The 58,260-nt window shown below is 34.9% G+C and overlaps 2 protein-coding genes across 9 annotated transcripts; one reads left to right on the forward strand and one right to left on the reverse strand.

Annotated features, from left to right (window-relative positions):
* Positions 1-546: 546 nt before the first annotated feature.
* On the reverse strand, positions 547-5,465 carry LOC114412613 (transcription factor bHLH49-like). 4 transcript variants are annotated; one of them, XM_028376572.1, is made up of 11 exons: positions 5,237-5,465; positions 4,917-5,045; positions 4,794-4,832; positions 3,026-3,992; positions 2,702-2,929; positions 2,558-2,623; positions 2,384-2,452; positions 1,964-2,035; positions 1,668-1,868; positions 1,246-1,333; positions 547-1,164 (listed from the first exon to the last, which is right to left on the reverse strand). In XM_028376572.1, exons 4-11 carry the CDS (start codon positions 3,914-3,916, stop codon positions 1,127-1,129), a joined length of 1,653 nt encoding a protein of 550 aa, XP_028232373.1. In that variant the 5' UTR covers positions 3,917-3,992; positions 4,794-4,832; positions 4,917-5,045; positions 5,237-5,465; the 3' UTR covers positions 547-1,126. The 4 variants fall into 4 exon arrangements, with proteins under 4 accessions (XP_028232373.1, XP_028232390.1, XP_028232398.1 ...); XM_028376589.1 differs by having other exon boundaries at positions 5,168-5,465; XM_028376597.1 differs by lacking the exon at positions 5,237-5,465 and adding an exon at positions 5,157-5,233.
* Positions 5,466-32,842: 27,377 nt separating this feature from the next.
* Positions 32,843-39,134, forward strand: LOC114412638 (WPP domain-interacting tail-anchored protein 2-like). Of its 5 annotated transcripts, none has more exons than XR_003666805.1 (5): positions 32,843-33,396; positions 34,283-34,861; positions 34,976-36,108; positions 36,893-36,993; positions 38,426-39,134. XR_003666805.1 is itself a non-coding variant. In XM_028376613.1 (5 exons), the coding sequence occupies exons 2-5, from the start codon at positions 34,324-34,326 to the stop codon at positions 38,764-38,766; spliced, it is 1,896 nt and encodes a 631-aa protein (XP_028232414.1). In that variant the 5' UTR covers positions 32,843-33,396; positions 34,283-34,323; the 3' UTR covers positions 38,767-39,134. The 5 variants fall into 5 exon arrangements, 3 of the variants coding, with proteins under 3 accessions (XP_028232414.1, XP_028232408.1, XP_028232421.1); XR_003666806.1 differs by having other exon boundaries at positions 36,893-36,989; positions 38,426-38,446; XM_028376613.1 differs by having other exon boundaries at positions 36,792-36,993; positions 38,744-39,134.
* The last annotated feature ends 19,126 nt before the right edge of the window (positions 39,135-58,260 follow it).

Raw genomic sequence — 58,260 nt, forward strand, 5'->3', positions numbered from 1 at the left:
TTGTCAGAAAGAGACTAAGGCACAATTATGTTAAACTTGTATAAGAAGCAAAGATTTAATGTATGAGTACACTTAAAATAGTTATGAATCCGTACAAATCCTAAAACAATAGTTATTAGATAGGCATGACATTTAGCTGCATGCTTATTCATTATTCAAGTACGTGTTAATTTATGTAAAACACCAAGCTTTATTATTAGGTAATTTGATTTACTAATACCCGAAACAAACCATTACTTTAGTCCTTTCAAAAGTAGTTTTCTCTTCAAACAATTCTGCATGAGCTAAAATACAAACATTATAATATCTTATTGCATCCTTAATAGTATCATAACTTAATAAAAAAAAACTATATCCCTTTAAGTTACTCAAAGGCTGCCCCTCTAATTCTTAATTCCCTCCTCTTTTTCCACATGCAGAATATTGACCAATGTCACGGATTTAAGCTCCAATAGGCCATGACAATAATTTCGATTGTGGCACTCAGTATCTAACTCAATAACAGCTACAATGCAATGAAAGGCTTTGAACAAAAAGCTCCCTTGGTATCATCTAAAATCCCAACTTGTTCCATGAAAGAATGCAACATAGCTAATTGTTGGGCAGAAAAACATTACAATATGTGCAAGCAAGCACCTAGCAAGCATCAAATCAAAACCATGAACAGGTTCTCATAGCACTTTGTAATTGTAAACTATACTAAGTCCAACTAAAAAATTTGCTTTAGCATTTCTCCTGGTTGATCAGACTCAGTGAGATCCTTGTCTTTACATTCTTTAATAATATATTTAGTGAATAAACCTATTTTGATAAAATAGACTTCCACTTCTAAACATATGATACATATATTCACGCTTGAAAAGGAAGGAAACATCCATGAATACTGCTCTACATCCTCTAACCTAGAGTTAGTCTTCTGCAAGGATATGTGACTGCCCTCCAAGGCCTAAACACCAAAACCTTACTCGGTAGTACATCATCTAAAACATATTTCGCAGGGAATTGAGACCATGGCCTTCAAGTTTGGCAACTCATGTGTAAAACTCTAAGCTTGGTTATTTCCATCTGACGAGAATGAAAGCCAAAATACTCGATGTGGCAAAGATTAATGTATGAAGACTAAAGATCAAAGTTCAACTTTCATCTGACTTGCTGGCCCAGTACCTACAGGAGCATATAGCAAAGGTTATTTGATTGAGAAATCGTAACTTTACCAAAAGGGGTTATTTGTTGGGGAATGCATACCATCAAAATCTTGGCTAGTAAGGGGAGCAGTTGTTGCAAAGCTCATCTGTACAACATTGTGAAGTTCATCCTCCCATACATCAGGCAGCTATTGCAAATTGCATCACAGTAAGAAAATAAAAGAATGTAAAATATAGTCAGGCAAAGACATTGGAGAAAGTTAATTTCATTAAGCATAGGTAATTTGTTATATAAAAGCAAGGGAAGACCACAGAAACTCAAATGTAAATTTGGAGGATGGAAGATTTTCAACATTCCTCACGTGCAGCAATCTACAGCAAAAATTATTCATTCACATACTGTCATTTATAATAACTATTACTATATGCCTTAGCAGCCAAACTTGAAGTGTTTACTCATGAACAAAAAAATGATGTGCATAGTAAATTAAAATGCTTGCAATTGTTGCAATGGATCAATACCTGATTTGGTTCCTTTAATCCACCATTCAAGGGAGCTAACTGTGGATGGATGGTTCTTTGAAGGATATCAGATGAGTTTGCCATGTTGGGAATTACTGGATGAATCAGCCCAGGTTGAGGTGGATGTAATGGAGGAAAAGCCATGGACATATCTAGAGGAAACCCTAGTGCGGATGAAGGACCAGGCCGTTGTTGAAGAATCTGACATAATGTTCAGAATGTACAAAAGCAACATCAGGCATCTATACTGAGTATAAGTCTTTTCTCACTGGTATATAAATAGATTAACAACTTACATCTTTAGCAAGAAGTCCTTCAATATTAAAATCCAGCCGTGGATTTACTGTTGCAAGTTTCATAGACAAAAACTAACAAATGAAAAAGGCAGTGTGTCAATTTAACTAGGAAAAATGCAAAGATTTTTAAAAATATGTCAAGCATCAATTGGATTTAAACAATAATTGGTAAAACAATTTAGCTTGCATCTTTAATCAAAATGCAACAAAGATAACAGCAATCATACCAGATATCAGGAGTAATGATTCAAAATGAGGTCATTTCAAAAGCAGAAAAGAATGTTACAGTAGTATAATGAGAAGTTGTATGGAAATAAATATTTTGCACTGAGCTTGCAGAACCAGAACATACAGGGCAAATCAGTTACATGACTTAAGAATCACATGTGGGCAATAGGGAGATAAGCTTTTCATCCATACCTCAACCTGTCGTTGAAGTGACTGTACATAGTTGATGATTTCATCTAGCATTACTGCCTTGCCAGTGACCTAAAAGCATAGAAAGTAAAAATAACAATGTTAAAAGGATGTGATACATAAACACAAATAACAATATGACATAGTGAATTTTCTGGGTTCAAACTTAGAAGCCACCTTGCTGCATCCAGGTACAAGATCTTGAAGAAACTTCATTCTCTCACTTATCTTTTCCCTCCTCACCTGCAGTGAAAATCTAATTTAAAATTCTTCATACAAAAACTTCATTTTCATTACAGATAAGTTCTCACAAAATCTTACTCTCTCTGCAAGGCTATGGCTGTTTGTTGCTTGACCCCGGCGAGCTCTAACATGTATGTATTCCTCCTTGGGTGGATCAGAAGCTTGAGACCCCAGTTTGGCATTCTTCCCAGAAGCCTTGGCTGTTGAAGTTGGTTGGTGGTCTCCCTTCTGTTGATTCTCATAGTTGTCCTCTGCACCTTCACTAGGTAGTTCTTGAGCTCCATTGGCTTTATCATTATCACCATCCTACCACAAGGAAAACAATGAAATGGATAAGAAGAAAGTAGCATCACAGTGTAACACATAAAGTAGAAACAGCTGAAACACAAGTTACAATAATACCTGTCCACTTCTTTTCCTTTTCTTTGTGTTTAGTCCTTTGCTAGAAGGTTCCCCACTAGTACCTTCCAACATTGGGGAGTCATCCTGACCACCACCATCATCACTAGATTCAGCTCTATCAGACTCATTAGCGGGCCTAACAAGAGATTGCTTCCCTTCATCTTGGGATATAACATGGCCTTCACTTCTTCTATCACTCTTGAGAGGGCTTCCTTTAGCAGCAACAAGATGTTCAACAGATGGAGACACATCCTTTGTAGCTTCAACTACATTCATATCACCTCCCTGAGATTGCCCTCCAGTTACTGATTTCATCCCATGGCCTGCAATAGCATCTCTTGCTCCATACAGCCCCATGGATTGAGCAATCCCATATGAGTTTACCATATCACTAAAATTCCCTCCACTGAAGCATGAGAATCTTGCAGCTCTCTCAATGAATCCAGAATCAGTTGGAAACTGAGACAAAGTGTGGGGAAACATCCCTGGTCCATTTGATAATATAGAATTAGCAGGGTTCCAACCCATTTCAAGTGTTTCATGATGATCCTGACCAGCTCTTCCAAATCCAAAACCATCTTTTCTGATTGCAACTGTGCTTGAAGAACCCCCATTGTTGTGGACATTAATGTCACAAAATCCCAAGTTTTGGGAACAGGTGGGGTTTTCCCAGTAGTTTGGACCAAATGAGTCCACCATTGAAGCAGAGGAACATGAAGAAGAACCAATCAAATCCCCTCTGCTGACATTCATAGAATTCCCCAGGCCAACCATAGCTACAGAAGAACTTGCAATATTTGCACCCCCAAATCTCCAATCCGAGTGCATTCCACTAGAATAACTCATAGGATCCTCGTTTCTATCCAACTCAAACTTTTCTTTGTCACCCATATCCACCCCTCCTTAACAAGTGATATATCAAACCACCCCACAAGCAGATTCTTTTCTATGGTCTCTTCCAAACTAACTGATAACAAAATCAGACAAAGTTTAACAAAAAGTACCTCTAAGAGTGGCCAAATGGTAACCACTAACTAGTACAGCATGAAACAACGATCCAAAGGGGGGAGGGGGGGGTCAAATTTCAAAAGAAACCGACTAACAGATGAGGCCTCACAACCCCCAACATGAATTTATGACAACCATCAACTATAATCCAGGAACACCCTTGAGAAACTGAAGGAACTAGAAAACTAGTCCAAGTAGTGTGAGGCAAAAGAAAAGAAAACAAAGAGAAGGCTAGAAGAAGCAGAAAGAGATAGATAGAGAGCACTTCAGTTAATGATGATGTTGATAAATTGCTTAAGGCTAAAACAAAATCAAGTACCAAAAGATTAAAAACATGAATTATGAAAATCAACTATAATCCAGGAACACCCTTGAGAAACTGAAGGAACTAGAAAACTAGTCCAAGTAGTGTGAGGCAAAAGAAAAAATAAACAAAGAGAAGGCTAGAAGAAGCAGAAAGAGATAGATAGAGAGCACTTCAGTTAATGATGATGTTGATAAATTGCTTAAGGCTAAAACAAAATCCAAGTACCCAAAAGATGGTACCAAAGCTCTCTCACACGAGTTTGGCAGCTACCATTTCCAAAGCCAACACTGAACTTGAAGTACATAAATTCATAAACAAGGCCCCCCCAAGAGAGAGAGAGAGAGAAAGAGAGGCTAAAAAAGACTGTTCAAACTTCAAAGAAAGAGCTGAAAAGAAGTCCATGGAAGCAGTCAATTATGCAAACAACATTGATTTCAGCATAATAAATAATACCCATTCAAGCCCTAGTCAGAGTTACAGAACCCCCCAACCCTGCAAGACACAAAGAGAGAGAAAAAAATATAAATAAAATAAATAAAAAAGGACCAAACTTTAAAAGTGGGAAGAGAAAGATACCCATTTCTGATCCTCCTACTTTTGGAACCCCTTCCTTCCATTCAAGCTTTTCCCTCAAATCAAAACCACTTTATTCAATTTGGGGTTTCTTCAAACCCCCTCCTCGTTCCATAACAAACCTGCCTTTCACTGTGCCACATAGAGAGAGTAAAACAAAACAACTCAAAATTTCAAAGCTTGAATTTTTAGAGAGAGAAAAGAGAAAAAAACATAAAGGATGGTAGAAATTGGGGAAAATACAGCTAACAAACCAATGTGTATATGAAGAAGAGAGTGCAAAGCAAAAGGGTAATGGCAAAAAAGAGCCTCCATTTATATACCTCACGCTCGCATCAAAAAGAGAGCTTTTGATGATTAACCACCGCCACAGCTACTGTAAATTAATACTAATATAATTAAAGTCCTGCCCCTTAAGCTCCTCTTCCTCAACTTTGAGAAATTAATAATCATTGTTTTTTATCCAACTATTTTTCCCTTTTTTTGCAGTACTTTTTTTTTTTGGCAAGTTCTATGTGATAATCATATCAGCTTTAGCTAGCAACTGACATTGCCAACTCTTACCTGGGGTGTTTTTCTCTTATCTTATTGCGTTGTCCTTTATTACACCTTGAAAGAAGTGCATGGAGAGGATCTTTAATAAGGGTTTTTTTTATTTCTTTTCTTTTCTTCTTTGTTGTCTGGTCAAGGCCCCCAAATCTAGCTGGGGTCTTCTCCACATTTCTTTTTTCCCTCAACAATGTTATTATAAACTTTTTTTTAAGAAAATTATATTAATACAAAGTAATTCATCAGAAATAATAATTAATTTTCATCAAAAATTATTAATACATAAAATGAATATTCTCTTTTTAATATAATTATTTTATATTTATTGAACAATTTAATTAAAATATACATATCATTACCAATGTATAAACCAAAAACAAACCATATGGGTCTTGCACTAAGGATTATTATTATTGTTAGATGCATTGTCTAGGTTCTTAGGAAGAGAGAGAAGGGAACATCAAAAGAAGATACATTGTCTATGGCAATGCCACCCCCTTTGCTTAAATAACCTCAACGTCTTATGCATCATACTCTATTGTTTGTTTGTAGTGCCTATGAAATGAAAACAAAGGAGAAAAAAGCATCGGTTTCGAGAGTTAATGTCCAACATAAATTATTGCAAATATATATATATATATATATATATATATATATATATATATATATATATATATATATATATATATATATAATATTTAAATTTGTTTATGTCTTCTATTGTCAATGAGAAAATTATGAAAAGATTATTCATCCCGAAAATTTCAAAGAATTTTTTTTAAATAGCCCGAAATTTGAAAGGAATAAACTTTAACTAGTTTTAAGGTCAAAATATATAAGATTAGGATTTAATAAGGGTTTATTTCAACAACAACAAAAAAGATTTAATAAGAGTTTGTAATTGTATTAATACCTATTTTTCTTTTGAGGCAATTAATACCTATATATTATTCATATAAAAAATAAGAATTTAATTAGAATGCATTGATTTTCAAAAACATGGTTGATTTTTATAGAAATTATTGTAAAAGTTATATTTAAAGTGGTTTTTAGAGGTGTGTTATTTGTCAAATTTAAAGCAGATCATTGTAGCTCAAATGGAAAGCTTATAGTTGAGAGATTACCGTTATTTATAATTTAATTTAAGAGTTTATAATTTCATCTAAGTGTTAACGTTAGATGTAATTTCACCTCTATCAATGAACACATGGACGGATCAGTACTAAATTATTTCGATTCAAGTAATTAATCTCAATTCCAAGTCATAAATTTACAGTTGTATAAAATATTTTTAAAAAAATATCTCATAATTATTTTATCGAACTCAAACAAAATCATCTTATCGAAGATACATTTGTTTTGTTAAAAAAAAATCCCAACCCTTTAATTACGTTAGCTTAAACTTGCTTCGTGTTGTGACCCAGCAGTACGTAGTGTCATGAGTCTTTACCAGATCCATTAACTAGGAGAAACTTTTTAAGGACTAGGAGCTCACACATAGATCTTCATGGACAGAAGAAAGTAAGAAAAGTCTGGTATAAGAATAACAGCACTTATAAATGAGCATGTCTCCATTTTTAACAAACAAGGACTGACCCTATTTATTTTTATTTACTCTGCATGTCATTATTAGTTCACATTGGAAACTGTAATAACTATAGACCTAAGGTTTGGAGTGGTGGTGGAATCTCTCATTTTATATGTAAGTAACTAACACGGAGTACTGAGGTACTAACCCTTTAGATTTGAACGGGATGTTACTTGTCCACAAAATGCAACTCAAGATATTGAAAACATAAAATATTAGGGACTAGGGAGTGAGGTACTAACCCTTAGATTTTGAGTAAGTTAGGCCATTTAAAGAGTAATATTATATTATTTCTATTGTAAATTGGTTTGATAATTGGAAGAAGAAAAATCTCATCTTACAAAAGACAATGGGAAGTCGATTTTTGCTTTAGAAACTGTGTAGGTTCTGAACATCGATCCCATTAGAGGTTGTTAAGTTAAAATAAATATACTAGACTTTAAAGCTCTTTTAATGTTATTTTTATTTATTTAAGTAATTTCTTAAATTTCTTACTATGTACTTACCTCTATTTCATATATATGATATCAATTATATCTAACTCGATTAAATAATATGTATAAATTATTATAAACACTCTAATCTAATGTTAATGTCAAACTCTTTCCTTTGAATAAAAAATCACACACACAAGGTTAAGTAATATTTAATGGATATAAATTATTATTGTATTTAGATTAAAATATTTATTAATATTGCATTGTTTGTGATAAATTACTAGTATAGTAATTATTAAATATGGAATAGGTAGAAAATATAATCAATAATATGTCAGAATTAATGTTTAATGTAAAAAGCATATGAAGTAGGTAGGAATTAATAAATAAATAAATAATAATTAATGGTTAAATTGTAATTGGATTAAATAAGAGAAATTTCTGAATACTAAAGTAGTAGTGGTTATAAAAGAGGTTAATACCCACTAAATTTCCTTCAATATTTTATTTCTCCCATAGTCATCACCAACTTGAATAGACAAAAAAAAATAGTCTAAGAAAATGAAATCATATTTCTTTCATCTTTTAAGGAAATTAAAGAAGAAATTTTTTATGGAAAAAAATACGCATTATTTATTTATTATTGGTGAGAATCATAGATTTCAATATTCCCTTAGTTTTCTATAATTAATAATCTAAAAAATCTTTAATTGTTTTACATAATATACTTTAAATCTGCAAAATACTATTAATAATTTTGGGGGTAAAAAAGCTAAAACATTAAAAAAAAATGTGGAAGACGGTAATATAACTTAAACCCGTAGGCATTCGAATTAGTTGTATAAGAAAATTTTTATATGTACGTTTTTTTTAATCAACAAATTCTATTTGAATAATAGAAATTTCTCAAAAGGGGTAATATTTTTTGTAATTTGCCAAATGGAGCAAATTTTAAATAAATACCCAAAGAGGGATACGTCCTAGGGTGTGTCATGATATCTATGATGATCAAGTCGTAAAAAATTGCTCGACTTTGAATTTTTTTTTATTGAATTCATAAAAAAGTAAAAAAGATTGTTTTTTGTTTTTTTAAAAGAAAATTAATGTGGTTTATGACTTCAAAATCTTTTAATTTTTTTAAATATTTATTTGAAGTCGTAAACTAATTTAGACTTCACACATGTCTTAATTTTTTAAAAATTAATTATTAACGACTTTAAATTAGTTTTAATTTTTTATTTCTAGCTTTTTTGAATGTTTTTAATATTTTTTTATTAATATTAACAAATAATGTTAACTTAAAATTTATCAAATAATATTAAATTCTTGTTAAATATTTTTTAATTAATTTTTATAGTTATCACTAATTAAATTAACAATTTTGTATGATATTATTAATTAATTAATTTTATTTGATAAAATAATTTTAATATTGACGATAAAAAATAATTTAATAATAAAAGTAGTTGTTAAAATAAAAATAACATAATACATCAATATAAAATGAACAATACAAATCAAACACAAATATAAAATTGAAAAATAAAAATAATATTAGACATCAACTTACTACTTACTTGTATGAAGACAGTTATTACGATTATGTCATTTGATTTGTCCATCTCATCATGCATGACGGACATTCCTAGTGTGTCTAGTTACTTTTGAAGAATTAAACATAAAATATGAACTCAAATATTGAGATCATTTATCTTCACTGATGTTACTATTAATATTTTTTTTAACAAACATGTATAACATATTTTATTTTTTAAAAATTTAAGTCTTTTATTTATATTATTTTTCTAATTTACAAAACAAATAATAACATTTAACATTAGTAACAAAAATATAGAAAATATTAAATAAAATAAAATAAAAAATATAGAAAATTAATTTAAATTTATTAAAAGTTAATTTTGAAAAAAATTACGGCCACTCTGAAGTGTAAATTGGTTTATGACTTCAAATAAATATATTTTTTTTAAAAAAAACGACTTTGAATTACAGTCAATTTACGACTTCACATTAAAATTAAAAAAAAAATCAGAGATCGTTTACTTTTTTACGAGTAAAAGGGAAAAACTAAACTCATACAATTTTTTATGACTTCTCATCAGAAATCTTGACACATCCTATCAGTTATCCCTATTTAAGTATTAATTTGAAATTTACACCCATTTGATAAATTAAAAAAAAAATACCCCTTTTGTTAAGTTTCCCTTGAATAATATAAGAAGGCACGAGTAGTGCCAGAGTACATATACAAGCCTGTTATAGACACACGGTTGCTAAATATTAACCCCGGTAAGGTGTACTTTTTTTTTTATGTGTACGTAAATCATGTTATTAGATAAAATATTGAAAGTGATGAGTGTACGGTTGGTGTTTTATGTTTGAGAGGTAAAAAAGAGTGAATCTCACAGGAACCTAACATGGGAAATTGTTAATTCTACAAATTAGAGAAAAGACTCTCTTTTTTTCGTTAAATATATTAAAAATCTCGTATGAATCATACAAATGAGTACATGTTATGAGAAACTATGGACAGACATGGAGAGGAATATAGTCCAAGGAAGAAAAGATTATAAAAACCAACAGCCTTATAGAAAAGGGATTTGATTCCTTAGTACCATTTCTCCTATTTTATGTATTTTTGGAAAGGCAAGAACTGAACAAATTGAGTGTTGCCACCTGTACATGATTCTGTACCCTTTTATGCGGAGGTCCTATTGATTGGTGCCATGTTATTAAAAAATAAAATTAAGTTCTGAACTTTATAAATATGATGTGAATTTAATAAATATTGTTATTTGTGGCTAGTTAGAGTTGGTTCATGGTTGGCATGGCTCTCCTTTTGGAAAAGTTAAATAGCAAGCAACCAAATCTCATCCAAATCAACGTGGGATAGGAGTTGGGGATTCGAGATCTCATAAGCTGAGCCTTGCAATTTTTAAACCTGAATCAAAGACTGTTAATTAATAATTACATATCTTTCTTTCTTTCTTTCTTAGCTTTTTTTCTAGCCTCGTATAGTATATGTTATAATAACAAATAACACGGTTCAAGGCATGATGGGAGATTATGTCCTAAAAATATCAAGCACTCTTGTGCTATAATCATTTGAAAAACCTACGCATGTTTGGAACTTTTAATTACGTGCATTTTTTTTATATACGTGTACGTCTTACCCAGCTTCAATTATATAAACATGCTTCTGCAGTGATTTTATCTTCAACACTTCTTTCAAAACCAAATTATTGGTGTGATTGTAACAGACAGTATTTGGTCATTCTTTAAAATGCATTTAGAAGGTGACTTTTGCCTTTTTAATTTCTTGCAGGTATTACTTCCTTTTATTTTTCACAGGTGTTTTACTTCCTTTTACAACATGAATATCTATTTAAGAGAATAAATTCTAAAATATGTTTTATCATATACATAATTTAAAGAGTTTAATAATTACACATTAATATTATAAATAATTTTATATTATTATTTAATTACAATTTATCGTTAATATATTTTATGGTAATTATTGTATATATAAATCAATAAATTTATCATATATAATAATTTATAATTAAATAACAGTGTAAAATAATTTTATAATATTAGTGTTTTTTCTAATTTAAAAATCAAACTTTTAACCACTTTTAAAAAGTATAATTTATATTGCTCCTAATAAAGATATAACTTATCATATAAATGTTGGATACTTATAGTTTAAATAAAGAAAGAAAAGAAAGATATAGCACATTTTTTTTTTGGATTGAGGTAGCCTCATGCCTACCTAATTTTCCATCTATTTTTGGGTACTTATAATTACACAACCGGAACATAATGATATTAAGTTTGATCGAAATGTATACTTGATTAGTAGGTGTCTTATTTTGTTGTTTTTTTTCGGCTTGTGGATGTGGCCACATAGTTAACAGTTTATTCTACTATATCATTTTCTTTCTTTGTGATCAAACCCTGAGCTTTCATTAGTAGATGTGACCCTTGTTATTCCCTTTTGGCCTTGTCGATGTGACCACAGTTAATGCCATATTGTATCATCATTTTTTTGCTTAGTGAACAAACCTGACACTCAGGAGGACCCTTGATTTTTGAATGAATGAATGGTAGCAAACAAAAACGCCTATTGGTTTCACCTTGCTGCAAAATGGCATGATACATAATCCTTAAAAAGTTTGATGAATTTCATGCAGAATGCATGATTGCACTGCTTGATGAGACTTGAATTATTATCACTTTCAAACTTTTTTAACAACCCTTTTCTGGCCTCATTTCTGCCTAAATGTAAATTCATTCTACTGGAAAATCAACTTTTCAAATTTGCAGAATGCACTATAGAAAATGTGTAAGGCTCTTTATTCTTGTACTTTTTTCTTCATTTTCACCTCTCTCTCTCGCTCTAACTTGTGAAAGTAATGTAAGATATGGGGACCCCTTTCCCTGCTTCTCTTAGCTTGAACAACTTTTGTGGTAAAAGAGTACTGCAATTCTAAACTCTTTGTCCCTAGCAAGGAAATGAAAGTCTCAAAAGTTATTAAAGGGCAGACAATAAGGCATAGGTAAGAGTACCCTTTGCACAAAACAGGCAAATATAGTTCCTTTAAATGTGACATTTTGTTTGGTAAATGTCAATTCTCTCTTACATAAGCCTTTAGCTTAATTGTACACTGGTGATTAATTGATTACTGAAATAACATATGTATGTTGGGTGGATAAAAGGACTAGCAAATGTAGCCCTTCTCTTTCTCCCAAATTGTGCTGCCTACCATGACAAATCCACCTGCATAGAAGAGCTCAACTAGTGAAAGTTAGGTGGGATATTAGACACAAATTACTGTTGTTTTCCTCACTATTGTTCAAACTTGGAAGCCTAAACTTGTCGGTGTGTGGAAAATAGATAGAGATAGCAAGTGAGAGCAGAACCTTAGTGTCAATGTCATTAATGCTTAATTGGTAACAATGGACCATTTATATGACCAATGACATCAATGTTATGACATATTAGTTTTAGTCACAAGGATTTATCTATGGTACTGTATTTTGGCCAGAGAATTTGCCTAGTATCTGCAGCTTTTTATTTTTTCTTTATTAATGAGAAAACACTTTGTTCACCATGTTTAGACTACATGACAATCCTAATCATAAATTGCCTTTTAATGCTTATTACATATCTATTATGACAAACCAAATGAATTATGCTTGGAGCATAAACCTCTGAGTTAAGTTTTCTGCACATCGATGATTTTGCAAGCTAATTAGTGCATTTATACTGTACAATTAGTCCAAAGGCTTGCCCAATATTTACTTAATCTTGCAATGTATGGATTGCACTTGGAACCTGGAAGGAACGTTATGTTCATGTGATTCTTCGTTTGATATGGTACAATAAGACTAGTCCAAATTTAAGATCTGCTTCATAATTAAGGATCACTGTCAAAATCTCACCCATCATTAGCTCTTAGATTATGAAACCACGTAATGATTTTGACCATATGCAACACAAATAGACCTTTTTTTTAATCCTTTTAAAAATGTTTACCGAGTTACACAATAAGAGTAATTCACTTCAGCTCAAACTTAAAAGACTTCAAGAGAATTCGATTAACTGGTGTTGTAAATCCTTTTATGTGCATAATTCATTAATTAACTAAAACTAATGTTCTTAGAATTGTTGGTTCAATTAATAATCAAACTCATTGTCTAAGGTGAGCTCCAAATTCAAGTATCATTGTCGAATAAAGAATCCTTCAAAGAATAAAAGCTCGGATCTATGTCCATCTTGGGCACAGGATTATTCTAGCTTACCCTTAGCTAATGATATCAAATTCGGATTTTAGTATGCAACTATGTTGAATATTCAGATAAAGAGTTTATTATTTATAATAACTTACACTATTTGAGTAAAATTGTTTTTCGTAAAGAATATTTGTGACATGTTGGCCATTATCTCAGTAGTCCATCTAATGAAAAGTCACCCACATCTTTTTTTTTTCTTTTGGTTTTGGTGTATTCAAACGAATCTTTCTCAACAAGGTGAACCAGTGTCATTTTGACAGCAGGTTTTGTCACTTTTAATCCACCTTGGACTTAAGCCAAGAAAATGAGTCTGACTATATATATATATATATTGGCAGCAACTAAATTCCAAAGGGACTTCTAGAATAGGATTGTTGAGTGCTAGGGGTAGACTTTTCAATGTCATGGACTTTCCTTAAATGGTCTAGGATAGTTACATTCTGTGCTAGCTTTAGAATCACTTCTTCAGAGGAATTGGGGGGCTATCTTTCTCTAAAAGATCCTCCCATTGTTTCAACTTTCACTTTAGTTCATCCATGATTTCTCTGGACTCATTTCCGTGTGCCTACACAAAGCCTTCAATCAGCTACGTGTCCGCGACACCCTTATTTGAAGAGGGGGCTCACATGGCCACACCTCACTTTTATGAGCATATATGAATGTGACATGAGGCACATATTAGTTAAGAAATGACTAGTTTGGCATAATCTGTTCCCCTTAGTTCCATGGTTTTTATACATAAAGTTAATACACATTTGAATGAGAACTTTTTATTCTCTCTATATAAAAAAAGTATACATTAAAATTTATTACAGACGATTGTTTCTTTCGTCAGCTTCTTTCAATTAAACCAGGAATTTTAAATTTGATTTTTTTTAAATATGTAATTATGTTAAATTCGGATAAAAAATTTGTTATTCAAAGACAATCTTAGAAGATTTAAACAAGATTATCTCTTATAGAAAATAGATGTAGTTAGAAAAAAAAATACACTCATTCTTTCTTTCTTTTTATTTCTTTTTTCATCCCTTTATAAATTCTACGTGAGCCGGTGCTCTTTTGGCCTTTTTCCGTTGAGAGGGTGGGGCAACATCAATAGAAGGTAAAAGAATAACAAAATCCTCAGTGTAATTATCGGAGATATTTGAGATCCAATACCCAGTTACTTCCTTTAACTTATAATGACTGACAAGGTGGGAAAAAAAATTGATGCTGAACTGAACTGGTAAAAAATAATTGAACTTTTTTTTAAAAAAAAAATTGATCTAAATTGTTGTATAATTCAATTTCAAAAACCTGAATTGCTTCTAAATTAATAGTTAACTAAACTGCGAACCAAAATGAGAATTGTTTCTGAATTAATAGTTAATTAAATTGTAAATCAAAATGAGAACTGTTTCTTAAAAAGACCCAAATCACATGACAACGTCTTGTCTCGAATTATGTGTGTCATAACTTAGTTCATTCTCCTTTCTTATTCCTTTTATGTATTTGTTTTGTCAATTAGTAGAGTAGCATAGTCATTAATAATTGAATTCGTCCCCTTTTCTATCCATTTATTTTATTGCTTAACTTTGCACCAAAACTTGTATTTTTGCATTCACCAAACTATTCAATAATTTCGATCAACTAAATGTTAATATCTGATTAAAAAAAACTAAATCTTAATATTATTTGTTTAGGAGAGGAAAATGTTATTTGACAAACATTATTTCTTTCTCTACAAATATTATTTCACAAATTCCAATAGTGAGAATGTGCGAAAATGAGTTTTGAAGGTGGTGTCCAAATTTTAGGATGATCCAACAATTAACGAGTTTGAAATCGTAATTTTACTAGATTTAAATGTATGCGGGAAAAAAAGATGATTTTGGGAGAGAAAGAATGAAGAACAAATTTGGGAGGAAGAGAGAGTGTAAGAACACATCATAAATGTAAAACCTAACCTAACATGTCTCTATTTATAACTAGGGTAATCTGAGCTTATTATTTACTTTATTTTTTTATTTTATAAAAATAAACTCTATTTTATTCCCTATTAAATGAATAAATAAAACATCCTTTTTATTTTCTAACACCACATATTTATTTTGTTTACCTTAAAACCATTATTTTAATTAATAAAATTATTTCTCCTTATTTATTTAATTAAAAAAATCTCATTATTTTTCTAAAACTATATTTATTTTTAAATAAAACCCTTTTTGAATTTATTTTATAAAAAATGGGGTGTTACAAATTGACTTTCGAGATGAAAATAGAAATTGTAGAGAATTGTCTTAGTTTTAAAACAAGATAAAATGAAAGTTTATAGGATTAGTGTAACTATAGATATAGTGATTAAACCTCAGAAAGGTCATGGATAGGCAATAGAAAATGATAGGAGTAATACTAAAAACTTAAAGGATGTTATATCAATCATAATACAAAGTAGGTAGGTGTTATAATTTATGTGTGGCATAGAGTTAAGATGTACATGAATTTATTGAATGATGATATTGAATACATGCGTTGATGCTATAACTTGAATGGTTATTTATGATAGTTGTGGAATCATTGAATGTTTTGTTTTATCTTTAAAGTGTGAATTGTAATGTATGATATATGTGTGTACATGGTGAATCAAGGGATGTCATGATAATGTCTTGAAAAGATTTATATGCGACTTGAGTTCATATGGAGCAAGGACCACCATGTTATGATGAGTTGTGGTTAGATGCCATCGAGATGGGTGACCTAGCCTATGTGGGGTCAAAATGGGCCTAATGGTATTTTGACTGTGAGTTACGTAGCCTATGTGGGGCGAAAATGGACTCACTGTGTTTGATGTGACAATTCCAGTAAGCAAGTTCATGCATTGTTTGAATATACTTAACATAGATTGTTGAAAATGAACTGAATTACTTGTAATTCACAAAAGTTATTTAACCAAGGTGGAGATTGTTGATTGTTGGATGATGGACGATAGAGATAGGTGGATAACAGTGTTGGTTGTCTAGTCTAATACTCTTGTCTTTTGTTTTGGTCATCTAATCTCCTGTAATCTGGTAGAGCATCTAGTCATATAAAGGGGAGCATCCAGTCTGGTGGTTCATTAACATAGGTTGTATTGTAACTATAATTGTTTTTTGTTTTAAGTTGTAACTATTTTTGGTTAGACAGATAATAGTTGTCTCCTTTATAAGGAGCTCTATATTCTAGGTTTAGAGAGCTTGAGATTGTTTTGAACCCCTTCATTGTAAATTCTGTTATTTACAACAATTTTTGTGCAATATCTCTCTTCCCTTTCTATCATCTGAGTTTCCCTATCTAAATAGAATTTATCGAATCTTCCTAACATTTAGGTTAGAACCAACAATGGCTTGGTAGGACAGAATGTTGGTTGTAACAAGCTTAGTGTAGAACTTGAGTTAAGGAGCCAGAAGTGACAGTGATAAATACTTGTAATTTGTTGAAGTTAGTGAAACTTGGTGATTTATCGATAACTAGACGTAGTCTCGGTGGTTGAGATAAACTAGTATAAATTTCTTGTGTCTTATTTTCTCTTCTATTATTTGAACTGGCCTAGGGTTTGAATGTGATCTTCGCTTTTGAAAAACTCTATTTGTTTTACAAAGATATGAAACTATTGTCTGATCTGTCTTGCAAAAATTTGATATCTATTTTCTTAAGTTTTACTTCATCAAACACTATCTTTGATGTATTCAAAAAAGGTTTTGAGTTTAGTAAAATTTGTAAATGTATACATACATGATTTTGATGATGTCAAAGAAGAATCAAACAAGGCCGCTTCAAAAGGATAAGCATTTGCTTCAAGATTAATACAATATTACTTCAACAAACAAAGCCTTGATTTAAGATTTCTTCAAGACCAAGCCTTGCCTCAAAATAAAGGGTTTCAAAGTCATGCAAGGCTCTAGTAATCGATTACCAGGAAGTGTAATCGATTACTAGAAGGAAAGTTTGAGAAATTGTTGTTGAAAAGGGTTTTGAATTTGAATTTTGAACATATAATCGATTATCATATGTTTGTAGTCGATACGGAACTCTGGAAATTCAAATTCAAAAGTCATAACCCTTCAAAATATAACTGTGTAATCAATTACCAGAAATCTGTAATCGATTGCCAGTGAGAAAACTTTAGAAAAGCTTTTTAAAAAAACACATCTCTTCAAACCATTTTGAAAAGGCACGAAGGGCCTTATATATGTGTGTGTCTGACTTCAAAAAGCAATGAGAGAGATATTCCTAGAGAACTTCATTGTCAAATACTCTCTCAAAAGAAACTCTTGGGCAAACACTTGCAAATCCATTAAGAGTTCATTCATGGACTTCAATTGTAATATCATTTTCTTCAAAAGAGAATTCCTCTTCTTTCTTCTTATAAAAAGAGATTGATTAAGGGACCGAGAGTCTTTTAAGTTGTAAGAATTCCTGAATACAAGAGATGGGTTGTCCCTGTGTGGTTCAGAAGTTGTAAAGGAATTTACAAAGAGAAAGGAAAATCTCAAGTGGGTTGCTTGAGTACTGGATGTAGGCACGGACTTTGTCGAACCAGTATAAAACTGTGTTTGCATTCTCTCTTCCCTTATCTCATTTATTTTGTTGCAATCAATTTTGTTTTGCATATTTAAAGAACATTATTAAATTGATTGCTGCTTCTTCTCCATTCTAAGTCTATCCCTCTTAGGTTATTGAGGTCGTTAGTCCAACAAAATTCACAATTTAACCACTGATATTTGCCTTTATTGACACATCAATTAATGAACTCTTAAATGTCATCATTTTAATGTTGTATCATATCATGACATGTATCTTCTATCATCTGATAATACACAATAGATGTATGAGACATTATCTGATCTCGCATAAAACAAAACTTTTAACCTTTGTATTTATTTGCATCTAATCTAAATAATTAAGGGTCTTGATTCGTCTTAAGACACAAATATCTTTTGACTTAACAAAACTTTATTTTTATTTATTTTGGTACCTGACAAATTTTTATTTTTGAAATACCTACTTACTGCTAGGGAATCTTTGTTAACCAATGATGTGGCCAATGTAGCACGATGTCCTCAAGTCCAGTTCATTTAAAAATTGTTGACTCAGTAGCCAAATAATTTCCACGATAGGTACCTTTTTCAAAAAATTAAAATTTGTATGGTACCAAAATAACAATAAAAAGGTTAGCTACCAAAAGCAAAGCACCCTTATTTATAGGTACCAAAAGTTATTTAAGCCTCAAGTAATAAAAAAAATAATTATCATTGTCATTGTATCACACGAATTTTTTGCTCTGTGCTTCTTCCTCTTTCATAATATGATACTCCTAAAACGTCTTGGGTCTTGGTGAAGTCGGAAAGCAACAATTCTCTCGTCGCTTTATTATAAAGCTTCACTTGAGGTAAGGGGTATTGGAATTTAATCTATTTACTATTACTTGATCAATTTAGTTCTTTTTATTTTTAAAGTGATTAAAATGGTCTTTCCGAAACAATAATTATTTTCAAAACACGATTTTGAATCTTTTTTTACTAATCCAAGATATGAAACTTGTCTCATTAGATTCAGTTACATAAAAACTATGAAATTCAAATGATGTTCAAACCAAAAAGGGTGATAACTATAGTCCATAGAAAAAATCATTATGAATAACCAATTTTATTCGGAAGAATATTTTAATATTTTTAAAATATTAAATAAATATAAAAATAAGAGGTGGTTACGAGAGAAGATCAAGTCATTGAAAAATATCTTCAGTTACACATTGAAGATTTTTAGAAGATAATGGTCAGTTAACTAAGCGAAGACTGAGTCAAAAGAGATAAGTTGATTTGGTAACTAACAGGTAGTGGATAGTAGAGAGAAATAGGTGGATGAGTGGGATTAAATGGTTACAACAAAAACCTACAAGAGATTTATAAAAACCACACTTACATAACAAAAAAAACACTTTGACTAGCAGAACAAAAATTTCTTTTTTGCGCAAACTTGCTAGACATTGGCAAAATTTCATACGCTCTAGACAAGTGAAAAGAGTCATCTTGAGAGGTTTTGCATCATTTTATTTATTTTATCCTTTTTCTTTTGTAATACATAGAAAGAGACATGTGTATGGCATTTGCTGATGAATGTAAGAAATGTATATGACATTTGCTAATGAAATGTACAAGACCTCAATGTTTAGGATTTCTGCTTTGGTTTCTAGCTTGTTTATTTATTAATTAATAAAGAAAATATCAAAATTGTACATTTTTTTATTTGGATTTTTGTGTGTGTAGTACTATGCATAAGGTTAGGATCTAAGATGTAGCCATTATGTTTTGTTAGTTCATTGCAAAATAAAAAAGAGATTCTGATTTTCTTCCTTTTGATTAATTCATATTGTTTATAATATTTGCAATATCAAATAAAAAATAATCACTTTTTACTTTATGCAATGGTTTGATAATGTTAATCGATAGCAAGTCTACCTTTAATGTTTTTAAATCATAAGAGTTTATAGTATAGTTATTTGCTATCATAAACTCTTTGGTTAGAGTAAATTTTAAAAATTTTAAAAAACAATATTTTATTAAAATAGACAACAATTTTTTACGTTAATTGAATAGCGATTCTATCTATAACATTGTGAATTGTGAGGATTTGATGACTAATAATTTGCTAGCTTAAATCCTTGTGCTGAGTTTTAATAGAGTATACAAAAAGGGGCCTTTTATAATAAGATTCAAGAACATGTTTTTTGGGCTAAAGTAAATATTTATAAAATTAATGATGTTACACAATTAATTAGAGGTATCATTTTCTATGCACATTGTAGAGTGCTAATACCTTCTTTGTCTAATAGACTTCCAAACTCATTTTTGGTTTCAAAGATTTTTTTAAGGGTTTTCTAATGTTTTCCCTTAATTTAAATTGTTAGTGGTGACTCCATTTTAAATAAAAACTTTACGTCGTCCTGCCTTGATCCTCATTGCGACAGATGATAACTCCACTAGGGAATTTTTTTTAGGGTCAGGCCTAAAATAATTAATTGCGCAAAAGTATAATTTTATAAATATTTATGCCACCCCCTTTTTTTTACTTTTTTTCTTGTATGTTTTGTGTCTTGGTTGTATGAGTTCTTTTATTTATATATCTTGGTTATATTTTTATTTTATAAACATTATATGTCACTCTAGGATAAAAGGCATTTTGTATATTTTGTTTTGTTTTTTCCTTTTACAAATTCGGGTAGTTTTAGGATTATGAGGTTTGTATGTTCCCCACACACACTCCATTGTCACTTTTACCTCGCACACTTTTGGGCTCTATACCCGAGCCTATGCAAGCCTAGGGCTAAAAGGCATCTTGATGACTATTATTGAGGGGCTCCATGCTCACTTGACTGTTGTTGAGTTACCGTTCAGATTGTTACTTGTACTATGGGTTAGTTATGTTGAGAGGGCATTTCCCTACTTGTGGCTAATTCATAGGTTGGATCTTAGTCTAAAGATAAAGGCAATTTGGAGACCAACAAATCCTTAGGACTCTAGATCCACCTATGGAAGCTTGCACTTCTAGATGAGATTAATGACCTACCAAGTTAGGGTTATGGCCATAGAAATTCCTTACCTTAGATTTCTACCTTGATAGGACACATGGGGAACATACCTTTCTTCTTCTTTTTCTCATTTTTCATCCTAACATTTAGTCTAGAAACATAGTAATATGTTCATGCATCACATGCATTTTTTTATTTTGCACAAATATCATTTAGCATAAAACAAAATGTCATGAATTCATAAAAAAAAGAATAGAAAAAAGGATTCATGTATACATGCATCACTCCCAAAATAAAAGATACAAGTATACATGCATACATTTAGAATCTTATCTTATAGCTATGTTGGTAGGAGAAAAAGATTTGAGCAATGTTCAATATGGAGGAGAATCATACTAGGAGTGCGTCAATGTTCACCAAAAACATCAGGATCACAATGTTGCTTAATAATCTACAAGAGGTGAATGAGACTTGTCAAAAATAGATGACCAAGGAAACCCGCTTAGATTTCGAAGAGAAATATAGCTGAATTATGGATTTGCTTTACTCAACTTTTCAGCTTATGTTTCAGACATTATCTATTGAGGAAATATCCCTCATTGGATAAATGTCAACCATATTTTAATCTTGAGATGTTTTGATCCTTGTGCAAAATGTAGGGGACGCATCGCATTGCTAGTACATAAGACCTCCCCTATATAGAAGTAAATGCTTCCTTAGGATGAGAGTCAACCACTTTGTCGTCTAAGAGGGATTATACCTTTAGTCCCAAAATATGGGGAATCTTCTTCCATATTGAACGCTCTGATCAAATCTTTCTAACTAGTGACTTGTCTCTTTTGCCTTTTTCTTTTATGCTCACCATTTTTTCTCTTGACGAAAGGTAAAACACCAAAATGGAAAACTGTTTCCCCAACATCCTTATAGAACGTGCTCCCAAGTCAAGATCATGAATGAGTTTGAAGAGTGTAATGAAGAGTTGGGGAGTGACATTGATCAATTGAAGCAGCAAATGGAGCAGATTCTAAAGATATTACAAGCTCTCCAGATGAAGGCTTCAGAGAGGACTCAAGCACAACCTATCACTTTGCACCTTAATAGGCCTGGACAATATGTTGACCCTGCTCAAGCTCACTTGTATGGTCTTTCGCCTAATTATATTCCCCTTATTGCACACAATAAAACCCACTCAGCCAATGGTTGAGGTTCCGATCCCGACTAACCAACCAATTCATTTCATGCCTCCAATCAACCACAACATGACATAGGTCATAGAAGGAGTCCAAGTGGCTTGTTGAAATGAGCAACTACAGATGTTGGAGGAGAGGTTGAAAGTTGTTAAGGGTAGTAATTATGGCATGGTAGAAGCTACAAATCTTTTTTTGATTCCTGATGTAATCATTCCACTAAAGTTTAAGGAACTAGCGGCCCAAAAAGTCACCTAACTATGTATTGTAGGAAGATGGTAGCACATGCTAGAGATGATAAGCTACTTATCCATTGTTTTCAGGGCAGTCTAACTAGGGCAACCCTAAAATGGTATATGCAGCTTGAGCAAGCCCATATTCGCTCATGGAAAGATTTAGGTGAAGCTTTCATTGGACAGTACAAGTATAACATCGACTTGACTCCTGATAGATTTGAGCTGCAGAGCATGCCAAAGGAGGAATGAAAGGAACACCAATGCAATGATGTTTCATTATCCTAGGGCACTGAATTACAAAACTCCTCAAATTACCACCATCTCACAAATCCCTTACCCAAGACCAAGCACTAGTTCAATTTGAACCTATCCCAATGTCTTACACTGAGTTAATGCCCCTTTTACTTCAAAACTTATTGGTGGTTCCAATCCCGATGCAACCTCAAGAATTGCCATATCCCATGGGTTAGGATGCTAAGGCCAAATGTGACTATCATGTAGGTAAATTGTAGAGCTTTGAAGTTCAAAGTCCATAGTTTAATTAAAGCAGGATCATTGAACTTCAAGGAGTATAACCATAACATAGGGAATAATCTTTGCCAGGACATAGAGAGCCATCGGTTAGTGTTATTGAACAAGGTGGAGAGCAACTCAAAAGAATGAGGGTAGAAGATGTGAAAACTCCAATAGATGACATTTTTGAGGAAATGTGAAATTTTGGAATGATTAATGACACCTTGAACAAAGATTAAGGGTATAACTTACACCCTAAAGCAAACCAAGACTTCAAGCAGATCCTACAGGACTTGATGGATAGGCAATTGGTGAAAATTGGTTATTTCGAAAGTGCTGCATCGGTAATTGACTCCAGTTCGAACTTTCCAAAAACCTTAGTGGTACATAGGAACAAAGGGTAAAGAAGTTGTCAGGAGTCCAGAGGAACAAAGGAAAGAGATTTTCAATAAAGAGGCTTGCAAATTCCTAAAACTTATAAAATAAAGTGAATACATAGTGATGGACCAACTCAATCGCACCCCTGCCAAAATATCACTTTTGTCACTGATGTTGAACTCTGAACCCCATAGGAAGGTATTGTTGAAGATGTTGAAAGAGGCTCATGTCGTGTATGGCATCTCTAAGGAGAAATTTGAAGGTATTGTTGGTAATGTCACCGCAAGCAATTACCTTACATTCACTAATGAGGAGATGCCAGCGGAAGAAGCAGGGCATAATAAAGCCCTACATATATAAATGAAATACATGAACCATGTCTTGGCAAGAGTTCTAGTTGATAACAACTCCTCGTTGATTGTCATACCAAAGACAACATTGGCAAAACTACCATCTGATGAGTCATACATGAAGCCAAACACTATGGTAGTACACACTTTCAATGGGTCTCGTAGAGAAGTGATTGGGGAAATAAGTTTGCCTATCCAGATTGATCCAATTACCTTTGAGGTAGTATTTCATGTGATGGACATTGTGCCAACATATAGTTGTCTTCTAGGAAGGCCTTGGATTCATGGTGCAAGAATGGTGCCCTTTACTTTGCACCAGAAACTAAAATTCATTGTTGATGACAAACTGATCATTATTTTTGCTGAGGAGGTGATAACTGCAAATTTTGAGTTAATTTGACAGTCAAATTTGGCTAAGAATGATTGCAATTTCTTTACATTACTGTTGTTTTTAATGAAATAATAAAGAAATTAATATCTTTGTAGTTTTTGATTAGTAGAAGTTAAAAGAAGAAGATTTCAAGTGCTTTGGAAGAAAATTGATGCAAAAATTGGAAGAAAAAGCCTTGAAGAAAAATTGGAAAACTCGCTTAACGTGTAATCCGGGCTTAGCACACACCCTCGCTAAGCGGGAAAGCTCAGGCTTAACGTGAAGAATGCCCACGAGGAAGCCCAAAAACGCGCTTAGCGTGAAAGCCCGCGCTCAGTGCAAGGTTGCGTGAAAATTAAGCTACCTTTGGCCTATAAAAGGAGTAGGAAGCAGAAGGAAAAGACAACCTACACAACGGGATACCAATCCCTAAACCACCTTAGAGACTCAGAGCTCTCTAATGAATACATCCTAAGCCTTAGTATCTCTAATAGGGAAACCTAAGCCTGAGTATCTCTAATAGGGAAACCCTCTCTCTGTGTTCATTATTCCTTTTCCCTTTATCCATCCCTCTTCTTTTATCCATATCAGCCCCTAAAGTATAAAATCTCTCATCACAATGAGGTCAAACCCTCTTAGTTAGGGCTTGGCAAGCCTAAAAAGCCAAAAGATGTATTATATGCTTCATATATATCAATGCAAACAAGTGTTTTCTTTCATATTATCCTTTCTTATTTTAATCTCATGTATCATTCATCCTTGCATCATCTTTAGGGGTTAGGCGCTCGAAAGAGGGTAATCCTTGGTAGAAATATAAGGAAGGTCTTACATGCATCAGTTTTAGGGATTAGTCGCTCGAAAAAGGTAATATAACTCAAAGGAAGGGGTATCTTGATAAAATCATTGCTAGACATTGAGTGATTGCATTATGCCCATGCATCAAAACAAACATCTAGAATAAGAACTTCATGCATTTTATCTATTGAGTCGTTGCAAAGAAATTTGGGAGATAGATAGGTAAGATAGGCTTGTCATCATGGGACATCAAGGGCAAGTATTCTAATAGATGTGGGTAGGAAAAATTCACCTAATTGGTAGAGAAAAATATAAAATAATACATATTAGGAAAATAAGGCATGTTAGGTCCCAACATTATCACATTTTAAATTCATCTTTTTATCATTATCTTTATCTTTTACTTTTCTTATCTTATCTATTTTATCTTCTACATTTCTTATCTTTTACTTTAATCTCTTATCTCTTTAATTTTTATCTTATCTCCTAATCTTTTATTTTAAATTTCTTATCATTTCTCTCTCTTACTTTCTTTAAATTTTATATTTAAATTTCTTATATCTTGCTTGTAAATTGGGTTTGCATAAATCTAAGTACAAATAAAGTCCCTATGGATTCGACACTCCGACTTTGGAGTACTTTACTACTTATGACAAATTGGTGCACTTGCCAACGAGTTAACAGGAGGATCTACTAGTCAATAAGCCATCATCCACTCCTTATATTGAAGTTGTTGAGGAAGTCTTGGAGACCTCATTTTGAGGGTTTGAAATTGCGAATGCTATTTATGCGAAGGAAGAGAATGAAATTACCAAACCGTTAGGTGCTTCCATGATGGTAGCAAAAGTTATGCTAGAGAATGGGTATCAATATGGCCATGTACTAGGAAGATATGGATAGGGTCCTACACAATCGCTTGATTTGGTGGAAAACAAAGACCGATTCAGTCTGGGCTACAAACTATCAAAAGCTGGTAAAAGGCGGGTTATGCTTGAAAAAAAGAGAAGTCTTTTAGAGTGTTGGGTTTGAGTTTCCTAACTTAATAACTGTTGTAGAGGAAGACATTTCTGAGGACATGTCTTTCAACTTAGTCCGCGCTTGTCCACCAAACCTCAAGCTCAATAATAGGAAGATTATCGAGCTCCCTGTAGTTGTGAGTTAGAACTTAAAGTAATTTGGTAATGCTAATCTTATTGCTCTGCCCAAAGCCTTAAGATATTTTCTTTATTGAATAAGGGCTAATGTGTTTCCTTTCAGTATATTAATAAAAGAACATTTCTTTTCTTTTCTCTTCTGTTTCTCTTCTCTCATCTCTAAACCTCATTGAATGTCTTTGTCATTCTTGTTTAAACTTTAATGATGCAGATTTAAAAATGACACGCTTGAAGTTGACAATGCTAGTATCATATCCAGCTGTTTTGATTGTCCCGATAATCAGTCAGATGAAGAAAGCGAAGATGAATAGGGTATTTCTTCAAAGTTATTCAGGTTGGTAGAGAAAGAAACTAAAAAGATTTGCCCCCATGAGGAACTAGTTGATATAAATAATTTGGGGATTGAAGATGAGAAAAAGGAGGCTAAACTTGGCACATTAATAAGTGAAAACGAGCGCAACAAGTTGATAAATCTCTTACATGAATATATTGATGCCTTTGCCTGGTCATACCTAGATATGCCAGGACTTGATGTGAAAATAGTGGAGAACAAGTTGCCACTGAAGCCAAAATGTCCTCCAGTCAAACAGAAGTTAAGGTGAGTGAAACTAGAGTTATCCCTAAAGATTAAGGAGGAAGTCAAGAAGCAACTCAACATAAGATTTATAGTTGTTTCCAAATACCCACAATGGGTTGCCAACATAGTTCCAGTCCCTAAGAAAGATGGAAAAGTTTGAATGTGTGTCAACTATCGAGATCTAAATAGAGCCAGTCCAAAAAGATGATTTCCCATTACCTCATATTGACATGCTAGTAGATAATACAACACATCATTCTTTCTTTTCCTTCATGGATGGATACTTGGGTTTCAACCAGATTAAAATGGCTAAAGAGGATAGGGAGAAAACCACATTCATCACGCCTTAGGGCATATTTTGTTCTGAGGTCATGTCGTTTGGGTTGAAGAACCCTAAGACAACATATCAGAGGGTGATGGTGACTTTATTCCATGACATGATGCATAATGAGGTTGAAGTTTAGGTGGATGACATGATTGCTAAGTCAAAAAAGGCAGAAGATCATGTAGTCCATATGCATAAATTGTTTGAGAGGCTAAGGAAGTTCAAACTGAGGCTAAATCCAACCAAATGCACTTTTGGCGTCACATCTAGCAAATTGTTAGGTTTCATCGTCAGACAAAGAGGAACTGAAGTGGATCCAGGCAAAGTTCGTGAAATCTTGGAAATGTTGCCCCCTTGCACAAAAAAGAAGATTCAAGGTTTCCTGGAAAGGTTGAATTATATTGTCCGATTTATATCCCAACTAACGGCGACATGCGAACCTATCTTCAAATTGCTGCACAAAAATCATCATTTGGAATGAATAATGATTGTCAGGAAGAATTTGAGAAAATAAAGCAATACTTGTGAAATCCCCCAATCTTAGTCCCCCTAGTTGCTGAAAGACCCCTCGTAATGTATCTGGCAGTGCTTGATGGATCTATGGGTTGCGTATTAGAGAAACATGATGATTCTGGAAGAAAAGAGCATGCTATATACTATTTGAGCAAGAAGCTCACTGGTTGTGATACCATATATTCTTTTTTAGAACGAACTTGTTGTGCTTTAGCATGGGCAAGTCATCGTTTAAGGAAGTATATGCTGAGTCACACAACTTTGTTGGTGTCTAAAATGGATCCAATCAAGTATATTTTTGAGAAGCCTGCTCTTATAGGAAGGATCGCTCGTTGGCAAGTTCTTTTTATCAAAATATGACATTGTATATGTGTCACAAAAAGCAGTTAAAGGTAGTGTTGTGGCAGATTATCTAGCACACCAACCTATTGAAGATTATTAGTAAATGCAATGTGACTTCCCCGATGAAGGCATGTTAATGGATTGGCAAGTGCACCAATTCCTCCCAAGTAGTAAAGTTAAAACTGAAGTCCGGGTATCGTATCCACAAGGACTTCGTTTGTACTTAGGTAGATGAATATTTAATTAAGGAAAAGATTTGGAAAATGTTGTAGAAAAATAGTAAATTAAATTGACAAAGAATTAATTAAACATGAATTAATTAAGGACAAAAAAGATGAGAAAATCCAATATTATTGTAGAAGAAAATTTAGAAGATGAAAATGTTGGGAACTTAGCCTACCAGAGTTACTCCTTGATGTAATATTAATGATTTTTCTCTATGTATAATTATTCTAATTTATATCTGCATTTACTAATATACTCTAACTTTGGTCCCCCGCATGAAAGAACCTAATTTATCTATTTTCTTTCCCAAATCCCTTTGCAGAGCTAAAATAGTAAATTGCATTAAGAATAGAGATGTATAACAGGCTAAACAAATATCAACTTATCTCTAGTGATGACTTTATTTAGATACCCTTTCCCAATTATATTAGAAAATAATGTTTCCCAATGCTACCCCTAAAACTTATGATGCAAATGGATGATTAAGCCACAAACAATAATATTAAGTCCAGGAAAAGATAATGCAAATGTAATATTCATGAATAGATAAAAAGAGAAATTATATCAAGAGTAGTTGGCTACCAAATTTTCAACAAAAGGGGTTTAGCCTCTCATTGTCATGGAGGCTTTACAATTGCAAGGGGGAATATTTAGTAAAGGGGGAAAAGATAAGAAAGGGAATGGAGGGAAGGAATGGCTCCCAATGCTTGCTTCTCCTTCTTCTAGCCTTTGCCTTCTATAAAGAATTGTATTCTCTTGGAGCTTCTATGTATTTTCCTTCTTCTTTTATAGGTGTAGATTAACAGACTTCTTGCACTAACCCCACCTTTACTTTCCTAAATTAGTCGTGCTTTCCTTAATTATTCTACTTCCCTTAATTAGCAATGTTTTCCTTAATTAATCTTTTTTTCTTAATTAGCCTTACTTTCCTCAAAAGTAAGGCTAATTAAGAAAAAGTATATCAAGAGTCAAAAGTATCGTCCAAATGCCTCAGAAAATGACAAAAGAACATTGAGAAGACTAGCAATGAGCTTTTTCCTAAACGAGGATGTGTTGTATAAGAAAAATTATGATATGGTGTGGTCAGATGCGTAGATGTCATTGAAGCGTAAAAGATCATCAGAGAAGTTCATGAAGGGTCCTTTGGCACTCATACCAATGGGCACACCATGGCAAGAAAGATCTTGAGGGCTGAATATTATTGATTAACCATGGAGACAAACTGTTATAATTATGTGAGGAAATATCACAAGTGCCAGACATATGTTGATAACATCAATGCTCCACCAATGTCGTTGAATGTACTATAATTTCCTTGGCCTTTTTCTATGTAGGGAATGGATGTCATTAGGCCCATCAAACCCAAAGCATCAAATGGACATCGCTTCATTCTAGTAACAATGGATTATTTCACTAAATGGGTCGAAGTCGCTTCATATGCCAGTGTAACTCAAAATGTGATAGTGAAATTCATCAAGAGAGAATTTATTTGTCACTATGGCATACCAAGAAAACTCATCACCGACAATGCAACTAATTTGAACAATAAGATGATGACAAAGTTGTGTGTTGACTTTAAGATTCAACATCATAATTCTACCCTATATCATCCAAAGATGAATGAGGCAGTTGAAGCGGCCAATAAGAACATCAAAAAGATCATTTAGAAGATGATGGTTACATACAAAGATTGGCATGACATGCTTCCATTCGCCTTACATGGATATCATACATCTGTCCGTACCTCAATTGGTGCAACCCTATTTTCCTTGGTGTATGGGATGGAGTTAGTCCTTCCAATTGAGGTTGAAACCCCTTCCTTAAGAGTATTAATGAAGGTCGAGTTACAAGAAGCAGAATGGGCCCAAATGCAATTTGATCCGTTGAATCTCCTGTGAATGTATGAATACATGATTTTGATGATGCCAAAGAAGAATCAAACAAGGTTGCTTCAAAGGATAAACATTGCTTCAAGATTAATACAAGGTTGCTTCAACAAACAAAGCATTGCTTCAAGATTAACTCAAGATCAAGCCTTGCCTCATAACAAAGTGTTTCCAAGACATTCAAGGTTCTGGTAATCGATTACTAGGCAGTGTAATCGATTACTAGAAGACAATTTTGAAAAATAGTTGTTAAAAAGGGTTTTGAATTTCAATTTTGAACCTGTAATCGGTTACCAGATGTTTGTAATTTATTACCAGCAACGGAACTCTTGAAATTCAAATTCAAAAGTCATGACCCTTCAAAATATAACTGTGAAGAATTTCAGAAAAAACTTTTTGAAAAGACGCAACTCTTTAAACCATTTTGAAAAGGCACGAAGGGCCTATATACATGTGTGTCTAACTTTGAAAAGCAAGAGAGAGATATTCCAAGAGAACTTCATTGTTAAATGCTCTCTCAACAACTCTTGGGCAAACACTTGAAAATTTATTGAGAGTTCATCCAGAAACTTCGAATTGTATTATCCACTCTAAATGAGAGAAATTTTTCTGTTCTTCTCAGAAAGTCAATTGTAATTAAGAGACTGATTGTCTCTTGAATTGTGAGTTTCCTGAACACAAGGGAAAAGGATTCCTTGGGTATTCAGAAGTTGTAAAAAGGATTTTTATAAAAATAGTGGAAAATCTCAAGTGGGTTGCATGAGGATTGGACGTAGGCACAGTGCGTGGTCGAACCAGTATAAATCGAATTTGCATTTCTCTCTTCCCTTATCTCATTTATTTTATTGCAATCAATTTTATCTTACGCATTTAAAAGAACATTGTTAAATTGATTGCTTCTTCTTCTTCTTCTTCTTCTGCATTCTAAGCCTATCATTTAAAAGGGGGGGTTAAAACTTGTTAGTGGGAAAATTGTGAAACTTAATTCACCCTTCTCTTAAGTTATTGAGGCCACTTGTCCAACATCTCCTTGAGGAGAAAAGGTTGAATGAGATATGCCATGGTCAATTATATCAGAGGAGACTAAAGAAATCATTTGAATAGAAAGTACGCCTCAGAGAATTTCAAGAAGGAGAATTGGTACTAAAAGAGATCTTGCCAGCTCAAAAAGATTGTCTGGGAAAGTGGACCCCAAATTATGAAGAACCTTATTTGGTTAAAAAAAAGCATTCTTTGGAAGAGCTTTGATCCTCAAAAACATGGATGGCAAGGACTTACCATACCTTGTGAAGTTTGTCGCGGTGAAGAAATACTATGCTTAAAAAAGAAAGAAAGAAAGAAAGCTCGCTAGGTTGAAAACCCAAAAGGGAAATCTAGGAAAAAATTAGAGCGACTCGTTGAGTTGAAAACTCGAAAGAATGGCTCAAGAAAAAATTAGGATCAAAATGGGGGTAAATGATGTCTTAAGGTTATCAACTAGGGCAGCAGGTGCATTGAGTCTAAAGTGGGGCAAAAGGCATGATGATTTATATGGAGCATGCCTCTTCAAAGGGCAATCAAGATCACTGATATGTGATATTGTTTATCTGATAAGCGTCGTTTATGCTATCATTTGGTTTCAAGTTCATTGTATATACCTTTCTCTTTGTTATGCAATGAAAATCTCTATAAATACGTTCTCTCTTTCTAGAATAAAATGGCCATTTTTTCTTTCTATGTTGTTCATCGTGCTTTTAATAATGATATACTGAAAGGAAATGGTATTTTAAATTTCAAAGCATTGCATTTACTTTAATAAGTTTTTGAAAGTTACAGTGGGTTTGATGAATCCTGACAATGCAACTAGCGAAATAACCTCACTATCGACTCACAAACTTTAGTAGTGGATTGAGAATAGCCTAAGGAAGTACTCGAATGTTATTTGACCAAAGGCAAGATGAATCATAATTCCTCCATCATCCATGAATCTTAGGGCGCGTGACATTATAATGATTAAGGATCCCTTACTTTCTAGAGAAAATAAAGCAAAAAGGAAAGTGCAGTCCAATAGTTGGTGTCTCACGATATCTTTGCATCATATCATTGCATCATATCTCATTTGCATTGCATTACATTTCATCTACTTCATTCCCATTTGAACTTCTTAGTCTGTGAAACCTCTAATTTTTTCTTAGACCTTCAAAGGTGTAGCATAGGTTCCTTTAGTTACAAAGTTACCTAGCCCCTTGCCCTTTCTCTTCAAGCTAGTACTTACCTGGCACCTTTTATGCCTAGTACTTAGTTGGCACAAGTTACATTGTTTTTCTTGAAGCCCAATACCACCTGGCACAACTTACGATCATTTTAGTTTCAATGACCAAGCGGTCTAACATCAACATTCCATCTTCAAAGCCCGAAGCTGACCCGGCACCAGCAGCCAAAGCCTGAAATCGACCCAACACCAACAATCAAGCTTGGAACTAACCTGGCACCAACAGTCAAGTTCGACCCCAGCTGGCAAGGTCGGAGTCGACTCGACACCATCATTCAATTCCGAAAACAGCCCAGGACCAACATTCAAGCCCATAATCGACTTGGCACTTGCTACAAACCCAAAATCTACCTGACAAATGTATTCAACACCTAGACTCAAGCCTGACATCTGCTCGACAACTCCGAAGTGCCTCTACTTGCTCATCATCACATATTGGGTTCCCAGATAAAATTTATTCACTTCTTTACTTGTCTCTTACTATAATAATCTAAAAAAACATCATTATTTAAATTATTTGATAATTATAATAATTTGTCCATTACAATTCAATAAATAGACAAAGAACATAACTGGAAAGAATATTCTGCGAATAGAAAGGTCCAAGAAGTTGTTAAACAGGTTACAAAAATTACGTTAAGTTACTAGCGAGAAATGGAACTCAATATTAATGAATGAGAATCAAATAATTCAAAAAAGAGATGGAGCGCTTAATAGATAACAAGACTATACTATTTTTGTCGTCAAGCTTTTATTAACCAAATCATCACACATTATATTTTAACAACAATTACGAAAAGTCTTTCCATTCTATAAACACACACAAAAAAAAAAAAAAAATACAACATGAAATTGAAACATCATTTTAGCATTAACAACAATGATAATGATTCTCTCTCACAATACCAAGTTGTCTGAATCGATTGTTATGGACCCACATAGACACTTGAGCTTTACAGTGTCCTAAGCCATTGATCTGTGTCTTATCTATCTAGTTTTGTGTACAGTGTTGTTTTCTTTTGTGTTGTCTCAAACTCAATTATTCAAAGTCAATACAACGGTTCAGGATCAAGTAAACGTGCACCCCAATTTAAGTCTCTGATTTGTCTCTCCACAGATCACAACAACGCTCTCACGCACTAGTTTGACCACTTCGCTGTTTGCACTTTTGGTTCCTCACCGATCCACACAGGTTGGAGACACGGAGTGGCAGCAGAAAAAAAATAAAAATAAAAAAGCTACCTTTTTTATTTATTTTGTGTTGGGGGATGGGAAAAAGTGACCCTTATATTTATATAACGGTAATTTGGAAATGAGTGGTAGTTAGGAGGCTCAGAAAGACTATCCAGCAGAATTTTTCATGTGGGGTTTTGGTTAAGTCAAGTTTCTTCAAGATCATAGTCAGAGTGAGGGGATAGGAAGACCCAGAAGCGTTTTGAGAAAGGTATGACTTAATTTCTGAGTTCTCATTTGAGATTTTAATGTGAGTTGAGGAATTTTCTTTGTGTGTGTGGTTCCTTGGTGAAAATGGGGGAGGTCGTGTTTGTTCTTTATTGTAGCGTTTCATGTTTTGGAACGGTAAAGTTAGGAGCTTTGTTGAGGATGTTCACTGGGGTGGGGGTTGGTATTGGAAATTTTATATTCTGATTGATGTAAGCTGAATGTGCAGTAAAATTGTGGTAATGTCTGTGTTGCTGTTATTGATAGTTTTGTGGGGGTTATCTGTCAAGGATTTCCACGGGTTGGCTGTGTTTTGTGTGTTGAATTTGTTAGAAAAGTTGGGATCTCCTATGGTTTCTGTTGTTAAGATTAAAATTTGGAGTAGATGTTTCATTTGTGGAATTAGCTTTCTGTTGAAAGAAAAAATAAATGCATTTTGAAATGAACTGCTAATGAGTTTAGCTTTTCTAGTGGTGAGTTATGAATGTTTGAAGAGTGTGAAGAGGAAATGTCGTGGATTTTCTCTATTTGTTTTTGTCTTTCCAGTGTGGAATTAAAGGGAAAAACATAAGCATACATATCTATGCTTTCATCTTACGTTTTCAGTGAATACTGCCAACAGTGCCAAGAAAAGAGAACATGCAAATTCCTCACTATTCCTTTATCAATTTCCTCTTCCTCAACCTTCTATAAGTTGTATGAACTATAGGCCTGCTAATTACCAATTCCTAACTAGTAACTATTGTTGTTTTCCTTCAGCAGCGTTCATTTTGTTAGGCATTCACTTAATTAACTAGTGAATTGTACACTCTTTTTTATCTTTGTATTAATACATAAAGTATATTTGTTTTGTTTCTTCCATAAGATATCTCATTTCTATCTTATTTCAGGACTGGCTGCTAGTTGCTGAACAACAAGATACAGACTAGAAATGGATGAACTTGCTAATAAAATTCCAGGTGACTTTTATGCTGTAGATGAAGCTTTTGAACAACCCTACTCACTCCAGGGGTTCTCAACTAAAGAAAATGATGTGCAAGAAATATCCCTGCAAGCTTTAACAGATATAGACCATCGCTTAGCCTATTTTTCTGAGAAACTGGTGAACTTGCATGTGCTTTATGTTTATCTATTGGGCGAGGAAAGTGATCTTGAAGCAATGGATTCAACGAATAACTGCATCCTGGAAAACTTATTTGAGAAGGCAGTGACATTTGATCTACTGTCTGGCATTTTAGATTCTGAGGTAAGAGAGCTGGACAGTTTCATGGACACTCTCCAAGAAGAAATTGTTGATGCTCGTCATAAAATATTTTCATGCAAACATTTAACTGAGGTTTTCTTTATGATGGACAAAAAATTGCATGGCTCTAAAGAGTCTGTGAAGCAGTTTCAACAGCAGTTATTGGAGTTGAAAATTCAGTCATCCCAGCTACAGAAAACCATTGAGGCTTTTCGACATGAGAATTGTAAGTTGAAATTTTTACTCAGAATATTTTTGCTCAACATATTTATTCTGAGGATGCAATCCTTTTCCAAGTTTTGGATGACTGTTTACTTTTCTTAGTCATTCATGTTAACAGGCAAAACAGGGAAGGCCTTGAATTTATCAGGAAATGGTCAACTGACAGATGTCAAAGCAAAATCCAATGATCAGATGGTTGAACAACGAAGATATATTCTGCGAATGCTTGAGAAATCTCTAGCAAGGGAACTCGAGCTTGAAAGGAAGTTAGCAGAGTCAAAAAACAATGAAGACCTAAACTTGAAACTCTGCTACACAGAACAAGTGGCATTTTATATGGAAGAGGCTGCAGAAGTAGTTTGGGGAAGATTTCTAGAGGCAGACAATACTGCAGAGGTGTTAATGGGGATTTCTAAAGGTATAATGGGACACCTTCAAGTAACTGAGTTCAACCTCAATGGTTATATACAACGAGAAAATGAGCTGAGATCAAAAGTTCAGATTTTGATAGAGCAGCTCAAGGCTAAAGATGCTTCTTTAGAGAAGCTTGAGGCATGTAATGTTGAGAGTGCTAAGGAAAAGTCTGAGGTGTTGGCATTGAGGGAAAAGGTGAAATTGCTTGAAGAAGAACAAAAAGATTTTGAGCTTCGGATAAATAATGTGATGGCAGAGAATGAAGCATGTCACGAGCACCTAATTGAAATGGAAAATTTTGTTGAGTCTTTGAAAGAAAGCATTGACATAGCAGAAAATCGGGCTGAGAGCGCAGAAGCGAAGGTTACACAGTTAACTGAGACCAACTTGGAACTTACTGAAGAGGTGAATTTTCTTAAAGGGAGTGCCAGTACTGCAGAGAAAAAGGTTGGTTCACTTGAGAAGCAACTAAGGGAACTAGATATCCAACTACAAAATGCAAAGGCGTCTTCTGAAGCAAGTCAAGAACAGCAGAACATGTTATATACAGCTATATGGGATATGGAAATATTGATTGAAGAGCTAAAATCAAAGGTTGCAAAAGCTGAAACTAATAAAGAAAGTGCTGCAGAGCAATACTTTGTGCTATCTGAAACTAACTTGGAACTTAATAAAGAACTGGATATCCTTAGGTCCAGAACAGTAAGCTTGAAAACATCTTTGGATCAAGCTAGCAATGCAAAATCATCAAGGGCAAAAGAAATTGATACTAAAACCAAACTTATCATGGATATGGTAATGCAACTAGCCTCTGAAAGGGAGCGCATCAATAACCAGGTAATGACTTAATAAATTTCTAATTTTGAACTCCAGCTTCTATGTTTCTCTTAACAAAAAATACTAGTATTTTGGGCCTTTAAGGATATGTGTGTACTCAATTGGGTTCCCTAGAGATTGATTTTATAAAATGAAACATTCAATGCCTTAATTTATCCAATTCTGTGCTTATTTCGTGCAATTTATCCAGGGAAATTGTGCATTTTTTTCTGTTCATCAATAACAGTATGTTCTTTGTATGCTCAACCTGAACCAGTTTCTATCAGTATATTGTAAGGACCAAAATAGTTTCTCTCCTTCTTTTATAGTTTTCTAAGCATATTAAAATGTATCTATGCATATTATCTTCAGTATACCTGAATCAGAATTTCCAATCCAGGTCTGCAACGGTTTATGGGTAGTTATACAGAAAGGAACAAGTGGAGATTGTTAACTTTTTGGTAGCCATCAGTTATAATCTCTATATTTTTCATAATTAATATAGGGAATAAATAAGTATTTTTTTTCCTCGAAAGAAAGAAGGATACCCAAAAAGTAGCATGATCATTTTCAAGTTACCATTGTGTATGTAGTACAAGTTTTAATTTTTCTTCAAAATAGTATGGATTTAGTATTCAACTTTTGCTGAGCTATGATACACTAACAGGGATATTAACATTCTTATCACTATGTTCATCCTGCAGTTACATGCTTTAAAACAGGAAAATAAACATTTGGTAGAAAAGTTAAACAATACTAAAATTGATGCCTCTTTTGATGCATGCAACAATGGACTAAATAACAGAAATGAAGATCAAGCTTCCAACAATGACTCAAGCAATGATAGCTGTGCTAAATCATCAGATGAAGAAGGAATAGATCTCTTTAATAAGACCTTTCAGGCAGGTACTTTTTTGGTCATCCTAATCTCTTTAGTTGATACTTGATATGCTTATATGATGCTGATAGGTAAAAGTTGGGTGTTAATTTAATTGTTCTTTTAATGACACTGCATGTAGGACAAATGCTTTTATAATTACGTAATTAGTGCCTTGACAAGCATTTACATACACGCCTATCATCTCAATCCATGTTTTTATTTTATTGAGAGTAAAAATTGGAAACAAAACAAGTAATAAAACATCAAATAATTACTCCACTAACTTTCCACTCTTTTGGGTATGCTTTTGCATTTTATAGGTAGGGGGAAACTACAGACCATACCCAAGTTTTGGTATATCAACTGAAGCTTACAAAACAAGAAAATGTGATACTTAACATATCATTATTACACTTCACTTTTTTCTTTTTTCTAAGTGCTAGTAAGCATGATGCACTCTGGTTAGCCATATATGAAAGACATGATTATTTAGAACTATAAAGGTGATACATAAATGTACGTTGAGCCTTCCAGGGTTCTTCTACTTGTTCATTATTCTATTGCATGCATATTGGAATCTCTTGGTAGTTGGTACCCAAATATGAAACTTATGCTAAATGATAAAAGGAATATTCTTTTATCTGTGTGATGCTTGATGAGAATATAGAAATAATTGACCCTTGTTTAACCACTCCGAAGTAACTTAAAGCTAAATAGTTCTTGGCTAACACCAGATTTACCAAACACAGGTAGAATTGATGAATACATATAAAGTGTCTATGGTTTCTATGGCTTTCAGTAAAGTTTGTTTAAGAAAGAACTTCAAAGAATAGACAAATCAATGAAGCAAACACAACCCTCTAATCTTCCTGCTGTTGTAGATTTTGTCTCTCATTTAGTGTTTCATTCTATTCAACAACTAGCTTTACTATTTTGGATTTCATCTATTTCTTTATTTCTTGTCATTCATCTTTCTTTGCCAGTTTGCCTCTATAATATTAATAACCTCTCTGCCCGAATACACTAGTAGCATGACAAGTCTACAAGTACAAACATTGGTTCTCCCTTCTCAAACCATTTTCTGCCTCCCATTCTATAGTCAGAATATAAAGATAAGAAAGCTTATTTAGAATTCGACATTACATGTGAAAACTGAAAAGTGTAACAATTCTTATTATGATTGCATGTTCGTTCATTAAATAATGATGCTACAATGGTAATTCACAGAGTTGAGCAAAATGCCCCTCATGAATCAATAACCTGTCAGTTTCTTTCAATAATTTACTTTCTACCGTCATTGTAATAGCTATCCTGGATAGATTTTTATATATTGTTGTAGTAACATCACAAAGTGGAGAATTTAACCTTGCGCTGATAGAGCAAAAAGCTAATTTAGAGGTCCAAACTTACTTTTCCTGAGATCCTAAAAGATTCCCCTTTCTTGGTTTCTATTATTAGGTGGATGAAGAAGGTGCAAGCTCTGAAACTCAAGTAACATCATCTATTTCAGCAGATAAGCCTGCAAATTGGAGAAACTTGACATTTCTTTTAGTAGCAATTTTTGTTCCACTGATTTCTGTGTCAGCCTTCTGGTGGTTTGACAAACGAAACATTTTCCTTTCCAAAAGCTTTTGATTGCTAAGTTATGACCTGGCATATAGAAAAATTTGCTGTTTGTGCAGTGTTGCTTCCCTCAAGTCCTCTAGCTTCTTTATTGTTATTGTATATTCATGTGATAATAGGTGGGTGTAAGCTAATATTACAATTGAATTGTAGGTGTTTCTATCATGAGTGCTTAACAGATGTAGAGTTTGTGTTTGATAAAGGTGCAAATGATGAAGATATATGCTTGAGAGGTGCAATAATCATGGAGAACATACATTGTTGAGAGGTGCAAAAATAATGGAAAGAGTTAAATGGTTCAAGGGAAGTTGGATAAGGTGTTTGGTTTTTAACAGCATAAAACCAAGTTATTTGACAAGATTTTGACATTTGCAACCTTGATTTGAATTTGGCTATTGCATGTGTATCTGTACCCCACCCCCCAAAAAAAAAACTAAGTAACGATGTGTTTAATTTTTGATAGTTTATTTAAGCCTTGTGCACTTTTTTTAAAATTATAAAATGTCGAACTATTGAATAGTGTAATGCCGAATCTTTTGATGCATACTAATCATAGTGCATAGATGCAATGAATAGAAAATATATATACTAAAACATTGAGAAAAACTATGTGCCGCTAACAGTATACTAGTGTATGAAATAAATTATATTGAGAGAAAAATACTTATTTTGTGTGTATTTATGGTCTCCAACAAAAATGGTGACTATTTTATACCAATATTCATAGTCAAGAACAAAAAAAAGAATAAAACGTTCAACACAGGAAGTATTTTCTCTTATTATCTAGGAGTTGTTTGGCAGTTACTTATTCCACTTTAAGATGACTTGGGTTTGTTTGGATAAATTTTTCCATAAACATGTATTATGCATAGGAGGGGAAAATAATAAGAAAACTATTTTCTTTTATAAATTAAAATTAGCTTATGCATAAATTTAAAATAAGCTTTTGAAGAAGTTAATATGAAAGAGTTTCTAAAAAATTAGTTTATGCATAAGTTATGAAGAAAGTTATTTCATTTTTTTTCTTCTAAATTTGTTTAGGCTTAAATAACCTTTTAGTTCCTATAAAATAGGATTTTTTAGTCCTTTTAAAGTTTTTTTGTTTAAGTTCTTTAATGATTTAAATTTTTTGGTTTTATCCTTAACGGTCCAATAATCATGTGATTAAATGAAGTAAGAACGACGTTAATAGAATTCTGGAGAAGATATTTTGATAACAGGAAAATAAAAGGGAAGAAACTCAGTTTCATTAACCATTGAACTCTTCCTTTCTAGGAAAAAGAACCACTGAACTCAAGGCGATTAGTTAGGATAGTTATCATTAACTAAATAGGTTAGGGCATCTTTAATACAAGTTTTTTATATGGGTTTTTTAATCATCTTTTTGTGATCCCCACAATATTTTTTTGTGGTCCTTATAGTGTTATGTCACTCTTAAGAAATCCATACACAATTTTACCCTAATGCTAAGAAACCGCAATGACATTGAAATGAAAAAACTGATGAAAAATAGAAAATATTACATAAAATTAATTATTGTTATTTTCTTTTTCGAAACATTCCCAAATATGTTTAACCAAATCTGCTTGAAGTTGGTGATGTTTTTGTTTGTCATGAACCTCAAATCTCCTTTAGAGGTATGTTGATCTAATGCTAGGGTAAGCATCTAAAGATACTTTGAATGTCGACACGCTATTACCTACACTATTATAATCAATATTATTTTGATGTGTCACGTTTGTCCTCAAAAATCATGTTATGCAATATGATAAATGCATAGATGATATTCTTCATAATAACAACATTTCAAAAAAGTGTCGGACCACATATAATTGTGAGTCAAGATTAAAGCACCCTGAGCGCCCGTTCTACATCCTTTCTTGTTGATTCTTGTCGTTGTGCAAATAATTTTGCTTTTCTCCTTGTGGCATTGAGATGGTCTTCACAAATATAGCAAAGTCTGGATAAATGTCATCCACTAAATAGTATCCCATATTATATTGGTTTCTATTCACTATGTATTGTATTGCGAGTGCACGTCCTGACAAAACTTCATTAAACACATTGGATTCATATAACACAGTAATGTCATTATTTGAACCCACATTGCCAAAATATGTATGTTAAATCCACAAGTCTTGCGATGCCACGACTTCAAAAATGATTGTTGGGTTGCAATGATCACCTCAACAAAATTGACCTTTCCATGCAACTGGATAATTTTTCCATTTTCAGTGCATACAATCAATGGAACCTAACATGACTACAAATCCACATAGCACTCCCATTTGTAGTAGTCATTCAGTGTCTTTGCTATTTGGTCTCCTCAAGTACTCATTCCCAAATATGGTGCAGATGCTTGATACAAATTGCTCCAAGCATTCCACTGTATTGGTTTCACTAATTCGAACATATTCATCCACACTGTCAGCAAGTGAGCCATAAGCCAATATATGAAGAGTAGTTGCACACTTCTGCAATGAAGATAAGCCTTTTCGACACAGTGCATCAACCTCCATTTGAAAGTACTCATCATGATTAATTTTGTGGAATTGTTGACAGGAATATGCACTATCTTATAAAAAATAAATGTTAATTACCACTACAAGGGTAGAGTATTGAAATAGTAATTGCTCTTTGCATGAAAAGAAATTAATTTTGTAATAAACTAAAGATCAATTCAATTAAGTGAACATAGAGTTTGCTGTTGTTTGGACTAATTCAAAGCTTCAACCTCACTTTTGTTTGTTAATTCCCCATTGCCACTTCCTAGTCTCTATTTCTATTATCTTTCTAAGGATCAAAAGTAGTATTCCATGTGGTATTTATCATTTATCATTATATATATGAAATTGCAGCATTTACCATATTATTTTCTTCCGTCCTTATAATAAGATTATGCGTGATTTGCTATGTACACAAATGTTAAATTTTGATGTTTCTCCTATATAACTTTCATTTTTATCTTTCCCTCTTAGGAATTATTATACTATTGAAATGAAGTAGTCCATGACCTTAGGCTAATGGTTTCATTCATGGAAATGGGTCAAATTTAATGATGATTGAATTTTGACTTTGGTCTATAAAAATATTTTGTCCCGATTAATGTTTTAGAGGGTACATTATTAACATTATTTGTCATGGAGCCAAGGAATTTTGTGTTTTAATTTAAGTGTTGAATGATATGTTAACTTACTGCCATGCTCTAATTATTGGTTTTAATTGTTGTAGATTTGCTTGTGTAATTAACACTAACTTTAATTATTTTTTTAACAGAATGTCCATCGAACAAACTTTGGCTCCCAAGGGTGATGAACCAGAAAAAATTGTGTCACCTAATATAGGTGAATCAAATTCGGACGAATCAAATGATATTCCTATTAATGAAGTTGATGATGGAACTGACAACTCAACTCGAACGACCACTCAAGAAAGTTAACTTCAGTTGTTTGGAATCACTTTGATAGAAAATTAATAGGTGGAGAATGGAAAGTTGTTTGCAAATATTGTAGAGGTAAACTTTTGGACGACATACTTGCGTGACCATTGGAAGTCTTGCAAACTTCAAACAACACGAGACATCAGACAAGCACTTCTGAAAACTAAAAGAGAAGGAAATGAAATAGTAGTTGTTGGAAATTAGTTATTTAATCAAGAAATAGCTAGGCGTGCACTGTCATCACATGATAGTTCTTCATGAGTATCCATTGTCAATTGTCGATCACATTGGCTTTAAGGAATTTTGTGCTACTTTGCAACCTTTATTCATGGGGTTTTGTCAAAAAACACTAAAAAGTGACATTATGAAGGATTATCATGAAATCAAAGAGATTACAATGAACATGTTTGCAAAGATTCAAAGTCTAGTTGCAATTACTACTGATATGTGAATTGCTAGTAATCAAAATAAAGGCTACATGACTGTCACAACTTACTTTATTGATGATTCCATGACATTGCAAAGTCAACTTGTGAGGTAATATCACTAAACTATATAAAATGCAACTATTATTGTATTATATTATATTATATTTTGTTGTTGGTGGTTAGATGGTTGAAATTTTTATTTAAAATTTAGGTTCATTTATGTGTCTGCTCCTCATACTAGCATAGCTCTTGTTGAAGTCTTGGTTCAATGTTTGATGGATTGGGATCTTGATTGGAAGCTTTCTACTTTGACTGTTGATAACTATAGTACAAATGATGCTATGATTGAATGCATTATAGAAAGAAAATTCTGCCTAGGTCTCTTATTTTGGGTGGTCAACAGTTTCACATGTGTTCTTGTGCTCATATACTGAATTTAATTGTCAAAGATGGTTTGTCCATAATCTCTAATGTGACATCCTCTACCCCACACACACATATACTAATAATAAAAGGAATAAGAATGTGGAATTAATTAAAATTTTTAAAAACACATTTCAAAGGGTAGAAGATTCACATCACTTAGTGAATCATAATAGAACTTGTTCAAATAAATGATAAAATTATCTCGGCTCAAAACAATGTCGCCCATTCTGAATGAAGAGAAATCACACTAAAGCGAAAAATATAAAACAATTATATTATTCATGGAATTATAACATATGAAATAAAATCCTATGTCCCAATGTCACATTTATTAGAGCATTTTCCTGGTACAGGCTAAGCCTCTCCATCTCCAACATGAAACTCATCACATGCTGACTCACTTGAAACAAAATGACAATCAGCCCAAACACAAACACACACCGGAAGTGAGTTATCACATTTCTAAATAAAATACGGATAAACAAAAACATAAGCAAAATAAATTATACAATTATTTATAACATAACTCAACTTAATACAATCCACGTCACTTCACCATTTTATCATTTAAAATTCATCTTTTAATTACCAACATTACACATGAATCACACACTCGAGTCAAGACATAACAATACTCACCAATTTCATACTAAACAATTCACGGGCATTATGCAACAATTATACTAAGACTCAAGTCTATATGCAATGTGGTACCATGTGTGACATCCTGGAAATTTCTACCCAGAATTTTGTAAACGATGCATTTTGAATGATTATATATAAGTATTATTCAGTGTGTGTGTATATATATATATATATATACACTTCTGGTAGAAGTAGATATATTGGGGGAAAGATACGCGGGTTAGGCTGATTAACGAAGAGAAATCCATAACTGGGATAGTTATAGATTAATTCTCAATTAATTAGTCTAAAAATTATCATTTTGCGTGCAACTTAAAATTTAACAAAACCAACCTCTGAACCACGCTCGAAATTTCATTCTGAGCGTTTTGATATATATATTGCTTACTTTCGAAAACTAGCCCCGACGGGTGTAGAGAAACGTGAGGGACTGGAACCAGAGAAACGACACGCAAACCGAGGCATGATTTTAGCATTTCAGAAGGTCAAATTTTTCTCTTCTTATGACTGAGTATGAGTCACATCAAGAGAAAAAGTGGGCCCCTTTTAGCTCCACTCAAAAGGAGACATGTGGCATACCTTTTTAAAAAAAAAAAAAGAAATGAGGAAGCCTTTTTAAACTAAAAACCACGTTCTCTCTCTCCTCACTCACTCAGCCAAAAGTGCAGAAGCTTTTCTCCTTCTCTTTCTCACGTTGCTATTCCTTTCTTCTTCCTCACCATTGAAGCTCCATCAAAGCTCCAACCTTTGCTCACCATTTCTACTCCAAATCGCGAAAGGAAGCCATTTTCAGAGTCGTGAAGCGCACCTCTACATTGCGGGACTTCAAATTTCAGGTTTGGGTAGACTTCTTCTCACATAAATTTTCGTGGGTATTGGGTTTTGGGAGATATGATGGGTAGTTTTACTAGGTTTATGCCTTATGATAGTTATTTGTGAAGAAATTTGATGAAAGCATGCTAAATGTGTCATGTTTAGGATGAGTCAAGCTTACCCATTCTGTTTTAGGGTTTTTATGATGATGCTTGTGTGCTGAAATGGCTGATGGAAAACTGATAGAGATGAAGGGTAGAGTTGACCTAGGGTTGAAAAGTGAGAATGTAGTGATATGAGTGGAAAAGTGTGATGCTTTGAGGATTTGAAAAGCCAAATCTGGATTTAGTGGTAATTGGAGGTTAGAGTGAGTTAATCCTAGTTTGAAATGTCATTTAGGACTGTGAGAAAGCTTGGGCTGTGCAAAGGAGGAAAATGAGTGACCAAAGTGAAGGCAAGAGCCATTTCTAGGGTAAATTGGGTGTTGAGGAGTCAAATTTTGATTCGGTAGAGTTTTCGTCGTAAAACTAGTTTGAGCGAGTTTAGATTAATGTTATAGACTTGTGTGAGATGAGAGTTTGCTCCAAAATTTCTCCATTCTCATTTTCACTTCTCAAACCTTGAAAATCCACTAAATTGAGGGGTTTTAGATACCTAGATTTTGAGTTGCTTTGGCCTGAAGCTTGTCTTTGGTTTAGATATGATTTATACTTGATTTAGGACTTGTAGGATCCAATTTGGGCGATTTTGGATGAGGGCAAGAGTGATTTCGAAAATCTGCACTTCTAAGCAGAATTTTGTTATTCAAGTGTGCAGCAGAATTTTGTGTTTGTGCAGAAAATGCTTATGCATGGCTGGTTGTGGAAAGGGTTGTACATATTGGGTTCTGGACGTTTTCTAGCAGATCCCAACGGTCAAAATGTATAATTATGTACCAGGGACCTCCAGTAAAATTTTCAAGTCGATCCAACGGTGAAGGAATTGGAACGAAGAGAATGTTACTGGGGTATTTGAGTAAGAAAAGCTGTGGTATTGGTTTGTGTTTTGGGCAGAGTTCTCTGCCCCTGCTCTGTTTTCTTGGGTTTTGATAGTTCATGATGTTTGGATGTTGAAATTGCTTGGATGTTGTGGAAGCTTGGGGGGATTGATGGGGACCCGGTGTTGAGAGGAACGAGGATAAGGGCTACGTGGGAGTACGTGAGCTCAGTTGAAGGTGGGCAACTGGGGGTGGTGGATTTATGTGTGATTTGTGGATGTGGATAATCGACTTGCACCATCGCCCGACCGCCACCTAGTACCACATGTGACGGGTACCCCATAATCTTACATGCTTGAAGTGAGGAAGTGTGGAAGGGAGAGACTTCCTACTTTTATTCGTTGACCACAGAGTGGTACCAGGAGATATGTCGTGGGGGTCAGGAGACCTTGGGGACGTCAGGTGAGGTGCTATTGCCCAAAACCAAGCTTGACCAATCCCGACCCAACCCGGGCATAGTCAGTCAGTGAGAACCTGTGACGTACCTAAACAGGCGAGCTCCTGGCAGTCAACCGATAAAAGAGCAAAGACCACAAAGCAAGGAGGCTTGTGTGGTGGCTGGCCAGCTATGGATCTTGAGTAATATTTGGAATATGGCCTCTAGTAATCGATTACCAAGGGTGGGTAATCGATTACAAGGCTTAAAAATGAAGACAGGAAGTTAAGATGGCCTCTGGTAATCGATTACCAAGGATGTGTAATCGATTACCAGGCTTAAAAATGGGATCAGGAACGTGAGAGGGCTTCTTGTAATGGATTACTAGGCTTAGAAATGGAGACAGTATGTTGTGGAGGCCACTGGTAATCGATTACCAATAATGTGTAATCGATTACACAGAGTAACAAACCACTGGTAATCGATTACCAGTTATGTGTAATCGATTACACAGTGCATATTGTAGGTTTTCATGTTCTGAAGCTATGTAACTCGAGTTTGGCCTCTGGTAATCGATTACCAATGCTGTGTAATCGATTACCAGGGAAGAAAAGCCTTGAGGCACACCTTTTAATTGCATGTAGTGGTTATGGGAAGCATTGTGTTGCTAATGTAGTTAGATCTCTCGTGAAAGAGTCTACCCTTTTCTTTTATTTCTTGTAGATCGTGATGGCAGCGCAGTTCATCCATGACCGAGTGGAGATGGAGTGCCTAGAGGGAGTTTGGGAGACCCTCGAAGGCAATGTGAGGTGCCGATTCCGTGGCACGATCTGACTCATGGCTACTTTGTTGGTACATCTAGAGGAACCAGCAAGCACGCTTCAGCGCACTGTGGAGTGGATATTACCTACACCTACTCCATATCTACTAGTGGAGCCAGTCCAAGTGATTGAGGTGACGTCATCTGAGGAAGACCCCGAGGAGGACCCAGAGGAGCTACCTCCTGAGCCTGCTGTGGATGCTCTTGACTTTCTAGAGGGTGATGAGGACCCACTCCCTGAGGTGGATTCTCCCGAGGACGTCATGTCGGCATCTGAGGCAGACTCTACGGAGGAGAGCGGTCCCGGAGGGATAGCGACTAGTGGAGGTTCTTCATCATAGCAGACGGCCCCTTAGACTAGGATTATATACTTTTTGGGGGTGGGTGTATCTAGTACAGACAGTTAGGTTTACTCTTTTGTTTTTTTTTTGTATGGGTAGACCTATTGTATAGGAATTTGATGAATGTATACATGTGGCTGAAGCCACCACATTGGATACCTTTGCTTGGATGACACTATGTATTTTGCAAAACTCCCATATTTTGGACAGCTTTAGATGATGAATGTACTTGTGTTTAATCTTGTTATTTGAAAAGAAAGTGTTAATAAACTTTATTTGAAAGAGAATTCATCGACCGCATTTTATTTTATTATTTTACACGTGACAACCTAAAATGATGGCTGGTATACTTTTATTTTTGAAAGAGCAACATATTTTAGAGGTTATGCGTGATCAGAAAGAAATGACTCTGAATAGAGTTGTGAACTGGCCATTCAGGACTCTATAGTGATGATTTTCCTTCTGAACTTAATTACTGTGAAAAAGTGAAAGAAACGAAAGAGAAAAAGAAAAAGAAAATCCCATGGTTTTTGTTATTTAAATCATTACTATTAAACCAGTCATTATTTAGGGATGCCACAATTGGTGGTATCGGAGCAAAAGTTGGATTCTAGTGAACCTATTTATGGTCTTATTGTGTGAATGCTGTGTATCTCTGAAACTTGGGAGTAGGTTTCGGGGAGTGACGTTAAGTCACACATTGTGCGTATTTCTACTTTCTTATCTTAAGCAGGAATGTTCAATTGATTAAGTTGAATTGTTGTGTTTATATGTATGTATAGAGAGAAGGATATTGTTGTAACTGTCATAGCCTGTGTGGTACACTTTCTCAGTAGAATTTCTTGGAATACTAATAGCTTCCCTACATGATTAGGTATGGCAGGACGTGGTAGGGATCAGAACCGTGATGTCCTGGATTGCATCCCAGCTGTGGTGGAAACTCTAGTGCAGGAACGTGATGTGGAGCCGGCGGAGTATCGGGGACTCATGGCTTTCCGTAAGAACCACCCGCCGAAGTTCAGTGGGGATTATGATCCAGAAGGTGCTAGGTTGTGGTTAGCGGAGATTGAGAAGATTTTTGAGGCGATGGGTTGCCTCGAGGAGCATAAGGTCCCTTATGCGACATTCATGCTCCAAGGAGAAGCCGAGAATTGGTGGAAGTTTATGAAGCCTTCATTTGCTGCACCTGGAGGCGTGATTCCTTGGAATGCCTTCAAGGACAAATTTCTAGAAAATTATTTTCCACGAGATCTCAGGAAGCGGAAGGCGAGGGAATTTCTGGATTTAAAGCAGGGGAACATGTCCGTTGGGGAATACACGGCCAAATTTAATGAACTTCTACAGTATTGGCCTCAATACCAAGATGCTCGGAATGAGGAAGATTTATGTGCTCAGTTTGAGAATGGGCTCTGATTGGAGATTCAACAGGCGGTTAGCTATATGCAGATCACGGATTTTAATCAGCTGGTGACAAAGTGCAGGATTTTTTAGGACAAGATGAAGGAGAGGCAAGCTTGAGGCTTTGGAGGACCACAGAGAAGCCATCCTTTTAGAGGAAACAGTAGTAAGAGGATGAAGCCATATTCTAGAAACAAGGGAAAACAACCTATGTCTACGTCCAACATGAGCCAATCAAGGGGGACTGGGTTATAATGTTTTTAGTGTGGGGGACCACATCTTAGGAGGAATTGCCCACAACTCCAACAGACATAGGAGAACCGTTGTTATGTTTGTGGCAAGGTAGGCCATTATGCTCGAGAATGTAGGGTGACTGGGAGACCAACGGTAACTGCCAATTCCAACACCGTCAATCGTGGACCCACTAATTCCTCAAGGAGCGGTAATGTTAGCAACAACAACAACACTAGTGGTGGAAGACAAAAGGTACCCTCCCGGGTATTTGCTATGAGTGGATCAGAAGCTGCTGCCTCCGACGATTTGATACAGGGTAAGTGTTTGATTGCTGATAAACTACTAGATGTACTCTATGATTCGGGTGCCACGCATTCGTTCATATCTCATGCATGTGTGGAGAGGTTGGGGTTATGTGTGACGGAGTTACCATATGATATGGTGGTGTCTACTCTGACTAACGAGCCTGTAACCACCTCTCGGGTGTGTTTGAAGTGTCCTATAATTGTTGAGGGTCAATCTTTTATGGCGGATTTGATTTGCCTACCTTTAGCTCATCTAGATGTGATCTTGGGGATGGATTGGTTATCTGCTAACCATATCTTTCTAGACTGCAAAGAGAAGATGCTGGTATTTGGTGGAAATGTAGTTCCAAATGAACCATTGAAAGAGAATGCGGCCAACGATAGAGCGGGGGATGTTCGAACTTACATGGTGTTGTTCTCCATGAATGTGGAGGAGGTCGCTGAAGTTAGTAGTATACCGGTGGTATCAAAATTTCTAGAAGTTTTTCCTGATGATATTTGTGAATTACCACTTGAGAGAGAAGTGGAATTCATTATTGACTTGGTGCCTGGGGCGAATCCAGTGTCGATCGCGCCTTATAGGATGTCTCCAGTAGAATTGGCAGAGGTGAAGGCACAAGTGCAAGATCTTTTAAGCAAAAAATTTGTTCGCCCAAGCGCATCACCGTGGGGAGCGCCGGTCTTATTGGTTAAAAAGAAGGATGGAAGTATGAGGATGTGCGTAGACTACCGGCAGCTAAACAAGGTCACTATAAAGAACAAATATCCTCTACCAAGGATAGATGATTTGATTGACCAATTGAGGGGAGCGACGGTATTTTCGAAAATAGATTTGCGATCGGGGTATCATCAAATCCGAGTTAAGAAGGAAGATATCCCAAAGACTGTGTTTCAGACTCGGTATGGGCATTACGAGTATTTAGTCATGCCATTTGGAGTGACTAATGCTCCGGCTATCTTCATGGACTATATGAACCGTATATTCCATGATTACTTAGATCAGTTCATGGTTGTGTTCATTGATGATATCCTAGTGTATTCAAGGAATAAGGAGGAGCATGAGAAGCACTTGAGAATTGTCTTGCATATCCTGAGGGATAGGAAATTGTTCGCCAAATTGTCAAAATGTGAATTTTGGTTGGAGAAGGTGCAGTTCTTGGGACATGTGATTTCGAAGGATGGGGTTGCGGTGGATCCGATTAAGGTGGAGTCGGTTATGGAGTGGCAACAACCGACAAATCCAACGGAAGTTCGAAGTTTCTTGGGGTTGGCTGGCTATTATAGAAAATTCATTGAGGGATTTTCTAAGTTAGTGCTACCCCTAACTAAACTGACTCGTAAGAATGAGAAGTTTGTCTGGAATGAGAAATGTGATCAAAGCTTCCAAGAGTTGAAGAGGCGGTTGACAACATCTCCAGTGTTAATTTTGCCCGACCCTAAGAGACCATTTGAAGTGTATTGCGATGCAAGCGGGCAAGGCTTGGGGTGTGTGTTAATGCAAGAGGGAAGAGTAGTGGCTTATGCTTCACGCCAATTGCGTCCTCATAAAGTTAACTATCTGACCCATGATTTGGAACTGGCAGATGTGGTCTTTGCCTTAAAGATTTGGAGGCATTATTTATACGGTACTCGTTTTGAAGTTTTCAGTGACCACAAGAGTCTCAAATACTTGTTCGATCAGAAGGAACTCAATATGAGGCAACGAAGATGGATGGAGTTCCTCAAGGATTATGATTTTGGTCTTTTCTACCATCCAGGAAAGGCTAATGTAGTAGCCGATGCGCTGAGCCGGAAGTCCTTACATGTTGCGACTATGATGAGTTTGGAACAGAGATTGATAGAGGAATTTCGAGATTTGAATCTAGCAATCAAGATGCGACCCAAGAGCTTATTTTTGGGAGCGCTGCAGATCACCAATGAATTCGTAGATCACACACGCGAGGCTCAAGAGGATGACCCGTTTCTGCAAGGCAAAGTGTTAGATGCGATGGGAGATAAGGATGTGGAGTTTAAGAAGGACACAACCAGGTTAATTAGATTCAAGGGGAGGATATGTGTGCCATCTTTAGATGATTTGAAGGTTAAGATCTTGGATGAAGCACATAAAAGTCGTCTTAGCTTCCATCCAGGAATGACTAAGATGTACCAAGATTTGAAGAGAAGTTTTTGGTGGCATGACATGAAGAAAGATGTAGCTGAATATGTAGCAAGATGTTTGACCTGTCAAAAGGCTAAGGCTGAGCACCAGCGACCATCAGGAGAATTGAAGCCACTAGAAATTCCGGAATGGAAATGGGAGAGCATATCTATGGATTTTGTATCTAGTTTACCCAAGACTAGTCGTGGACATGATGTTGTGTGGGTCATAGTAGATCGACTCACCAAATCTGCTCATTTTATTCCGGTGAATATGAAGTATAAGATGGAGAAGCTAGTAGAGTTGTATATCAAAGAAGGGCATGGAATTCCTTCCAGTATTGTATCAGACAGGGATCCGAGGTTTACTTCGCGATTTTGGACAAGTCTACATGAAGCATTGGGGAGAAAGCTGAAGCTCAGTTCAGCTTATCATCCTCAAACAGATGGTCAGACCGAACGAACCATTTAGACTCTAGAAGATCTACTTCGGGCGTGTATTATAGAGCAACAAGGTAGCTGGATGAATTGTTTGCCATTGATCGAATTTACTTACAATAATAGCTACCAAGCGAGTATTGGTATGGCTCCTTTTGAAGCTCTATATGGACGAAAGTGCAAGACTCCTATTTGTTGGTACGATGATGGAGAAGCAGTACTCCTTGGGCCTGAAATGCTACAACAGATTACCGAACAAGTGAAATTGATTCGAGCGAAGATAAAAGCATCTCAAGATAGGCAGAAGAGCTATTATGACAGAAGGAGGAAGCCATTAGATTTTCAGGAAGGAGAACATGTGTTTTTGAAGGTTTCTCTTGTAACCGGAGTCGAAAGAGCTCTCAAATCTAGGAAGTTGACGCCCAAGTATCTAGGTCCGTATCAGATTTTGAAGAAGGTTGGGCATGTAGCTTATCAAATCGCCTTACCCCCGAGTTTATCGAACTTGCACCCTGTGTTTCATGTCTCTCAACTGAGACGATACAACCCGGATCCATCCCATATACTTGCAGTGGATGAGGTACAGGTAAAGGATAACCTCACCTATAAAGCACAACCTCAGAAGATTACTGATCGAAGAATGAAGTCGCTGAGAGGGAAGGAGATCGAGTTGGTGAAGGTGCAGTGGGGACCCAACGAGGGTGATTCAACCTGGAGTTAGAGAATAGGGTGAGAGAATTGTACCCAAGTTTGTTCATAGAGTAGTTAATTTCGGGGACGAAATTCCTTAAAGGGTGGGAGTATTGTGACATCCTGGAAATTTCTACCCGGAATTTTGTAAACGATGCATTTTGAATGATTATATATAAGTATTATTCAGTGTGTGTGTACATATATATATATATATATATATATATATATATATATATATATATATATATATATATATATATATATATATATATATATATATATACACTTCTGGTAGAAGTAGGTATATTGGGGGAAAGATACGCGGGTTAGGCTGATTAACGAAGAGAAATCCATAACTGGGATAGTTATAGATTAATTATCAATTAATTAGTCTAAAAATTATCATTTTGCGTGCAACTTAAAATTTAACAAAACCAACCTTTGAACCACGCTCGGGGTTTCATTCTGAGCGTTTTGATATATATATTGCTTACTTTTGAAAACTGGCCCTGACGGCTGCAGAGAAACGCGAGGGACTGGAACTAGAGAAATGGCACGCAAACCGAGGTAGGATTTTAGCATTTCAGAAGGTCAGATTTTTCTCTTCTTATGACTGAGTATGAGTCACATCAAGAGAAAAAGTGGGCCCCTTTTAGCTCCACTCAAAAGGAGACATGTGGCATACCTTTTTAAAAAAAGAAAAAGAAATGAGGAAGCCTTTTTAAACTAAAAACCACGTTCTCTCTCTCCTCACTCACTCAGCCAAAAGTGCAGAAGCTTTTCTCCCTCTCTTTCTCACGTTGCTATTCCTTTCTTCTTCCTCACCATTGAAGCTCCATCAAAGCTCCAACCTTTGCTCATCATTTCTGCTCCAAATCGCGAAAGGAAGCCATTTTCGGAGTTGTGAAGCGCACCTCTACATTGCGGGACTTCAAATTTCAGGTTTGGGTAGACTTCTTCTCACATAAATTTTCGTGGGTATTGGGTTTTGGGAGATATGATGGGTAGTTTTACTAGGTTTATGCCTTATGATAGTTATTTGTGAAGAAATTTGATGAAAGCATGCTAAATGTGTCATGTTTAGGATGAGTCAAGCTTACCCATTCTGTTTTAGGGTTTTTATGATGATGCTTGTGTGCTGAAATGGCTGATGGAAAACTGATAGAGATGAAGGGTAGAGTTGACCTAGGGTTAAAAAGTGAGAATGTAGTGATATGAGTGGAAAAGTGTGATGCTTTGAGGATTTGAAAAGCCAAATCTGGATTTAGTGGTAATTGGAGGTTAGAGTGAGTTAATCCTAGTTTGAAATGTCATTTAGGACTGTGAGAAAGCTTGGGCTGTGCAAAGGAGGAAAATGAGTGACCAAAGTGAAGGCAAGAGTCATTTCTAGGGTAAATTGGGTGTTGAGGAGTCAAATTTTGATTTGGTAGAGTTTTCCTCGTAAAACTAGTTTGAGCGAGTTTAGATTAATGTTATAGACTTGTGTGAGATGAGAGTTTGCTCCAAAATTTCCCAGTCTCATTTTCACTTCTCAAACCTTGAAAATCCACTTAATTGAGGGGTTTTAGATACCTAGATTTTGAGTTGCTTTGGCCTGAAGCTTGTCTTTGGTTTAGATATGATTTATACTTGATTTAGGACTTGTAGGATCCAATTTGGGCGATTTTGGATGAGGGCAAGAGTGATTTCGAAAATCTGCACTTCTATGCAGAATTTTGCTGTTCAAGTGTGCAGCAGAATTTTGTGTTTGTGCATAAAATGCTTATGCATGGCTGGTTGTGGAAAGGGTTGTACATATTGGGTTCTGGACGTTTTCTAGCAGATCCCAACGGTCAAAATGTAGACTTATGTACTAGGGACCTCCAGTAAAATATTCGAGTCGATCCAACGGTGAACGAATTGGAACGAAGAGAATGTTACTGGGGTATTTGAGTAAGAAAAATTGTGGTATTGGTTTGTGTTTTGGGCAGAGTTCTCTGCCCCTGCTCTGTTTTCTTGGGTTTTGATAGTTCATGATGTTTGGATGTTGAAATTGCTTGGATGTTGTGGAAGCTTGGGGGGATTGATGGGAATCCGGTATTGAGAGGAACAAGGATAAGGGCTACGTGGGAGTACGTGAGCTCAGTTGAAGGTGGGCAACTGGGGGTGGTGGATTTATGTGTGATTTGTGGATGTGGATAATCGACTTGCACCATCGCCCGACCGCCACCTAGTACCACATGTGACGGGTACCCCATAATCTTACATGCTTGAAGTGAGGAAGTGTGGAAGGGAGAGACTTCCTACTTTTATTCGTTGACCACAGAGTGGTACCAGGAGATATGCCGCGGGGGTCAGAAGACCTTGGGGACGTCAGGTGGGGGTGCTATTTCCCAAAACCAAGCTTGACCAATCCCGACCCAACCCGGGCATAGTCAGTCAGTGAAAACCTGTGATGTACCTAAACAGGCGAGCTCCTGGAAGTCAACCGATAAAAGAGCAAAGACCACAAAGCAAGGAGGCTTGTGTGGTGGCTGGCCAGCTATGGATCTTGAGTAATATTTGGAATATGGCCTCTAGTAATCGATTACCAAGGGTGGGTAATCGATTACAAGGCTTAAAAATGAAGACAGGAAGTTAAGATGGCCTATGGTAATCGATTACCAAGGATGTGTAATCGATTACCAGGCTTTAAAATGGGATCAGGAACGTGAGAGGGCTTCTGGTAATCGATTACTAGGCTTAGAAATGGAGACAGTATGTTGTGGAGGCCTCTGGTAATCGATTACCAATACTGTGTAATCAATTACACAGAGTAACAGGCCACTGGTAATCGATTACCAGTTATGTGTAATCGATTACACAGTGCATATTGTAGGTTTTAATGTTCTGAAGCTGTGTAACTCGAGTTTGGCCTCTGGTAATCGATTACCAATGCTGTGTAATCGATTACCAGGGAAGAAAAGCCTTGAGGCACACCTTTTAATTGCATGATGTGGTTATGGGAAGCATTGTGTTGCTACTGTAGTTAGATCTCTCGTGAAAGAGTCTACCCCTTTCTTTTATTTCTTGTAGATCGTGATGGCAGCGCAGTTCATCCATGACCGAGTGGAGATGGAGTGCCTAGAGGGAGTTTGGGAGACCCTCGAAGGCAATGTGAGGTGCCGATTTCGTGGCATGATCCAACTCACGGCTACTTCGTTGGTACATCCAGAGGAACCAGCACGCACGCTTCAGCGCACTGTGGAGTGGATATTACCTACACCTACTCCATATCTACTAGTGGAGCCAGTCCAAGTGATTGAGGCGACGTCATCTGAGGAAGACCCCGAGGAGGACCCAGAGGAGCTACCTCCTGAGCCTGCTGTGGATGATCTTGACTTTCTAGAGGGTGATGAGGACCCACTCCCTGAGGTGGATTCTCCCAAAGACGTCATGTCGGCATCTGAGGCAGACTCTACGGAGGAGAGCGGTCCTGGAGGGATAGCGACTAGTGGAGGTTCTTCATTATAGCAGACGGCCCCTTAGACTAGGATTATATACTTTTTGGGGGTGGGTGTATCTAGTACAAACAGTTAGGTTTACTCTTTTGTTTTTTTTTTTTGTATGGGTAGACCTATTGTATAGGAATTTGATGAATGTATACATGTGGCTGAAGCCACCACATTGGATACCTTTGCTCTGGATGACACTATGTATTTTGCAAAACTCCCATATTTTGGAAAGCTTTAGATAATGAATGTACTTGTGTTTAATCTTGTTATTTGAAAAGAAAGTGTTAATAAACTTTATTTGAAAGAGAATTCATCGACCGCATTTTATTTTATTATTTTACATGTGACGACCTAAAATGATGGCTGGTATACTTTTATTTTTGAAATTGCAACATATTTTAGAGGTTATGCGTGATCAGAAAGAAATGGCTCCGAATAGAGTTGTGAACTGGCCATTCAAGACTCTATAGTGATGATTTTCCTTCTGAACTTAATTACTGTGAAAAAGTGAAAGAAACGAAAGAGAAAAAGAAAAAAAAAAATCCCATGGTTTTTGTTATTTAAATCATTACTATTAAACCAGTCATTATTTAGGGACGCCACACCATGTCAATGAAAAACCACAGTGAGGCGCTTAGGAGTACATAACAAGACATGCCACACAATGGGATGTCAGGTCACTCTCACTAAATAAAATCATATGGTGACCAGTTAAGGTCACTGTGTTTTGCGAGAATGCTCCAATCATATGGGATTACTATAGGCTTAAATGAGTTCTTGATTTAATCCCATTTCTCTCCCCCTTTGGCATCAACAAAAAGCCAAAGTGCGTATCAAAATTTAAGTATGCAAAATAACTAAACATTCAAACAACATTTATGAAAAACCATCAACCAAATCATGAAGCAAGAAGCAAGAACCATGAAAACCATGAAGCAACAACCATGAATAGATTAATTATAAACTCCGCATAGTCAAATAACATACTTAATATTGGTCCAAACATACCATGCAAATAAGGAAATAGTAAATTGTTCAAATACCATAATAATATAGAGATTTATTTTGATAAGTCACTAACATCTATTAGTCCTAATTCTCTTCTAATGTTATAGAAGGTATCTTTACTTAGTGGTTTTGTAAAGATGTCTGCAAGTTGATTTTTAGTATCTACAAACTCTAAAACAACATCACCTTTTGACACATGATCTCTAATAAAATGATGCCTAATTTCTATATGCTTGGTTCTAGATTGAAGAACTGGATTTTTAGATATGTTTATAGCATTTGTGTTGTCACATTTTATGGGAATGTGATCTAATATTATTCCATAGTCAGATAGTTGTTGCTTCATCCACAAAATTTGTGCACAACAACTACCGGCAGAAATGTATTCTGCTTCTGCTGTGGATAATGCCACACTATTTTGTTTCTTGCTATTCCAAGAAACAAGTGCAAACCCTATGAATTGACATGTATCACTAGTACTTTTCCTATCTGTTTTTGATCCAGCAAAATCTGAATCTGAGTATCCTACTAGATTGCATAAAGAATTCTTAGGGTACAATAATCCTAAACTAACTGTTCCTAATAGATATCTTATGATTCTTTTTATTGCCATTAAATGTGAAAACTTTGGATCTGATTGAAATCTTGCACACATGCATACACTAAACATAATATCTGGCCTACTTGCAGATAAGTAAAGTAGAGATCCAATCATACCTCTATATTGCTTTGGATCAACAGGTTGACCGGATTCATCTTTGTCAAGATAACAACTTGTATTCATAGGAGTAGCCAAGTGTTTTGAGTTTTCCATTCCAAATCTCTTAATGAGTTCTTTGCAATACTTTGCTTGATTGACAAAGATCCCATCATTTGTTTGTTTGATTTGTAGTCCAAGAAAGTAATTTAACTCACCCATCATGGACATTTCAAACTCACTTTGCATATCAATAAAAAACTCCTTGCACAAAGATTCATTAGTAGATCCAAAAATTATATCATCAACATAAATTTGTACCAACAAGATATCATTATCCTTCTTTTTTATGAATAAGGTGGTATCTACCTTCCCTTTATTAAAATTCTTTTCTAATAGGAATTTACTTAATCTTTTGTACCAAGTCCTAGGTGCTTGTTTTAAGCCATAAAGTGCCTTCTTTAATCTATAGACATGGTCTAGTTTTTGTGAGTCTTCAAACCCAGGAGGTTGTTCCACATATACCTCCTCCTGAATTAGACCATTTAAGAAAGCACTCTTGACATCCATTTGATATAATTTAAAATTCATAACGGATGCATATGCTAATAACATTCTAATGGCTTCTAATCTAGCTACAGGTGCAAAAGTTTCTTCATAGTCTATACCCTCTTCTTGGTTATATCCTTTTGCTACAAGTCTAGCTTTATTTCTAATTACTATACCATTTTCATCCAATTTATTTCTAAATACCCACTTAGTTCCTATGATTGGATAATCTGAAGGTTTTTCTACTAATTCCCATACATCATTTCTTTCAAATTGATTTAATTCTTCTTGCATAGCTACTATCCAATGGTCATCTATAATAGCTTCTTTAAAGTTTTTAGGTTCTATTAATGAAACAAATGCCATATTATTGCATAAATCTTTAAGAGAGTGTCTAGTTGTTACCCCTTTTGAG

The sequence above is a fragment of the Glycine soja genome, chromosome 1, assembly GCF_004193775.1.
Source record: "Glycine soja cultivar W05 chromosome 1, ASM419377v2, whole genome shotgun sequence".
NCBI classification, from domain to species: Eukaryota; Viridiplantae; Streptophyta; class Magnoliopsida; order Fabales; family Fabaceae; genus Glycine; species Glycine soja.

Excerpts from the sequence above, each read along its gene's own strand:
- LOC114412638 (XM_028376607.1), top strand. The coding sequence starts at position 34,324 with ATGGATGAACTTGCTAATAAAATTCCAGGTGACTTTTATGCTGTAGAT. Across the intron at positions 34,862-34,975 it reads GGCTTTTCGACATGAGAATT|GCAAAACAGGGAAGGCCTTG; the intron begins GTAAGTTGAAAT and ends TCATGTTAACAG. Across the intron at positions 36,990-38,425 it reads TCTTTAATAAGACCTTTCAG|GTGGATGAAGAAGGTGCAAG; the intron begins GCAGGTACTTTT and ends TTCTATTATTAG.
- LOC114412613 (XM_028376581.1), bottom strand. The coding sequence starts at position 3,916 with ATGGGTGACAAAGAAAAGTTTGAGTTGGATAGAAACGAGGATCCTATG. Across the intron at positions 2,453-2,557 it reads TTGTACCTGGATGCAGCAAG|GTCACTGGCAAGGCAGTAAT; the intron begins GTGGCTTCTAAG and ends CTATGCTTTTAG. Across the intron at positions 1,165-1,245 it reads TACTAGCCAAGATTTTGATG|GTACTGGGCCAGCAAGTCAG; the intron begins GTATGCATTCCC and ends ATGCTCCTGTAG.